Below are 72,089 nucleotides of genomic sequence, written 5' to 3' on the forward strand. Positions count from 1 at the left end.
ACGGATGTGTTCTGCTGTGTTAAACATGCTCACACCCAGATGAAACGCTATTAATCCTCATTCATCTGCTCCCTCAAGATGCTGCTGTGCTCCGTCAGGAGGGACTCGAAGAGGAGAACCAAGCCGAACAGTAAGCGACCCAGAGCCCTATCCAAACTGCACATGCCTAATACGCCTACTGCACTAATGGTGTGTCAGTCAGTCAGGTTCACAGTCCTAGGTTCTCAGTAAAAGTATATCACGTCTGTTTGCCCACTGGTTGTTAATGGCTGCTAAATGTCAGTAAAGTGTATCAAATACAATTTATTGTCCATTAGTTACAGCGAACAACAGAAATGTGTCTTCCGCTCTGTTCTCCCCCACCCCCAGACATCACGTATACAGGTGAGATGAGCACAGGGTCAAGCTGCAGTGCAGAGCATGTTGTGGGGTTAAGGGCCTTGCCCAAGGGATCAACGATAGGGGAATGTCTTGAGGATGTGAACCAGCAGCCCTTCAGTTGCCAGATCAATTCCGACCGTTTTTCCAGCGCCTGGCCTGGGATTCATACCTGCCACCTTTCGGCCACAGGTCCAACTCTGTAGCCGTTGGCTAACTACTGCCCCAAGTGTATGGCTACACACTCAGTCAGAGATGTGTTGTAATAACAGAACATTCAACAGTGCATTTCATACCCTTGTCATCCAAACTAGTCTTGTGAGACCATCCTTCCAAACCTCGTCTAGTTGAAGCCTGGGCTTCCGAGGCTAAATCCATACTTGCTGTCACCTTTATGCTTCCTGTAAGTGAAATACAAGACAAAACAATGATCTTTCAGTTATTACAATCACACAAGAAAATTACATTTACATGTCAATACTCACTTGTTCAGTTATTGGTAGGCTACAAGCTGAGTTTACAGTATGCTGAAACATTCCATAGACAATTACAGTAAGTTCCGTTGATTAACTCTCCCAGTAGTTGACCTTTATCTAACCTGCAGCCCTCCACTCCGAGCTGCCTGGTCTGACATGTCTGCCAATACAAAGCATTTGGAGTCKCCACAATGCCCCTGTCTGTGTGTTTGACATGCATCTCAACACGGCGCTCCAGTCACAGCAAGACATCATATCTTCCAGGAGAGTCTATTAGCCGTGCTTAATTAAACTAATGTAATTAGACAGATCCAAACTCACACGACTGAATCGTTGATAAGGAAGCGGCCATGAGAGGAGTAGTGTTGCCACATCCCCTGGCTAGGCATTATTAATGGTAGGCCTACCTATTCCACAGTAATACGCTCCTCACTGAACTTGAGAGCTTGTGTGTTGGTAATGTGTCTATTTGTGAATTAAATGCTTGGGACGTAGCCTACTGTATCTGAAGTTTTTCAGATTTTGTAAAACTAACGATGGATAAGGGTTGATAGCAATGCTCATATTGTAAACCAGAAAGCTTGCGACTGGCAAATTACATTCATTTTGTCAAACATATGTTGGGTGGGCCCAAAGGATGCTGACAATCAATGACTGATGAACACCAAAGGAGAATTTCTCTCTGTCATTATTTTGATTTGTTTGGAGTCATTGAGAATGAATGAGTCATTGAGTGTGAGTGAGTCATTGAGTGTGAATGAGTCATTGAGTGTGAGTGAGTCATTGAGTGTGAGTGAGTCATTGAGAGTGTGAGTGAGTCATTGAGAGTGTGTGAGTCATTGAGTGTGAGTGAGTCATTGAGAGTGTGTGAGTCATTGAATGTGAGTGAGTCATTGAGTGTGAGTGAAAAATTGAGTGTGAGTGAGTCATTGAGAGTGTGAGGGAGTCCTTGAGAGTGTGTGAGCCATTGAGTGTGAGTGATTCATTGAGTGTGTGTGAGTGAATCATATTGTGTGAGTGAGTTACTGAGAGTGTAAGTGAGTCATTGAGAGTGTGAGTGAGTCATTGATATTGTGAGTGAGTCATTGAGAGTGTGAGTGAGTCATTGAGAGTGTGAATGAGTCATTGAGTGTAGGGTACTTTAAGCCTACGGCCAGGAGTTTTGCTTGACCATGTGACCTAATTTCCCTTGCCCTTATAGCTATTGAGGGGAAATGAGTCATCACTCAATTCAACTGACTCCCAATTACCAACACATACTGGACTGTGTTACTTACTGTAAAAAATAAAGATTTACAGTACAGTAGTAGTAGCAGTACAGTAGCAGTACAGTACAGTGCATTAGCGGTACAGTAGCATACAGTGTATTGAAGATGCCAGAAGTATCTCTGCAAATTAACAGAGTTCCAAAAAGTAACAGGGGAGCACATTGAGTTACAATTTGAACTTTCTCTGCTCCTGCATCTCAGGATATGGTTGTTGAAGTTGTTTAACAATGAACTCATTACTAAAGGGCCAGCTAAACTCAAGATATCCAGGGCATTGGATTTTTTCTGAACAATAGTCTTCCTATCCTATCTCAGACCAAAATGAGGACCTTGACTTTTGACAGGGCATGAAGTAATATGCCCTCGTACTTTATTGGGTGACTTGCTATTCAAAGTAATGAGGTCGCCAATATGTCCTCCAATAGTTTACTCATGCAATTACCAAGAGTTACTTTCATACATGTCATTGTTTTTATTTTGTCAATATGTGAGACAGTAAGAGTGTCAATTAAGTGAAGTCACATATGACTAAATATAATGTAGCCTACACTCCAGATGACATGGATAGTATCACATCGCTCAAATTGTTTGAGAGAGAAGAGTAAGAAGTCTGTGTGGGTAGAGATGTGAGGAGAGTGGAACGTACTGAGAGATATATTTACACWATTTTGTTATGTTGAGGAGCCACGTCAAGTTATTCCACATAATTATATAGGAGTGGAATGCATGATGTAACCATGGCAACGTCTGTAAGCGTCAGGGCACACCTGAAGCCAATCAGGGGTGGGATGGTGTGATGGGGGGGGGGGTGAGTGAGTGAACGTGTCGCAAGTGTCAGCTTCATTAAAGTCGTCAAAACACTTCAGCCTAGCATTTAAGGCCTGATTCAATTAACATTTGTCCTAGAAGATAAATAATTGAGAGAAAAAAAGGTATCCGTGTTAAACAATTTAACAACTTTTTAGAGATAGACATACACTTGTTGACAAATAAGGAGAGATCACTGATTTTAATTAATTTCTTTGCATCCATACTTTCTTTGCTTTATCTTTGCTTCCATACTTTGCCCATTGCAATGATGCAACTGTCAGCAGTGTAAAACTCCTGTGTAAAACCTTTAAATGTCGCTGCATGTTGACGTAAGGCTTGTGCGATATAAATACTATGTGGCAGGTCATTTCTTCGCTTCCATACTTTGCCTTATTATACGTTATGCCAGACTGTTGTACTCTACAATCATACAGAACATGAAACATGAAATGCCAAAGTAGTATTAAATGATCCATAACATAGTATTTACAGAGCCTTCAGAAAGTATTTACACCCCTTGACTTTTTAACTCATTTTGTTGTGTTACAGCCTGAATTTAAAATGTATTCAATTTGCATTTTTGGGTCACTGGCCTACACACAATAAAAGCTGAAATGTCTAGAGTCAATGATTATTCAACCCCTTTGTTATGGCAAGCCTAAATAAGTTCAGGAGTAAAACATTGTTTTATAAGCCACATAATAAGTTGCATGGACTCACTTGTATGCAATAATAATGTTCACCATCATTTTTGAATGACTACCTCAAAAAAATACAAAAGGCAGACATTGAATATCCCTTTGAGCATGGTGAAGTAATTAATTACACTTTGGATGGTCTATCAATACACCCAGTCACTACAAAGATACAGGCGTCCTTCCTAACTCAGTTGCCGGAGAGGAAGGAAACCGCTTAGCGATTTCACCATGAGGCTAATGGTGATTTTAAAACAGTTACAGAGTTGAATAGCTGTGATAAGAGAAAACTGAGGATGGATCAACAATATTGTAGCTACTACACAATGCTAACATAATTGACAGAGCGAAAAGAAGGTAGCCTGTACAGAATACAAATATTCCAAAACATGCATCCTGTTTGCAACAAGGTACTAAAGTAATACTGCAAAAAATGTGGAGAAGCAGTATTACTTTTTGTCCCAAACACAAATCCAATACAACACATTACTGAATACCACTCTACATATTCCCAAGCATAGTGGTGGCTGCATCATGTTATGGATATGCTTGTAATCATTAAGGACTGTGGAGTTTTTCAGGATAAAGAAGAAATGGAATGGAGCTAAGCACAGGCAAAATCATCCACTGTTTCAGAAGAAAGGTCTTTGTTTCTGGACATTTTGAGCCTGTAATCGAACACACAAATGCTGATACTCCAGATACTCAASTAGTCTAAAGAAGGACAGTTTTGTTGCTTCTTTAATCAGGACAACAGTTTTCAACTGTGCTAACATAATTTCAAAAGGGTTTTCTAATGATCAATTAGCCTTTTAAAATGATAAACTTGGATTAGCTAACACAATGTGCCGTTGGAACACAGGAGTGATGGTTGCTGATAATGGGCCTCTGGACGCCTATGTAGATATTCCATAAAAAATCTGCCGTTTCCAGCTACAATAGTAATTTACAACATTAGCAATGTCTACACTGTATTTCTGATCAATTTGATATTATTTTAATGAATAACACATTTGCTTTTTTTTCAAAAACAAGGACATTTCTAAGTGACCCCAAACTTTTGAACGGTAGTGTCAAGAAGATATTTCTGTATTTCATCTTCAATACATTCACAAAAAGTTCTAAAAACATGTTTTCACTTCGTCATTGTGGGGTATTGTGTGTAAATGGGTCAGATTTCTTTTTTTTAATCCATTTTAAATGGAGTCTGTACCACAACAAAATGTGTAATAAGTCAAGGGGTACGAAAACTTTTTGAAAGCACTGTATATCACATACACGTAAAGTCAACATGCAAAGATGAAGGTATTTACACAGGAGTATCAAGCTGATCGTATTGCTACATCATTGCACTGGGTGGGCCCTGCTGAGTCCTTCAGTCCCTCCATCTCCACATTAACACTATCTTGTTCTAGTTTACCCATACAGTAACCCTTCATCCTTCTATGCTCCAAGTTGCTTCTGATAGCAGCTTAGCCTCCCTCCTCCCTCCTATTAAACATCAGCACGCCCCTCCCCTGCTCCTGGTTGCCCCCGGTGACGGCGACAGAAGCCTTTAATTGCCACCTCGTCAGACGACTTCATTAAGACCAGTATTGTCTGTGCAGCTGAACTGCAGAGGATGGAGGGAGACAGTGACAAGAGGAGAGAGCGAGAGGACCCACAATGCAATTACTGCAATGCTGTGACAGGTGGGGCCCACATCCACCATGCCTATTGGGCCATCGCGCATGCTGGGGAGTACCGGGGTAGACGCGTCATTTTTCACCCCCCTGTCATTAGCTGGTAATGATTGGATTATTTTGCAGATGAATCGCGGTATACGTCTTACTCACAAACACTTCCTAGAGATATTAATCAAAACCATCAATGCAAAGCAGTCGGAGAGAATTAAAAAAAKAACATGTCTTAATAAAAAATTACAGTAATCCCTCAATGTGTTTTTAACTCCTTGGATATATTCGCGTTGAAGTGGCGCAGTCTCGGTTGAATTATTTTGTTACTTGTGACAGTTCTTATGAAATGATATATGTCTCCAAGTAATTATCTATAAGAATATTAAGTCTCACAAAGGAGAAAGCCGTTGCTACTGCAATAGACAGACAATGAAGAAAACACAATGCTGATAACTACCTTTGATTCAGTGAGTGCATTTAGATTTAGAAATAACGGGTGCTTTCCATTGTACTTGGCAATGTGACTTTAACTGTCAACTAAGCCAGTTGCACAATAATCTAAACCAGGCCTCACTAATGACATGGGTACATTATACACTTCAATACCAAAATGGCAATTATTCTAGAGTTAAGCATGGGTCCATTTTAAGCCATCATTGACTGGAACCCTATGAGAGAGGGATGTGATGTGAAGGCAGGTGAACTCCCTCTCTCCAGCAGGCCAGCTCCAGTTAACACATTCCCTTCATCCTTTCAAATGACACGTGACTGACATGGCCCTCGGTGGAAGGATATTATAGTCATCCACTGCTCTGGGAAGGATTTGTGGGACGGTTCAGCCCATGCCAAGCGCTTGAGTTGGTCGAGAGCCCCAGGGAGGCCGGGGCTTAAGTCTCCATGGGCCAGTAAGCCCACAGGCCCCGTAGTCCAGGGAGACGTAGCAAATCACGAGAGCACCTTGGCAGTGGGGCCCCCCTAGCCTTAGGACTGCTGAAGCTAAAAGACGACTAATGGTGGCCAAATACAGAGCGAGTGAGACTGCGATATTGGGGAGCGTGTCTTTAGGTTCATCTGGATTGGCGTCGATAAGGAGCCTCGGTCGTCCTCCTCTGCCTATCACTACCCTGCACAAGGTGAGAGCCGAGTGTGACGGTCGAAGTTTCTGTGTGTGTGTGTGTGTGTGTGTGACGGTGGCATTTGATGGGGGACTGGCAGCCCATCTCCTAGATGCCAGCAGTGAGCTGATGCCACACCAAACACATTCCTTTCACAGAGAGCAGAGGCACGGTCAACACCATGCCAGCACTCAGGCACCGAAGTCATCTCCCCTTCTCCTCAACTAGAGACTGTCAGTGAAGGCATGACTGTCCTATGGAATATGTGGGATATGAGAAGATAACATGGTGAATTGAATCAATGGAATTATACAAGTGGCAGGTTGACAAAAAGAGAGGGGAGTAAAAAGGTTTGATAAATACATCAATGTGACTGCACTGACATTTTTCTGCCGAATGTTTCTGTGTCTGTTTTGCATAAATGCGTGCTATCAGTCCATAGAGAGGAGAATTCTGAGTATAGAAGTGGCCCTTAACATCCACAGACTCACAGAGAAAGCCATGAGCATCACATAGAACTTTTTTGGGGGGTGATTTTCTTTATGAGGGTATGTTGCTGGAGAAGGGACACTGAAAGGAAAAAGATAAGTCCATAAAAGCTATACAAACAAACTTTTCAACCAGTCACTCAAACTAAAGTATTCCATATTTCAGATCATTTCAGYGGTTGCAGGGTATTCAGCCCTCAGAGCCCCAATGCTCTACCAAGGCTTAAGTGATGACATGGAATGATTATGGCACAGTTAAATAGCGGTGTAATGAGCTAATTAGRCCTATTGACACCCATGGCTGTCTCAGTGGTAGATCAGGTATCCTTTACACACTCCTTAATCACAACAGATAATACTATTTAACCCTGAGATGCTAAAGCTGGGCAATGGAGACCCACAGTGATTTCTGTATTCAGATATTGTAATTTTAAACTCTGATGCATTTTAATAAAATGTGGTCTTCTTGTATCCTCCAAACATGTGTACATTCATTTTCAAATCAATACTTATTGTCGGGAGGAAAGATAGCACTGAAAACCTTTCACAAGCCCATGTTACTGTTGAGACCTCTATCTCATGTATTGCTAAAACAACTTCCTAAAGTACAAATCTCACTATCTCTTCTCATTTTATGTTGTTTGATGTGATTTCATGGAATAAACCCATGCTATCTTACACAGAATGGCATGTGAGGAATAAACAGAAACGTTTTGGGCTCTGTTTCTCTCAGTTCACTTGTCTTTGTACCTTGAATTCTTTGTTGTCTAGCAAAGTACTGGAAAAATTGTGTTGAGGTACTTCAGGTAAATTGAGGGCGTTCTGAAAAGAATTACTGCAACAACAAAGCATGGGAAAGTTGAAAGTATTTGTTCAATTCACATGTTGAGTCATACCATAGGTACTGTAAGTGGTGGTGTGTCATTTTCAGAGTTCATTTTGACATTTGGATATTATTAGTATAAATCTATTTACTGTAAAATMTGCCATACCAATGGGGTGGCAGGTAGCCTAGTMGTTAAAGCGTTGAACAGGTAACCGAAATGCTGCTAGATCGAATCCCTGAGCTGACAAGGTAAAAATCTGTCATTCTGCCCCTGAACAAGGCAGTTAGCCCACTGTTCCTAGGCCGTCATTGTAAATAAGAATTTGTTATTAACTGACTTAAAGGTTAAAATAAAGGTTAAAATCAATAAACTGTGATTGAGTTTTAGTCAGGTCTGTAAAAGTGGGGGTTCTAATCAAACTCCGCACAAACAGACATCAACGGAGCACACAGATGATCCTATTATCACATTCACATGATCTATTCGAATATTACTTATGATTCTGTATTAATATCAGTGATGTAGTGGTAAAAAAAAAAGTTGGTAATGGGTTAACTATAAACTCCAGTGGGCGATCGAGATAAGACGAACAACCACCAATTTAAATGAAATCGTATGACATTTTTTCGAACTGTATTGTTTGATTGCATTTCAAAGTAGGCCTACGGGGAAGATAGCATATTGAAACATATCTTCTTCATTTTTTGTTCCTGACTTGTTTGATAAGATTAGAACAGATTTTCTTAGGCGCTCCACATGGGGCCCCAAATGCATGTTTGGGAACCGCTGTACTAACCTCTATCTCTGCTTGCTTCTTCTCTCTCTGTCTCCTCTGCTTCCTCCTGCATGCATTGCAGCCAAGGAGCCAGGGTTTCCGGTCTAGAAGCACGGTTTCAATTGCTCCTATAGTTTTGCTTCAGTACTGCAGTTTAACTGARGCCCAGCCCAGAAAGACAATTTCCATAGACGGACACATAGAGAAGTCAGATTAGAAAATTCCTAATAAGACACTTTAGTCATCACCTCCATGCACAAAACATCAATTGAATTATTCAAATAATAGTTGCTGAGACCTATTTTTGTTCTTCATAACTCACAGTCGAAGATATTCACATTTTATATTCATCCAATGTGTGCCAGGTTTTTAGATGATGTGATGCTAGGGCTAATGTGATGTTGGTCAACCCAGATATACATGGTCCATGAATCGGCGTATGAGAACGTGAGTAGATTGCCTTGAAAACAACAATTGGACATCTTGGATGCAGTCTCTAGTTCTTATTATACCTCGGTGATTGCAGCCTGCCTCAGCCTCACCACTGAGCGCCACATCACTGTCTGTCTCAGTAGCCTACTCACTGTAAAGCAAAGTCATTATGAGAACTTAGTATCCTATTTTTTGCTCCAGCTGAGGAAGACCCCATTTAACGTTAACTTCTTACTTCATCCWTCCAGTTGGCTAAGTAATACGAGCCAACAGTGTGTTCAGAAAGTTTTCACACCCCTTTACTTTTTCCACATTTTGTTGTGTTACAGCCTGAATTTCAAACAGATTAAATTGAGATTTTGTGTCACTGATCTACAGACAATACGCAATAATGTCAAAGAGGATTTTGTTTGTAGAAAATGTTTATAATGATTTATAAATGTAAAGCTGAAATGTCTTGAGTCAATAAGTATTCAAACCCTTTGTTTTGGCAAGCCTAAATAAGTTCAGGAGTAAATATGTGCTTAACAAATCTCAAAGTAAGTTGCATGGACTCATTCCGTGTTCAATGATAGTGGTTAACATTATTTTATACCCCACACATACAATTATCTGTAAGGTTCCTCAGTTGAGTAGTGAAGACCAGGGAGGTTTTTCAATGCCTCGCAAAGAAGAGCACTTAATTGGTCAAATATCTGAATATCCCTTTGAGCATCGTGAAGTTATTAATTACACTTTGGATGGTGTATCAATACACCCAGTCACTACAAAGTAACAGGTGTCCTTCCTAACTCAGTTGCTGGAGAGGAAGGAAATCTGTCAGGGATTTCACCATGAGGCCAATGGAGATTTTAAAACAGTTACAGAGTTTAATGGTTGTTATATTAGAAAACATTTTGCAAGCTACTCTCTCTGACCTTCTGAAAATGTCACTGTGTTCTATAGGCCTACACATACAGTAGCAAATGATAAATGTACACATATCCTCATCACCCATCTACCTTATAAAGTAAGGCATGGTCGCAAGCATCAATCTGCTCAAATTGCACACTAGTGTAGTGTGTACATACAAACTAAGTTATTCAACAAAAAAAGATCCCCTTACGAAGAAATTGAACATGGTTGACACCAATGTTCCCTTTAAACTGGGACTGCCTTGTAGAAGAAAGCAGAAGAAATACAAGTCTTCTGAGAGAAGCACGAGATTGAACTTCACTGAACTTTCTAGAGTTTTCCCTGTTAGTTAAAACTATATCAACATTTCCCTTTACTGTGGCAATTGTGATCGAATCAACGCAATATTATCCACTTTAAATGCAACATACCGAAACAAAATGAACTATGCAAGACTCCAAATGCAAAACGATGTAATTTTGTTGTAGGCAGAACACATTGGAGTAGGATTCTATTGCACAACTCAGCCCGACTCAGCTCGCACGCTACACAGACCAATCAGAGCTGCAGTAGGCCTATATTATTTTGTTCATATCCTTTGCTAGTTAGTGAGTTATTATCCCACATATAGATAATTTGTAGTCAGCAATAGGGGAGTGATTGCTTCCTACAAGAGCACAAAACTTTGAAAAGTGAGTCAGGTAAAGAGATTTTACGTCATAATTTTGAAAAATGCTTGAATAAGCTAAGTAGCCAATAGGCAGAGGGAAGCTAACATAATTTGTCTGATTCTCTGTAATAACGGTATGGGAATAATAATGCATTTTGTTTTGTAAAGTGGTTTCTTGCATCAAACAACACAACAACATTTTCAGTCACCTCCTTGTCTGAAGGACAAGTGTATAAACATGTTAATGTCACGCCCTGCATGTTTTTTTCAAGTCTCATGGAATGTAGGGCTACTTTGAACACCACACATTGGGTGCTACTGTAGGCTGAATGATAGAACAGCTGTTTCCATGTTATTATGGGATGCATTTTCCCCATTGTTTTGATGTCAGGCCACTTTGATAGGCCTACGTTATGATCGAATAGCCACAGTAGCCTACTTGGTCACTGTTGAAACTGTAATTTAAAGCGGGTACAGCCTCGTGCACTGAAAGTTGCACAGAATAAATTTACTCAGTGCCGAAAAAATTTGAGGGAACATTGGTTGACAGGAATGCAGATCAAAACAAAAACACAACTCATTTGAGCGAGATACCTTAGTATGAGTGCAACACTGGCAGAATCCTATAGTTGCAAGATGAAGTACATTTTTTATCAGCTGCTGTCCCACTGGACACAGAGAGTGACTGCTAGACTGCCTCTGTCTGTTTCTCCAAGTGGCCACCTGGGAAGACCAATTAGGCCTTCCCATGGAGAGCGATGTGGCCCTAATAACAAATGGAATAAGAAGAAGCAGAATCAATTACACTGATGCTGACCCTCGGAAGGAATGTGACTACGAAAAGCAAGGTGGTACACAAAAACATTTGTCTCAAGACAACATTTGGGATGGAATATGCATATTTTCAATGCAAAGCCTTTCTAAAGTCATGATGTGAACCATAAGAACAGGAGGAAATAGTCCGTGAGTTTATATTGTACACAATGCACAATGCACTGTAATGAGATTTCAATAATGCAGTTTTGGGTCTAAACCACTCTCAAACTTTGGCAGAATGCATTTTGTTGTACCCTTGTAATCATGATGGCTTAARCCTTACTTACTTAAATGGATTGCAAACCTAAATCGTTTGGAATTTCAAATAGCCACTGATTTAAACACTTTAGTGACAGTTATCTTCTCTAGACTTAAACCTCCTTTGTAGTGATACAATGCAGGGCTACATTTTTGACAAGGAAATTAGATAAACAAGTTCTCACAACCCATTTCACTGCATGTTTTGGAAAAGGTATTGCAAAAAAACHAATTCATTGAAGAGATATGCAGTGCATTTTGGGTGATTTCCTCTCATTTATGTTTCGGGAGCCGTCAACAAGATGCAGAGAGGCGTCAGCGAAACAACAGATGCACCTCGAGAGATGGGAAGGATAATGAAAAGTTTGATTATCTAAGTTGCACACAGTTTTTTAGACAATCATTTATACAGAAAAGTAATTCTGCATACAGTTCTCTTAATTTGACTTTAATTAAACAATGCTCTATAAATGGTACTTTCAATGACCAAATGTTCCCACACAGCTAAATGGAAGGCCCCGAGCCATTAACAAGAAAATAAAGTTGGTCCCAGGAGGCTGTGCTAGAATCTGATCTGCCGAAATGACAGCTGATGGCTTAAAAAAGATAATTAACTTTTCAATTAGTGCTGCATCTGACATTGTCGTGGTGTCTAGTCAAGCAACTAGACTGCTGTTTAGGGAGACTTGGGTAATAGATTGACACACTTTGCACTATTTAGGCATTTGAAAGATGTTGTTTTTGTATTGTGAGCATTGTTGTGCTTTGAAACTTTGTCAGATATTGTAATTTTACAAAATATGTTTGCTATTAGCTCTCATAACGACATAGAGTCTGGAAAATGATAGTTATAAATCCAGTGAACACTAATAAAATCCTTAATCCAAGCACTGTTTTTTATTTAAAACACTACTTTTACACTGTTTATCAAGTGTTGGAAAAATTGGTCAATAATCAACTGACTGAATTTCTTGATGTCTATAGTATTCTCTCTGGTATGCAATATGGTTTCCACTCAGGTTATGGATGTGTCACTGCAACCTCCTCAATGATGTCACCATTGTCCTTGATTCTAAGCAATGTTGTGCTGCTATTTTTATTGGCTTGGCCAAAGCTTTTGATACGGAAGACCATTCCATTCTCGTGGGCTGGCTAAGGAGTATTGGTGTCTCTGAGGGGTCTTTGGCCTGCTTTGCTAATTACCTCTCTCAAAGAGTGCAGTGTATAAAGTCAGAAAATCTGCTGTCTCAGCCACTGCCTGTCACCAAGGGAGTACCCCAAGGCTCAATCCTAAGCACCACACTCTTCTCAATTTACATCAACAGCATAGCTCAGGCAGTAGGAAGCTCTCTCATCCATTTATATGCAGATGATACAGTCTTATACTCAGCTGGCCCCTCCCTGGATTTTGTGTTAAATGCTCTACAACAAAGCTTTATTAATGTCCGAAAAGCTTTCTCTACCCTTAACCTTGTTCTGCACACCTCCAAAACAAAGAGTGGTTTGGTAAGAAGAATGCCCCACCTCCCACAGGTGTTATTACTAACTCTGAGGGTTTAGAGCTTGAGGTAGTCACCTCATACAAGTACTTGGGAGTATGGCTAGATGGTACACTGTCCTTCTCTCAGCATATATCAAAGCTGCAGGCTAAAGTTAAATCTAGACTTGGTTTCCTCTATCGTAATCGCTCCTCTTTCACCCCAYCTGCCAAACTAACCCTGATTCAAATGACCATCCTACCCATGCTAGATTACGGAGTCATTTATAGATCGGCAGGTAAGGGTGCTCTCGTGCAGCAAGATGTTCTTTACCATTCAGCCATCAGATTTGCCAGCAATGCTCCTTATAGGACACATCACTGCACTCTCTACTCCTCTGTAAACTGGTCATCTCTGTATACCCGTCGCAAGACTCACTGGTTGATGCTTATTTATTAAACCCTCTTAGGTCTCACTCCCCCCTATCTGAGCTATCTACTGCAGCCCTCATCCTCCACATACAACACCCATTCTACCAGTCACATTCTGTTAAAGGTCCCCAAAGCACACACATCCTTGGGCCGCTCGTCTTTTCAGTTCGCTGCAGCTAGAGACTGGAACGAGCTGCAACAAACACTCAAAATAGACAGTTTTATCTCAATCTCTTCAATCAAAGACTCAATCATGGACACTTACTGACAGTTGTGGCTGCTTTGCGTGATGTATTGATGTCTCTACCTTCTTGCCCTTTGTGTTGTTGTCTGTGCCCAATAATGTTTGTACCATGTTTTGTGCTGCTACCATTGTTGGGATGCTACCATGTTGTTGTCATGTTGTGTTGCTACCATGCTGTGTTGTCATGTGTTGCTGCCTTGCTATGTTGTTGTCTTAGGTCTCACMTTATGTAGTGGTGTGTTGTCTCTCTTGTCGTGATGTGTGTTTTGTCTTATATTGATATAATATAGGACAAAACACAAAACACCAGTCTCAACATCAACAGTGAGAAGGCGACTCCGGGATGCTGGCCTTATAGGCAGAGATCCTCTGTCCAGTGTCTGTGTTCTTTTGCCCATCTTAATCTTTTCTTTTTATTGGCCAGTCTGAGATATGGCTATTTCTTTGCAACGTTGCCTAGAAAGCCAGCATCCTAGAGACACTTCTTCACTGTTGACGTTGAGACTGGTGTTTTGCGGTACTATTTGCGGGTACTACATGGAATAGCCTTCATTTCTCAGAACAAGAATAAACTGACGAGTTTCAGAAGAAAGTTCTTTGTTTCTAGCCATTTTGAGCCTGTAATTGAACCCACAAATGCTGATGCTCCAGATACTCAACTAGTCTACAGAAGGACAGTTTTATTGCTTCTTTAATCAGGACAACAGTTTTTAGCTGTGCTAACATAATTGCAAAAGGGTTTTCTAATGATCAATTAGCCTTAGCCTCTGTACGCCTATGTAGATATTCCATAAAAAAATCTGCCGTTTCCAGCTACAACAGTCATTTACAACATTAACAATGTCTACACTGTATTTCTGATCAATTTGATGTTATTTTAATGGACAAAAAATTTGCTTTTCTTTCAAAAACAAGGATATTTCTAAGTCACCCCAAACTCTTGAACGGTAGTGTATATATATATATTTTCTTTTCATCCCAGCCCATGTCCCCGCAGGAGGCCTTTTGCCTTTTGGTAGGCCGTCATTGTAAATAAGAATTTGTTCTTAACTGACTTGCCTAGTTAAATAAAGGTTAAATAAAATAAATCAAWAAAATAAATAATACTCATACATCCCCTTGTTTTAACAATCACATACAATACATACCATCCTTCCATGTGTTACTGATGAGCTATTTGAGCAATATTAGATTAAATATCCTGGTCTTTTGTTTCGAAGCTACAGTATCTCTTGAATGTGTTGTTTTCAATTAGCTCATGATTCCTCATTTCCTCTTAATATTAAGGCCCACACTGTGTTTTAATTGAAGTGGCTATGTGGCTGTGTGCAGTGACGTGGGGACAATGTGCTAGCGCCGCACTACTCATTAGCCTGACTGTGGCATACACCTGGGGTTCATCCAAACCAGGGGTCAGAGGGTAGGGGAATTTGTACGATAATTATTGACAAGCAGATGTTATAAAGTCATTTATGGTAATGCAATCATAATAAATGGCTTTTGTTGCTGGGTGGGGGGGGACTTGATGTGGGAAAGGGTGGGGAATGGGGAGGCAGTTTAAATTTTTTTAAACAAAGCTGTCCAAGTGACTACTGCATATAGGCGACAGTATGCGGTGAAAGATGTTACACACACACACACACACACACACACACACACACACACACACACACACACACACACACACACACACACACACACACAAAGGTATTTTGTTAATGCACCATACATGCTTAGGAGTACACATTTGTTTATATTCTGTTAAATCAGAGGATTTAAGGTAAACAGAACACGGCCTACATTCATTCTCCATAGAATCCTGGTGGGGTGTTACGCTGCAGGTAGCATTTCTCCTCGTGTGTGGAGACTAGAACGGCGTATTTATTCTAATTGACAAGAGCATCTATGGCAACACCGTCACTTGTGTACAAAAATAACCCRARGTGAGGTGATCTGCACAAATCAGATATAAGGACCTAGAAGGGAGAAAGCTCCATGTGTAGTTGCTTTTACATATTGTCAGTAGCCATAAGACAACCCTATCTGTCTCTCGAAATGTGTCAGGAATTACTACCATTTGAGCCTCCTATTCCAAAAACATGCATTAACCCCCTCCTTAGGTGCAATAGTTCTTTTTAGTGTGAGCAAATATCGCAGCGAAGCAGCAACCTGGCAGCTGGCTGAGTATTGCCCTGCACAGGAAGAAAGCATCCATGTTATCATACACACACATGTGGCCTGGGTAAAGATTAAGCCGTATTCATCCCTGGCTGCCTCCTTRTCCTGCCTCAGTCCATCACAGATATGGCACCGATTCAGCCAGAGAAGCAGGAGAGGTGCCACGGATTTCACGGCGTTCCCAAATCAGGCTGTCTGGAGACACYGAGTTGTGCGGCACTGCTCGCAACTCGCTTTGGTTTTCCCAGGATCAAAAGCCCCCCTATTCCGGAGTTTGGAATTTTTTAAGATGGAGGCTTCGACAGAGCTCCCCCTCCCCTACACAGTCCCCTGTTGTGTGCCTGGAATTGGAAATTGTCTGCTGATTCATGCTTTCTGTGMACTATTGTTTGGGAACATGTTAATATTTGCTGTGAGTTTTAGGAGAATGGATTTAGTTAAATGAAAGAAAGAGGGGAAGAAAGAGAGTGATCATTTAGCATGGAGAAGTGCGGGATCATTGCATGTCCCCACTGACATGTACATTATCACTGAATAGGACTGGGGATCAGAGTGTGCATGTTGGCCTTGACTTGGGGAAGAGGTTTACACCCCTCAAGCTACTTAGAGGCCCTGTCAATGCTAAGCCTCTAATAATTCCTGCAGTTCCTTTAAAAAAGTGATACACACAAAGGCGAGACAAAGTCATGAATGCTTGTATATGGTAATAGTAAGGCCATGCTGACAATGAACCCCAGGCCTTCACAAAGACCCCTCAGCTACTGGGAGTGGCTGCTAGGTCACATCAGTTCCCTCATAATAGCGAACCTGCACTAAGCACCCTCTAGTTTTTCCCTCAGAATCACTGGAAATTATTGGAACTAAATGTCACAACTGTAGTGACAAGGTACAGCTACAAGGTGAGGAGATAAGAGTTACTGGACCCTTCTGACGCTATCATATTTCYCTATCATTATCATCATGATGAATAGAAGAACAAACAGTTCAAGTGTGGGATACAAAGTTATACATGTCAGTTAACATTAGAAGAATACTGTTCATCTCCCTGAGTAGAGCAACAAATGTAGAACATTAGTGTCATTTWATCATACAATAGTAATAATTGAAAGTACATGGCGTTAGACTCGTTGAAACCTGATTTACCTGCTATTAAATGATAAAAAMACCTTTCTTCTCTGACATTTAAAACACATACTTACTTAGGGGATTTTTTATATAGAAGGATAATAATTAGATCAATCTTAACCACACGTACAAGACGGTGATAGTTAGCAMTCTTTACTTTCATCACAATATCATTGAGGGTAAAATATGATTTACTAGGAGCAACCCAAAACATAGAARTCATACATTCTATTTAATTATGTTTTCCTAGATATCTCAACAAATCAAAGTTACGCCAAACCAGGAGTCGCTAATCACACTGGTGTACCCAGGCATAAACGATGCAGTAACCCTTCTGAATGTTCAAGGTGACGCGGTGCCATGTTGTGTTGTGTTTTCTAGGCACTCGCTTCACCAGTCACGGATTAGAAGGGCAGTTTTGCTGCGACGGTGACTCCAAAGTGTTTTCCCTGTGTCAGTAACATTTAATTTTTTCTAAAAACCACTGGTGCAATATATTAGCCATAATTTATGTTTATCATCTCTTGTACCGTAGTTGACTTCAACAAACCGTTTAATACTTAAGCTGGTGCATATGGCTCCAGTAATATCTATTCTGCTTGGAGGAGCACTTTAAAGAGTTTAAATCATTTCTTTGGGCCAACACTAATGAATTATGTCACCATAACCGCGATCTAAAAGTGCTTGGGAACCAGTGGGGTAATTATCTAAAGACAGGAAAGGAGGCATTTGGGGGGCTAGGGAGAGGAGTGAGGACGCCTTTGAAGTGTACAGTTGAAGCCGGAAGTTTACATACACTTAGGTTGGAGTCATTAAAACTAGTTTTTCAACCACTCCACAAATTTATTTTTAACAAACTATAGTTTTGGCAAGTCGGTTAGGACATCTACTTTGTGCATGACACAAGTAATTTTCCCGACAATTGTTAACAGACAGATTATTTCACTTATAATTCACTGTATCACAATTCCAGTTGGTCAGAAGTTTACATACATTAAGTTGACTCTGCCTTTAAACAGCTTGGACAATTCCAGAAAATTATGTCATGGATTTAGAAGCTTCTGATAATCTAATTGACATAATTTGAGTCAATTGGAGGTGTACCTGTGGATGACCTACCTTCAAACTCAGTGCCTCTTTGCTTGACATCATGGGAAAATCAAAAGAAATCAGCAAAGACCTCAGAAAAAAAATTGTAGACCTCCACAAGTCTGGGTCATCCTTGTGAGCAATTTCCAAACACCTGAAGGTACCACGTTCATCTGTACAAACAATAGTACMCAAGTATAAACACCATGGGACCACGCAGACGTCATACCTGTCACGCCCTGACCATAGAGAGCCCTTGGTTCTCTATGGTGTAGTAGGTCAGGGGGTGACTAGGGGGTGATCTAGTATATCTATTTCTATGTTGGTGCTAATGTGGTTCCCAATTAGAGGCAGCTGTTTATCGTTGCCTCTGATTGGGGATCATATTTAGGTAGCTATTTCCCCACCTGTGTTTTGTGGGATATTGATTGTTTGTTAGTGTGTTTGGGCACTACGTCCTCACGGTCTTTGTAAGTTTTGTTATTTTGTTTTGTTAGTTTCACTTAAATAAATATGTGGAACTATACTCATGCTGCGCCTTGGTCCGCTCATTTCCAAGATCGTGACAATACTTCTCAGGAAGGAGACGCGTTCTGTTTCCTAGAGATGAACGTACTTTGGTGCGAAAAGCGCAAATCAATCCCAGAACAACAGCAAAGGACCTTGTGAAGATACTGGAGGAAACAGGTACCATATCTATATCCACAGTAAAARAAGTCCTATATCGACATAACCTGAAAGGCCGCTCAGCAAGGAAGAAGCCTCTGCTCCAAAARCGGCATAAAAAAGCCAGACTATGGTTTGCAACTGCACATGGGGACAAAGATTGTACTTTTTGGAGAAATGTCCTCTGGTCTGATGAAACAAAAATAGAACTGTTTGGCCATAATGACCATCGTTATGTTTGGAGGAAAAAGGGGGATGCTTGCAAGGCGAAAAACACCATCCCAACCGTGAAGCACGGGGGTGGCAGCATCATGGTGTGGGGGTGCTTTTCTGCAGGAGGGACTGGTTCACTTCACAAAATAGATGGCATCATGAGAGAGGAAAATTATGTGCATATATTGAAGCAACATCTCAAGACATCAGTCAGGAAGTTAAAGCTCGGTCGCAAATGGGTCTTCCAAATGAACAATGACCCCAAGCATACTTCCAAAGTTGTGGCAAAATGGCTTAAGGACAACAATGTCAAGGTATTGGAGTGGTCATCGCAAAGCCCTGATCTCAATCCTATAGAACATTTGTGGGGAGAACTGAAAAAGCGTGTGCAAGCAAGGAGGCCTACAAACCTGATTCAGTTACACCASCTCTGTCAGGAGGCATGGGCCAAAATTCACCCAACTTATTGTGGGAAGCTTGTGGAATGCTACCAAATACGAATTGAGTGTATGTAAACTTCTGACCCACTGGGAATGTGATGAAAGAAATAAAAGCTGAAATAAATCATCCCCTCTACTATTATTCTGACATTTCACATTCTTAAAAAAAAAGTGGTGATCCTAACTAACCAAAGACAGGGAATTTTTACTAGGATTAAATGTCAGGAATTGTAAATAAACGGAGTCTAAATGTATTTGGCTAAGGTGTATGTAAACTTCCGACTTCAACTGTACCTAACAAGATTCCTTGGGAAGATTATGGTGTGTAAGGTGTACTTATTGAATACTYTGGGTTGTTGAAGGGCGAGGAGCTAGGATTGTATGAGGTAATTCAAACAGTCAGACAAATGTTGTGTTCTGAAATCAAATATATATTTGATGTTTTCAGGGTCCTACCATTACCTCAATGCCCTCTTTCTCCATAAAGAAGTGTTTGTTTGTCAGAGTGTAACTCTTCTGTATGGTAGGTAGGCATGAATACTGTTATGGTAGGTAGGCATGAATAGTATTCACAGAACACTTCCTATTCATATCCCTCCACCCATCTATAACCTACATGTACACAGTCAATTACACATCTACTGTAAGCATGGTTAATTAGATTTTTAATTTGGCAAACACGATGACAGTTGGAATATAACCCCTTACCCCTGAACAATTCCAATATAATGGAAGTTACCATCTCTGTGGGTATATGAAAGGGAAATGCTCTATGTTGTTGAGTAAGTATTCAGAGTAAGATGTATTACTCTGTCCTGGTTAAAAGTATGCTAGCTCGTCCTCCCCTGGCTGGCTGGAAATAGTCCCTCGTCTGTCAGGAGAGTGGAGATTAGCACCAGAAAAACATCACAGCACAGTTCTACTGCGTCATTACTGTTTGTATTCATATGTATGATTCAATTATATTTCTGATTTGTTCTTTGTGATCTTCTTTCTGGTCATAATGACTGACTTTGTTTTATATGTTTTAGGACTAAAGCCATCTTTMAATGATCCTGTTACAGTAAAGCCTATATTCACAGCTTTATACATGTTCACAAATCAGTCAATTTAACCTAGCTGAAATATTCTCTGAAATGGCAACATGCTGTAAATTTTCACCCAAACCAGCAGGTACATTATAGACCCAATATGAGAAATGTGCAAGGTGGCCTTGGCCGTCTTACAGAAGGTGTAGAGGTGGAATGCATTTAATTAAAGCTTCAAATATTCATTTGGCAAATATATCAAGGTTCCAAACACAGGCCCAGAAATGGCAAGCAGGGCTGGCAGGCTCTCACAATGGAGGATGTCAAATGACAGTAATCCATGAAAAAGAGCACACATTTATAGAATGTATTTTGAACCCGCCATTCCACATCTCTGATGTCTTTTGGTTTTATTTTTGGTAAGAGGTTCAATAGCCTTGTACATCCTCAAAAAAATCATTAAAATGCCTTACTATGATTTTTAAACTTCACATTCATTTTGGGTTCATTGCGCTGCTTTTTGGATAAAAATGCAATGATGAACAAAAATATATATATATTTTTCTAATTTTGTGCAGTTATTATAATGTAATAAACATATTTGCACTTTAGAGTGTTATATTAATTTATGAAATATGTTTATTGTAATTAATATATATACTATTCTTGCATTATACAATATGTTACTTTTGGAATAGACATGTGCACAATACTTTACTTATATATAAGAAAAGTGATTAGATATTAAGTGGAAAATCATCTATACACAACTATATGTATTTTCCGTTAGATGTTGAGGCCTCATATGACCATTCAAAAGGCAAACATGCTAGGACCCTTTTATGAAAGCTACCACATCCTGCAGAGAGCATCACAGTGATGTGCGCCTGACTAGTACTGTAGCCTACATCACTGAGCTCACAGACAGAGACAGGTGAAGAAGGTGCACCGGTACACTTCCTGTGTGACAATGAGGTGCTAAGGTGGCCTACTTTCTCTCTGTGTCACGTCTGCCAGTGCACTGTTGATGTAATCAGCAGATGGGGGGCAGAGCGCTTGTCTTGTCCCGAAACCGGGGGGGTGTAGACGCTCTCAGAAGACCACACCACACAGTGAATGAGAGCCCTGCTCGTGCCAACGCCTCCGACATGAGATTACATCAGACCTCCGCCATTCTCTCACCCACCTCACCCACTCACTTGCCCAACCGCTACTGTGTAGCTACGCAGCCAGAGCTCAGAGCTGACAACACACACTAAACTGAGAGAAAATAGGCAGGTATCAGTGCATTGGAGAAGCATGGGTGGTAATATCAAATGCAAGTAAAAACTAGGCAGAAGCATACCACCACTATCCTACATTACATGCACAAAAGCCACAGACGTCATTCTTCTGATTTTTATATGTCCCCTTGAAGCCTTGTGCATTTATAACAAATGTTGACATTCTGACAGTCAAATAAGTTAATCACCCTGCATTTACGTTAAAAAAAGGCCACAAATCTCACTATCACACAGTGTGACTGACTTGAACCCGGGTCACCTGCATGACACAAGGCTGATGTAGCCCTCCGCGCTAAAGCCTAGACATTCACGTGGAGAGCCAACCTCAGGTAAGGTTATTCATCACATGAGGTGTTACCTCCGTTACACATGACAGCTGTGCTGTAGTTAAATAACCCTCACGGAGAAAAGAAAATGAGGGCTTGTGCAAGGTGGCACACATTATAAACACATGCAGATTCATTCGGCATTACATTTCTCTAATCTGGCTGTCCATCATCAGTATCACCCTGGCAACCTACAGTAAGTGATCCATTATCTGCATGACACATCAGTCTGTCTTTAGGTCACAGAGACCCTTGTTTYTGGAGCTGCAGCCTCCATTCTTCAGCTCTAATGATAGGGATGGGTCGTGTGTGTGGAGGTATGGGAYAGACTGGGGAAGGTAGGGGAGATTGCAGTGTGTGTCTCTGGGGGAGTGGGGGTTCTTATCATCCTGCTTGGGGAAAAGAGGGAGGGAGAGAAGGATGGAGATGGAGGAGGAGGGGAAATGGGAGTGAGTGGGGCTGATAATGCCTGATCTGTGCCACGGGCATTTATTGCTGGGAGAGAAGCCGGGATGGAGGGGGGGACTGGTGGGGGGGCATGTGCTGCTGTGTCCGTGTGTTATAGGATTGAGCTCAAGTTTCTTTTGTGTTGGCATTTTGTTGAGGGATTATGTTCTTTGAGAGAGTTGTGCAAGCAGGCAGGCACACAGCGTTGGAGGCGGAGAGAGCCGCTGGGAGAGGGGGAAGGACGTCTTGTTCAGTGCAATGATCATGAACAAGACAGATAGCAGTGTGTGTGTGTGTGTGTGTGTGTGTGTGTGGTTGTGTGTGTGTGTTGTGTGTGTGTGTGTGTGTTGTGTGTTGTGTGTGTGTGTGTGTGTTGTGTGTGTGTGTGGTGTGTGTGTGTGTGTGTGATATATAGAGAGAGAGAGTGTGTGTGGCGTGATAGAAAGAGAAAGAGAGAGAGAAGAGAGAGAGAGAGGGAAGGTGGGAGAGAGAGAGGAGAGGAGAAGAGAGAAGACGAGAGAGAGAGAGAGGAGAGAGAGAGAGAGAGAGAGAGAGAGAGAGAGAGAGAGAGAGAGAGAGAGAGAGAGAGAGGAGGAGAGAAGAGAGAGAGAGAAGAGAGAGAGAGAGAGAGAGAGCAGACGATCAGGACATGTAACCACCATGTAACAATTTTAAATCAATTTGGCTCCTGAGAGGGAGTTGCTCTCCGCAAAGGAATTTCCCAAGAAGCAGTAAAGACTTTATCTTATCTAAATAGATATCAAATACATAATCGCTTTTTCTCCCCTCAGTGCAGACTGCCACGGGAAAGTTAGTCACCCTGTGCAGAGTAATTGAGCTCATACATTATGTTGCAGGCCTACTATTGGTTGTGACTTTTCTTTCACATTGATCAAATATAGTATAATATTTCATGCCCCTTTATTTTCTCTAGCATGATCTACCCTGATTGGCAATCAAACAGTTTTAATGTTACTCAATGCCCAATTTAGCCCTCGAAAACAGAAAACTGTTTATATCCAACTGTTATGCTAGTTCGTCCATCTCTGAAAGTGATGTACCTTTCTCATTGATCAGTACAATATGATAGTGATGTGCACAGGTGATGTTTTAGAAGCTTCAATATAAGGGCCCATCTATCTCCTCAACATTCAGTTGACTGCTTTCTTGACAAGTATCTTTGGTAAATTCATCCTAAAACATACAGCACCTAGAATGTCCATTCATAATAAAGAAATGCACTTTGGTGGAGTTACCTTTTTTGTTAATCCCTCTTGGTTTCCCTTCATATTTCCCAACTTGTTAAAGCACCACATGGTACATTTGCATAGGATAACCAACATATAGCAAATCATTTGCATGCCTGAAAGTATACTTGAGTAACCGTAATTACACGTGACACCAATTACTCTGTTACTTTGTATTAAATTATAATGGAAAATTCCACTAGAGAATTGGAGCCTAATTGCATCTTAATTTACATAATTTTGCATATTAATCACATCTCAGATGAATAATAAATTTCAGCGGATTTTTAAATTTATGCATAGATACAAAAACGAGTTGAAAAAATAATTTGTGATGGAAAAAAATCAGGAACTATTACTTAGAGCATTTGCACTCATTTCTCTCATTAACCTGCACCAAAGTTAAGGAGGCATCTTTGCTCAGAATCTTGATCAACAAGCTCTATATTATTTTAAGATATATTTTGGGAAGGAAAAATAAAATAAATATATGATTTATTTTCCTGAATCGATTTGTGCTTTCACTTTGGGCTTGTTCCTGCGGTGACTGTCACTCCAATTTCAATTTTTAAATGTGGATTTTTCTTTTCTCCTTGATCAACACACCTTGGCCGAGGATTGTGCAAGTGGCCAGATAATACATGCCAAACCTGTAGTGCACATGGCATAAAAGTTATTGCAAGAAAGTTGTGTTAAATAGTAAAAGCAAGCTGTTCGGTTGTATAAGCGAAACCAGCGTCCGCGTGCTTCCTCCACTGTCCCTGTCCCATACCAGGCTCGAACTAGTGATCCTCTGCTCGCAAAAGCACATGAACACCCTCCTTGACAACGTACTAACAAAGGCCACAGGTCTTGAGGAGAGGACGCACATTTAAGGGGAGAGGACGCACATTGAACACGCACTCAGAAGCCCTCATGCTTCGTTCAATCATCACAGTTAAGTCTAGGCCAGGGGTTTTCAAACCTCTCCTCGGGGACCTCAGCCATTCAATGTATTTGAACTATTCCACAGCTACAGTAGCACACCTGATTCCACTCTAATCATTAAGCCCTTGAATAGGTGAATTCAGTGAGCTAGTTCAGGGCCACAACAAAAATGTGAAACGTCTGCAGGTCCAAGTATGCTAGGACAATTTGTAGAAGAAGTACGTTTTTCAATTGTTTATCCAAATCTTTAATAAAGACAGATAGCAGTTATGCYTTTCAACAAAAGTGATTTGTAATTCACTATCAACCTATGGCATTCATGGGTTCATTTGTGGACAACAGTGCCTTTCAGTGGCATGACATGGGAAAGACTTGACTAACAAACAGAGTGCTGATGAGGCAGATAAGGCCTCAGATTCTTATAACCATAATAGGATGATAATGACTGTCTTAAAAAGCAATTCTACCACTTGTCAACCTCGTTTTCATTATCTCCAGCACAATATTAGTGTCTATGAAAATAGCGCATTTCATTGTTTCAGGAGAAAAATGATAAAGTAAAAAAGTTCTACCCAATGACATCATCAAAAGTCAAAACATTTTAAAAACAGTGATTTCCAAACACTATGAGATTCACGGTGATGTGGGGWGCAAGAAAAGACAACACCTCGTTGCAGGTTTTGAAAATCACAGTTTTTCTGACTTTGAATCCTACCCTGTGATGTCACAGATTTTTTGTGGGGTGGGATCTTTCTTCTTATCTTTTTAACTACAGATCATAGAAACACGCTGTTTTCAAATATGTAGACTGGTATGGCGCTCGAGATAATGAATATGTGGTTGAAAAGTGGCGGAATTGCCCTTTAAATTTGATCCATGGATTTGCATCTAAAATGTGGATATTGCATTGATCTTTCTTTATCTCTTTCTTTATTTAATCCCCATACGAAAAAAACACATGAATTTTACATGAGCATATGAAGTGTTTCAAAAACATGTTTTCATGCAATCACATGTGATTTTATGTGAAGTTAATGATAACACGTGACAACATGTAAAGCAACATGTGATAACATGACACTGCACACTTACTAAAAAAAAGGTGCTATCTAGAACCTAAAAGGGTTCTTCCGCTGTCCCCAACGGAGAATACTTTGCAGAAATCTTTTGGTTCCAAGTAGAAATGTGTTGGGTTCCTTGTAGACCAAAAAGTACCTGGAACCAAAAATGGTTCTCCTATGGGGACAGTTGAAGAACACTTTTGGAACCCTTTTTTCTAAGAGTGCACATGAAAAGTGTTCAAAAAACACTTTTTCACATGTGAAATGTGAATGTGAATGTGAAATAATGTGATTTTCCACATGTGAAATCATGTGGTTTTTCTGTAAGGGTTTATTCGAACTACCCATCTAGGCCTACAGGGAGTTCACCCGACCTCAATCACCCGACCTCAACCCAATTGAGATGGTTAAGTATGAGTTGGACTGCAGAGTGAAGGACAAGCAGCCAACAAGTGCTCAGCATATGTGGGAACTCTTTCAAGACTGTTGGAAAAGCATTCCTCATTAAGCTTGTTGAAAGAATGCCAAGAGTGTGCAATGCCGTCATCATGGCAAAGGGTGGCTACTTTGCAGAATCTCAAATATAAAATATATTTTGATTTGTTTAACACTTTTTTCTTACTACATGATTCCATATGTGTTATTTCATAGTTTTGATGTCTTCAATATTATTCTACAATGTAGAAAATAGTAAAAATAAAGAAAAATCTTTGAATTAGTAGTTTTTAATGGTACTGTATATGTGTATGTACATTTTTATATAAAAAACAAGCATAACTTCTCAGAAAACTCTTGACCAAAACCCAAATACTTCTTTAAAAAAGCATGGTCAGAAAATGGTTGCTCTCACACAAATACACTGTAGACTAGTAGGGCCAACAGCAAGGACGCAGTAGCCTAATGACTCCACACAGTACCTTCTGCACAAAAGCTCTCATCTGGACACTAAGAGACTAAGAGAGATTAAGACTAACTGGGCCTGATGGGACAGCTCAGAGTTTCTGCTCTTTTCTGTCCATATAGTTCTCTTGGATGGGAGGAAGACGCGAGGCAGGCAAGGATCAAGGAGGGAGGGCGTGGTTAGATCAAGGAATTTCTCTGCTTTAAATTGGATTTTAATTGTGATTCTAAAGGTGCTCTTGGGTCAGGTAGTTTCCCTGTAAGCATTCAACAAATGTGATTTCCCAACATGATTTTATTTAAAATAAACTTTATTAGATTAAAAGATAAAATAGCTAACTAAGAAATTAGATGATAAATTATATTAAAGTCAATAATATTAGATTAATGGGGAGGAGTGGGGGGGGGACAGGTATACACGGAGGGTTTTTATACCAGTTTACATGTTCACCACTCATTATAGTCCCAGGGGAAACACTGACCAAAACTATAGTTCCTACCTTGTCACATTTCTTTCTTTTAAATGTTTTAAATGTATTGTATTTGCTGGCCTGTTAATGGGGATGTTTTATTGACAAAGTTGCGGACAAAAGTGGCAAAAGAGATTATGGCTTTACCAACTACAATTAAATTCCAAACTGTTCCCTGCACATGAAGATGGCATCATTCTCATATAGAAATAGTTTYGCAATTGTGTGGAATCAGAGCAGCAATAGATTTTATTATTTTGCTCCATTCAACCGACAGATGTAAAAGTATTTTAAACTGACATGGATGATTACTATAATACTCTCAGAAAGGTTTCCATATCTGAATGCAATTTCAATAATCAAGTGCTGCGCTAGCAATTATTTATCAATAAAATGACTTGCAGAACTTAAAGGGGTGTGGACACATGCAGGCGTCTCTCCGCTTGTTTTCATGCGTGGGAATATTATCTCAAACTAGAATATATTATCCGATTAATTCGCCTGAATACTAAAAGGAAATTGAAATATCAAGCAAACACAAATGTTCGTGACCTGTAATCACCAAGAACAGCGGGAATTTAATTATGTTTTGGTCTACTGATCAAATTTCAGCTTTTGAGACAATGATTTTGTGCACCTGTGCACAAACATCCGACTGAAAACAAAGCTATTTGAACACAGTTGTATGTTTACTCAACCATTGCTGTGTTTTTTTCTCTCTTTCTCTCGCTCTCTCTAARACACACAATGTAGGCCTAAGCATTTGTGGGCCCCACAATTGTGCGTGCTCAGCCCCCTCCTGTACTCCCTGTTACCCATGACTGCATGGCCACGCACGCCTCCAACTCAATCATCAAGTTTGCAGACGACACAACAATGGTAGGCCAGATTACCAACAAAGACGAGACAGCCTACAGGGAAGAGGTGAGAGCCCGGCGGAGTTGTGCCAAGAAAATAACCTCTCCCTCAACATCAACAAAACGAAGGAGCTGATTGTGGACTTCAGGAGACAGTAGAGGGAGCACACCTCCATCCACACCGATGGGGCCACAGTGGAGAAGGTGAAAAGATTCAAGTTCCTCGGCGTACATAGCAGTGGGGGTTTAAAATGGTCCACCCACACAGACAGTGTGGTGAAGAAGACGCAACAGCGTCTTCAGGAGGCTGAAGAAATGTGGCTTGGCCCCTAAGACCCTCACAAACTTTTACAGATGCACCATTGAGAGCATCCTGTCAGGCTATGTCACAGCCTGGCATGGCAACCGCACCGGTCAGCCTAACGCATCACCGGGAGCACACTGCCTGCCCTTCAGGACATCTACAGCACCTGGTGTCAAAGGAAGGTCAAGAAYATCAACACGGACTTCAGCCACCTGAGCCACGGCTTGTTCACCCCGCTACCATCCAGAAGGCAAGGTCAGTACAGGTGAATCAAAGCTGGGACTGAGACACTGAAAAACAGCTTCTATCTCAAGGCCATCAGACTGTTAAATAGCCATCACTAGCCATCCTCCACCCAGTACCCTGTCGAACTTACTCACTGTCACTAGCCGGCTACCACCCAGTTACTCATCCCTGAACCTTAGAGGCTGCTGCTCTATGTACATAGACATGGAACACTGGTCACTAATAACGTTTACATACTGATTTACCCATTTCATATGTTTATACTGTATTCTAGTCAAGTCCAACCTATTCAACTATTGCTGTATATACACTATTCTATCCACATTTCCTGAATGCTCAAATTCTAATAGTTCACCTAATTTCAGTTTATGTAACAAAACAAGCAAGTATAATGTAGAGAATCATTGTACCATCTAAACCACTATGAAATATATTTTCCATAACCAAAAATACTGTATTTTAAGCTGTTTGAAGCTGGTTTACAAAATTGAAAGTAAAAGATGCAAAAACGAAACTTAACAATGGAAAGAATAGAAATAGCACATAGAACAGATCTACTGCTTCTTAGACATGCTTTCAATGAGGATGACAGATCTATAACTCACATTTCTATGTGCATTTGGTCGTCACCCAAAAAGTTACAAATCGCAGCTTTAAAGGCATGGTTCTGGAATGCAACGTTTTAGAAATAAGACCTTACAGAACTTCTGCAATTCAAGGTTCCATGGGGAATATTTTACGCTCAGAAACTTGCATATTTTCCCCCGACAATTTTAGTTGTGAAACTATCCATGTACAATACTGAATTGTAGACATTTAGTTCCCTCTACTGGATATTGTAGGTACAGTAAATGTTGTGTATTTTCCATAAGGATTATGGGTACAGCATCGGACAGTTACATAAGGTTGCCGGAAGAACCACACAGGAGAATGCACATTGCTTTCTATCAAAATCCAGAATGAAAATTATACTATATCGTTTTGCTTTCGCAAGTGCGTTGGCATGATGCAGCGGTTTACATGTATCGCCACGTGCCGTGAGCTCCGCGGGTTGGTAAAGCGCTCCTACGTGTCATCGCTGGCCTCCCCCTTGAATAGGACCTATTCCACAATGGCAAAACAGCCCCTATGCCGTTCATTGACGTCTATCTATACGTGCACCGCGGGTCCGCTTGGAGAACCGACCGCACAATGTAGCTTGCATAACTTGTGGCGACAAAGTGTTTTTTCCCCCCATGAGAAATACAGACACTACTGCACAGAGCGCGAGAATGAACGGAAGCGCACTGGCGGCCATGGTCATCATGGCATCACAGTTGTCGGCATCCCTGATCCACTCACGTGGATTCGGAATAAAGTCCACATCTACCTGATAGAACTCTATTTTCAATTGGGCATTAATAGTGTGGAATTTGACAATGGAGTCAAGCAGGTATGGTTTCTCAGGTGTTATATATAGGCTGCTCTTTGGTATATCATTATATCCCTTGTTTGATAAGGGTTATGTCAGCTTTATGATAGGGTCATAACTCACTGTATTCATCATATATGTTTGGGATACTAGAAACTACACATTGGCAAATGTGAACTAGACACTTGACTGACCTGGTCTTTGAAATAGGCACTGGTCCATGTCTCCACCATGATGTCCAATGGCAACTTTGAGGAGCTGAGAGGGTTGGTATCAACTGAGGTAGCCTACTCTTACCATCTCCAAAGTCGTATTTTATATTCATCTACATTATAGTCTATTGTAAAGACAAAGTGTTGTGTCCTGTTTTAGATTCCTTTATCAGTTTTCTGACGAATCAATGGCCCCTGTTATAGCCATGTCCCATAAGCTGTGTCTTATCTGGTTTTATTTCAGATGGTGGTCTATGCGCAACAGAGATGTAGGGCTCTCTCAGAAACCCAAAGAAGACATCTAGCTATCTCATTGGACGATATTATATTTATTCTGCCAGAGGACGTTTCCATAGTTTTTGATTCAAATGGTATTGCTGTGTGTGTGTGCGTGCGTGCGAGTGTGATGCATAACTTTGTCCTACTTCATTGTTTCTGTATATTTGTCTTTTGTTAACACTCTGTTTTCCTGCTTCCTCTGTTATTCTCAGGTAGGAAGTTTTGCTTCATTGTGATTAGGTTCTGGCATATGTCCACTGCTGATGTTCCTGAGGACCCGGAGAGTACCAAGATATTCAAAATGGCCGCCACTGAAGAAGACGGCCCACAGAAGAAGATAGTGACAGCTGTCTATGAGTAAGCATGGCATCCGACTAATCAATATTCATTTCACGCATCCAAATGTTTGGATTATTATTATTAAGTCTCCCTAAATTTTACTTAAATATGTTTAAATATGAATTAAATACTTTTTAGTGCTGTGTCTCCACCAATTCTTAATCTCTTAAATCTTGATGGATAAACCAAGAGATTTGATATGCGAGAGTTTGTCAATATTTTCTTTACTTTCTCCATGTATGTGAACCCACAATTAAGTAATGGAAACATTTAACCAGAGACTTAATTTTCTGCATCTCATAGAGAAAGGTTGGGGGAAGTATGGAAGCATACAAACCTCTACGTGAGGTAGTTAGTTATATTGTGTATAAAGAAAGCACATTGTAGTTGCTCTTGATTCTTTTATATTTTCTGTATTACGTCTCATAGTATTGTAGTGTGTCATGACAGCCATGTTGACAGTGTAATTAATGTGTTATAACACTTCCTAAGTGCTATAAAAGTACACCTATGGATAACCAATTGAAGAGAAAGCTTCAGTGCTGTAACTTCTGATTTGGTCTGAATCACTTACGCGATTTGCTCCAAGCACAATGACAGGAATTAAATCCACTTCCGATCCACGGAGCAGGATCAAGCTTCTTCTCCCATTCCTGATCAGAAATCCCGTTAGGAATTGGACCACACGGTTTGGTTGTCATACCTAATACCCACCTATCTAGTTGGCCAGAATCTCACTCTCATTGTTTCAGGTCTTAAACTCTTTTCTAAAAGCCTGTCATACTTCATATTTTTTCCCTTTCATTGCTGAGATACAGTTTGGCAGGATAAGAGAGCTCTGTTAAGATGCTTCACCTTATTTTCAAGGTGATGGTGGGAAGATTAGTTTGGTTGTTTGTCAGCATTGGTTTKAATGGTCTTCCCTCAGCTGTTTGGAAACATCTTCAAAAGTATACACTATAAAATATATTTGTCGTCACACTCTCTTTCTGTCTCTCTTGCTCTCTCTACTCTCTCTGTGTCTCATTCACTCTACTTCTCTTGTCGCTTTGCAGAGGTGCTAAAACACCATCGAAAAATCTAAAGAAATTCCTATTAGATCTAATTTTAATGTGTTTCTCTCCCTCTCCCCCCTTTCTCTCTCTCCCTCCCTCCATCTCTCCTCTCAGATTCCACCGGGAGCTGACCAGGGGAGCTGAACCTGATTGGACAGTCACTAACATCTGGCACTGGCACTGGAAACAGATTGGGTGATTGGAAAAGACCCATGAACACCTCTGTCACCAGGATACAGCATCAGACCAAGCATACACAGCACAGTTTACCTAATTCAGTTCCGACAACATTCAACTCAACAAAACGTTATTAACCAACAGAACTTCAATCAGCAGGACCATTGTACTCAGCCAAGCGCACCCAAACTCAACTGAACCATTACAAGCCAACAGAAGAGTCACCTTGAGTTCTAGCTGCTTTGTAGGGTGGACTGGATGGAACCAGAGCCCTACACACTGAAATACAGACGTATTATTTCTCCCTAAGTTCTCCAATCTGAGGTTTGTTGGGAACAATAGACTTTATCTGAATCTCCTCAGCATGAACAATTAGTGCCTACAATATCCCTGCTGTTACAGTTTGTCCCAGAACAAAATAAACTGCTTCATGGTGATGCTGTGTGAGCTTTTGTCTCTTTGAAACAGTATCACAGGTTAAACTGTTGTTCTGTATTGTTCAGAAACAACTTAGTTGTCTGATTATTCAGAAGTAAAATTGATGCCGCATAGCATCTATAAACACAACAATCGTTATGTTATTGTGTTATTGTGTTACACAAATCACAATATGAATGAGTGTTTATTGAAAGCTGTTGGATAATAACTGGCAAGTCTCTTTATCCTTGTATAGGTGTTTATATGATACACATTTTACATGAGTGACCTCGGTTTAGTTTGGGYAAAAACAAGGATAGGATAGTATACACATACCGGTCCCACTTTAAAGGAAGTACAACTTGTAAAGGCTTTATATAGCATAAATGCTTCACAAATAATCTATAAGCACATGACATACTCTATAAATGTTGTAAAAACATACAAGGTGTGTTATGTCACATTTGGCAATTCACCCTACAGTGGTAATGGTTATGTCACCCTTTCTGCATCAGTTATAGAGTATGACAGATGATTTGTGAAGCATTTATGTAGTGCTTATGAAGCCTTTATGTATGGTATTTAAAGCCTTTTTAAGTTGTACTTTGTTTCAAGTGGGACCCAAATATCTTACATTATGATTAAATGTCTCAAAGGAATCACAGATGTTGGTGTACTGTAATGTATTATGCCATTGCCAAAATCAAGCATCCTCTATTAGGCCGTCATTGTATATAATCATTTGTTCTTAATTGACTTGCCTAGTTAAATAAATGTTTAATAAAATACAATGTAAAACAATTACACTGACAGGCTATTGAACGCTGTGTCATCCAATTCTGTCAACTCTTAAATCACACTATTAATGATGCATCAAATAGAGACAATTCCTTCATTAGTAAGCATTCCTTCATGCATAATGAAATATGGGTGTGGATTATTATCATTTCCAGGCGTGGTAATATGGGCAGGTGCGTAGGGGGTTCTGGTTAGAGACGCTTCCTGGTTATTCCTAATGTGATTATGAGTGTGGATAGCTTTACTTATGTTAAAATGCTAGTGAATATGTTTATAGCATATTAGCCAATTCACCACGCCAGGGTGTCAGATTGTTAAATGGTAATTTACAGTAGTGGAATAATTCAAGTGATAAAACACTGACAAAAGCTAATGTGTTGTGTTTATTAACACATTATATTTCTGTGTTGTTTGGTTTTGACATGGATTAGTGTATGCACACTGTACCTTTTATTCATCTGGTTATTCAAGTTGATATTGTTATCCAAACAATTACTTCAATATGCCGTCAGTACAGTAGGTGGGTGTTTCAGCACGCCTGTGTGTATGTGCGCACGCCTGTGTGTTTGTGTGTCTAAGGCTATGGCCACATATTTAATTAGGATTGACAGATTGACATTATAACACTGACTAATGAAACCATAGAGTAAATATGTGTGTAAATCTAATCAAAGAGTGTGACAGAATAAATAGGACTTCAAATGATAAGACTCCGATGGCATGATGGTACTCATAATTCTCAATATTTACTTCGGTTTCAGGAGTAGATACTGTATATTATCACATGCAGGAAGACTAAGCATTCAGTTAGAAGCAGAAAAAAGGTATTACTTATTCTAGCAACAGCTTATTGCTCTCAACATTAGAAAATACATTATAGTCCACAATCAAAAATAATTTTAATGACAGTTAATATGACAATTAATAGTTAGTGTCACAGAAAAAAAAGAAGTATAACACTTATGTAGTATATGTAATACTTGAAGTACATTATTTCACGGAATAGATACTGAGGTGGTAAAAGATACTATTCAGATTTAATTAGCTTGAATTTCCTTTAGAACGTCCCGGAAAATCTCCACACACACGTCCCCAGTGGGGTGTCTCATGGATGCCAGCTTCCACGCCTCCTCAAATGTCTCCGCGGCAATACTCGTGCCCACATTTCGGAATATGTCAGAAATCTGAAAAGGAAATGGAGGTGGAAATAAGAATCAGAAGATGTCTTTCACAAATGATTTGCTTATGCTCCGTCCTATTTCAATAACATTTTGTGTCAATCACTTCTCCAATGGCAGAATTATTCATACCAATTATAATTTTTTGAAACAACGTTTTTTCCTACATTTTGAATGCTGTAACAAAATGCCACAAAACCTCCACATGGTACGGTGGGTCCCAGTGCTATTCTATAAAATCTACTAGACCATATCTTTCTTTCTCTCCCTTGATTCTTCAGTGGGTTCATTGGTATTCTGTACCTCCTCTTTGGTGCGGGGGCAGAAGAAGTGCTCCTTGTGGACTCCCCTTAGGGAGTGCAGCGTAGGATACAGGAGGTCAAAGGCCGTGGTCTGGTCACCGTAGTTAGTGCTGTCGCTGACGCGCTTGATCCGCGGGGCCGCCAGGTCGGTGCGCACTGTGGGAGTCCCATACATACGATAGTCTATGTGGAAAGATGTCATAATTATACAGTGAGAATGTGATTCACACAATGTAGAGAAGCAGGGGGGAAAGGACTACCAGTCCATTGTAATGCAAAGATACAAATGTCAGAAATCGTGTGCTGAATCACGGAGAAATGTCCCTCCCTGAATTTTTGGGGGAGAAGTATGGGAATTACACTACCATTCAAACGTTTGGGGTCACTTAGAAATGTCCTTGTTTTTGAAAGAAAAGCTGATTTTTTGTTCATTAAAATAACATCAAATTGATCAGAAATACAGTGTAGACATTGTTAATGTTGTAAATGACTATTGTAGTTGGTTGATAATGGGCCTCTGTACGCCTATGTAGATATTCCATTAAAAATCAGCTGTTTCCAGCTACACAAGTCATTTACAACATTAACAATGTCTACACTGTATTTTTGATCAATTTGATGTTATTTTAACGGACAATTCAAAAACAAAGAAATATCTTAGTGACCCCAAACATTTGAACGGTAGTGTATATACAAATTCTTCATGCATCTTTCACCTAAATATCTATTTACTGTAGTCTGAGGTAAACCTGGACAGTGAAGTGTTACAAGTAAACACAATCAGAACTGACCAGTTGTAGGGAGACCACCCACGACAGCCCGGATGAGAGAGGAGGAGGTGATGAAGCGGTCCTGGATGGTCCTGGGTCTGTTGAGGGTCTTGGGGGTCTTCAGCATGCTGCCCACCTCTACAGGCTCCAGGTCCTCCGGTCTGGCCAAAGCCTCTGAGGCTGCAGGTCTCACAGGGAGAGCCTCTCTCTGCATGTTATCTGGGGCTGTGCTGGTCTTACACTCTGAGGTAGAGTTGTCAGTCAAAAGGGAATAGAATTACCACCAGTCCACCAATCACAGAACGTTGACTTGAATGGGAATGAGCCTTCTAGTAAATATATTTCTATGCTTAGACACTGTAACTAACCACTGGTCAGAATGCGCTGCTCCACTTTACTGATGGGCATTTTGTCCTTCCAGTTGAGGAAGTTGGCGAACTCCAGAAAGTTGAGGAGTCCGTCTTTGTCCACGTCACAGTACTCCATCAAGTCATRCAGCATCGGCCCACTCAGGTCCAGGTTAAACTGACGACACACATCCTGCAGGTCCTCCTTGTCGATCACACCCTGACCCTTCTGTGGAGTCGCAGACACACACAAACGCATGCACGTAGTACGCACACAGACAGACTGAACAGAGGTTGTGTCTATCTCAAACTAACATAATATTATCAAAGACAGTACAGTATGAAGATATCTAGAAACTGCTTCTCCAATAGAAATCCCAGATCATGCTTGTAGGCGATGTCATGGCGACGTTGGTTAGCTAAGCTCATGRGCAMAAACATCTCATCAGGTCTAATGGTAGTCTCACGCCAAACTGCGCATGTGCAGGCAATCAAATCAAAGGCACTCCTTCGATATTAAGTAGTTGTTTATGAAAATGTGTCAGACACTTTCACAAAGTTGGAGTAATAACATGGTCAGCTACTTTCAACATTGGCTTGAATCTAGGTTGTTCCTTTAGATTCCAGGAAACTCAACAACTAAGGAATCATTTTTCACTTCTCCCATTGACTTGCAGACCCCAAACCCATGTCTGGTCGGTCAAGTCTGCTTCGCAAAGCTTTCCCAGAAGTATTGCGATGTTGTTCCTGGGGTTTAGAAATTCTGTGATATTATCAAGTTAATACAGTACATACAGTGCATTCAGACARCTTTACTTTCCCCACATTGTTACGTTACAGCCTTATTCTAAAATGTATTAAATKGTTTTTTCCCCCTCATCAATCTACACACAAAACCCCATAATGACAAAGCAAAAACAGGTTTTTAGACATTTTTGCAAATGTATTATTACATTTTTTTTAATCTACATTTACATAAGTATTCAGGCCCTTTACTCAGTCCTTTGTTGAAGCACCTTTGGCAGGGATAACAGCCTCAAGTCTTCTTGGGTATGATGCTACAAGCTTGGCACACCTGTATTTGGGGAGTTTCTGCCATTCTTCTCTGCAGATCCTCTCAAGCTCTGTCAGGTTGGGTGTGGAGCGTCTCAGCACAGCTATTTTCAGGTCTTTCCATAGATGTTTGATCGGGTTCAAGTCCGGGCTCTGGCTGAGCCACTCAAGGACATTCAGAGACTTATCTGTGTTGTCTTGGCTGTGTGCTTAGGGTTGTTGTCCTGTTGAAAGGCGAACATTCGCCCCAGTCTGAGGTTCTCAGCGCTCTGGACCAGGTTTTCATCAAGGATTGCTCTGTACTTTGCTCCATTCATCTTTCCCTCTATCCTGAATAGTCCCCCAGTCCCTGCTGCTGAAAAACATCCCCACAGCATGATGCTGCCACCACCATGCTTCACCGTAGGGATGATGCCAGGTTTCCTCCAAACGTGACACTTGGCATTCAGGTCAAAGAGTTCAATCTTGGTTTCATCYGACCAAAGAATCTTGTTTTTCATGGTCTGAGAGTCCTTTAGGTGCCTTTTGGKAAACTCCAAGCTGGCTGTCATGTGCCTTTTACTGAGAAGTGGCTTCCGTCTGGTTAKTACCATAAAGGCTTGATTGGTGGAGTGCTGCAGAGATCGTTGTAATTCTGGAAYGTTCTCCCATCTCCACATAGGAATTCTGGAACTCTGTCAGAGTGACAATCATGTTCTTGGRCACCTCCCTGGCCTAGACCCTTCTCCCCCGATTCCTCAGTTTGGCTGGGCGGCCAGCTCTAGGAAGAGTCTGGGTGGTTCCAAACTTCTTCCATTTAAGAATGATGAGGCCACTGTGTTCATGGGGATCTCTAATGCTGCAGACATTTTTTGGTACCCTTCCCCAGATCTGTGCCCCGACACAATCCTGTCTTGGATCTCTGTGGAAAATTCCTTCGACCTCATGGCTTGGATTTTTCTCTGACATGCACTGTCAACTGTGGGACCTTATATAGACAGGTGTGTGCCTTTACAAATCATGTCCAATTAATTGAATTTACCATAGGTGGACTCCAATCAAGTTGTAGACACATCTCAAGGATGTGGTCCCGTGTGGCTCAGTTGGTAGAGCATGGCGCTTGCAACGCCAGGGTTGTGGGTTCATTCCCCACGGGGGGACCAGGATGATTATATGTATGAACTTTCCAATTTGTAAGTCGCTCTGGATAAGAGCGTCTGCTAAATGACTTAAATGTAATGTAAATGTAAGGATGATCAATGGAAACAGCATGCACCTTAGCTCAATTTCGAGTCTCATAGCAAAGGGTCTGGATACTTATGTAAATAAGGTATGATATCTGTTTTTTATTTGTAATAAATTTGCAAAGATTTCTAAAAACATGTTTTTGCTTTGTCATTATGGGGTATTGTGTGTAGATTGATGAGGATTTTTTAATTTATTTAATCCATTTTAGAATAAGGCTGTAACGTAACAAAATGTGGAAAAAGTCAAGGGGTCTTAATACCTTCCGAATGCACTGTATGTTACCTTGTCGTAGTGCCTGAAGGCCTGCAGCAGGGAGTTAAAGTGGTGGAAGTTGACCTTCTTGAGGTGCTGGCGTACAGCACTGACCAGGGTGCGCTGTCTGTCTGTGCCTTTCTGGTACTCTGCTGGAGGGGTAGAGTGGAGAAGGTCACCCGCACCTGTGGAGAAAGTTAAACCAAATTCTTCATCTTCAAACAATAACAAAAGGCTTACATTTTGGTCACCCCTCTAGACTACATTATAGCTTGACCCATTTTTTACCAATTTCATACTTGCATTGGAATAGAAAACTCAATATCTGTCCTTTTATGAATATGTGTACTTTTATTAATTCAAATTTGACTCACCAAAGTCATCTGGCCGCATCAAGATTCCAAATGTATGACCTGCTGGCACTTTCAATGTGTCTGCTATGCTGTAAAAGGCCGGGAACAGAGGAATTAAAGCTACTGTAGTAGCTGGGCATGAGTTGTGCAATTAACAGGTCTGGAATGTATACTGAACAGGCATTTAACTAGATCTGCATTAAAGAGCTAATGTGATAGACTTACGGGTCATGCACTTTGCCAATCTGTGGCTGTGTCCTTTCCCTGAAGTCATCACATCTCTGAGAAACAAACTTTGCACTGTTATGCCTATTGGAAAAATAGCAGTACACAAATCAACATTTGATGTCATGACTATTGGCAATGCATTGTGTGACACTGAATGGTGATGAGCGATAAGAAGTCAAGTGTTTTGAATAAACATAAGGTAGGATAAGTGCTTACTTCTGAGTATCACACAACCAGTGGAGAGATTTGGAGACACTGCGTCCATCGTTGTGGTGGGGAGTAGGCACTCCGAACCTGCCGTCCTTTTCATAACGGCTCCACTTGTATTTCCTATCAACCTGTTCACCTGGGACACAACACAGTTATGATGGATTTACCCAGGCTGAAATCAAACAGAGAAATATCGACTTGTGTGATTAACCACTGGCTATGGTGTTTCTTCAGAAATGTGTCTGAAAATGATGGGTGTTAAATCAATGTGTAAAACAACATATTGAATAGCATATAAATAACTTTCAAGCCGAAATGAAGTCCCCATTTGAACACTGTCAGAACTAAAGAGAGACAAATGTCCACAATACTCACCGACAAAGTAGGCATTGTGGGAGCGGATATAAGACTGGTGTCCCTCCTGAGCCTCTGTCGCCACCTGCTCCGCACTTTTAGGTGGGTTGATAATCGCACCTGCAGCTGCAGCTGGATCAGAAGGAACACACTTGTACATGAAGGCTTGTGGATATGTCTTTCAGTCATAATATGAATGTTCATGGTGACACATTGTAGCTTCTACGGTCTTTCTTTATTGTCTGACTCACTTTTGGGGGATTTCACACCAAARGTGGCTTTGCCAGTGTCGAGACAATTTGGAAGCCCAGGGCTCTGATCATGTGACCTGCCCAGGGGGGCTTTTTGATTGGTGGAATACCCAGCTTCACTGAGCTGATGTAACCTCTGTTGATAGATGGTTTTAGGTGGTGGGTTGATCACTAATCCACCCTGTAGGAAATACAGAAACAAATGCGACCATACCAATTCCATTAATTCATGTGTGCATGATCTCTACCATGTTAAATGCATCTACAGATGTAGGATCTTAATTTTAGCCAGTTTGCTACAGCAGGAAAACAATCCTGCAACAACAGGAAATTTGAATTATTATGTGGATTATAATTAATGGACATTTTCTGTAGAGTTTGATACATTTTTTGTTAGGGCAAATCAAGTCTGATTCAGAAGCCTTTTTAAACCATGAAAACACTACAAGTTTGCATTTCCTGTCATGCAGTAAAAATTCTCAGCAACAAAATAGTGATCAAATTAAAATCCTACATCTGTAACATGAAAACCTGAGGCTAGTTAGCTTAAAACTCACTATACATGTTAATTTAGGCCTCTACTTACAGAAATAGAAGCTTGGCTGCTCACTCCATGAACTAGAGTACTGGCAATATCAGGGTCGTTGGCTTTCCCATGGAACACTCGGATAGCTCCTGCACCTGGGCGTGTTGTGTTGAGAAACTTCCTCACTACTGGTGGGGTTTGGGGCTTTAAAAGGAAGGTGTGAGACAGTGAATATACACCCACACAAACAGACACATGCACTTGTGCACAATCCCCCCTACACATGCTGCTGAGGCAAAAAGGAGAATGACAAAGGACTGCACTGTATATCCCAGGCACATCAGATCTTATTGTATATTGCCATTCAGGACAGTTTGGTAGTGATGTTAATTCAGTTAGTGTGTTGATCTAGCTATATCATATTGATGTTTATTATTTTTTATTATTATTATCAACTTACCTTGGGTGATATTTCTTGTAAGCAAGTCTTAGCTCTGTCACCTACAGGAATACGTTTCCCAGCCTAGGTGACATGGGGATATCATAGACATACAGTATGGTAACATGCATTTACAGTAGACCACATCATATACGCACATCTTGCAAGATAAAATAGTTACCAGATGAATCAGTCAAACGCAAAGAAATAACTAGGCTACCAAGCCTATTTGCTTGTTACCCTTCGAATATCCGGGAAACTTTCGGTGTATTTCCAGGTGTTGGTTGCATTCCTTTCTATCAAATTCATATCGTTAGCGTATCAACAAGTTGCTATAAAAATATGTAGCCTACTCAACACGGGTTTACATGTCTAGTTGCTAGTTACAATGTTTCACTCTGAAGAGAGAAGCTTAAGATGGCTACTTTGTATCAAATTCCAGGATATTCTGAGGATATTCTGATAGAATGTTTATCTCGAGTCACATGGCAACCGCCACTAGGAAACCGAGACTATAATGGCGCTATAATTATAGGCTTACTGTGCAAGTGTTCTAGAATAAAGACACAAAAAGTATACCTTGTTATAATTACTATGGCAATAAAAAAAAACGTTTTTTTTTTTTTATTAAAAAAATAATATATATATTACTATGGCGGGAAAAAAATACTCCACCGCAAAGAGGTCAATCGAACTCGATCAAAACAATGGAATTTACATGGAAACGCGTGGGGGAAAGGGCGGTGAGGGAAATATCCCGAATCTTCTCATTGCCTCCCAGCAAAATGTGCCTACATTTCGGCTATTGTTTGTGTATTTCACACTATGTTGAGGTAAAATTTTGAGTATAATGCTTGTATAGATGTCAACCCCAACACATGTTCATGTCATTGTCACCAATCAACTGCATTACAGTTAAAAACGACAGACTACCACTACTGATTTCTGCATGCTAGCTATGCTAACCAGTTTATCTGAAAGGGCGTTAGCATTTAGCAGACACTTATTCTAAACCTGAAAAGGGACAACTTCTAAAGCAAAAACAGCTAAATATATCCAAATCGGATTCAAGTAACCACATTGTGGGCCTTCTACAATACATACATCATGACGGATTTGTTGGATGTGCGCCGATCTGGGCAATGGAAACTGTCTGCGTTCCATTTACCGCATCTATGCTGATTTATGTTATAGTGATTTAGAATGTATTGAATAATTACAGTTTTTGTAAAAAAATATATATATATTGTAACGACCCTGGGTTTATAAGCGCGGAAATCGGCTATGCCGCACGATGATGCTTTTGCGGCACAGTCGATAGCGCGCCGGACCTCGGGCTAGAAGGTCGAGGGTTCGAGACCTGCTCCCTGCCTGCTTCATTACAATATCATGTAATGACTTGTCTTTGAAACTGATAAATGGATACAATTGTTTCAGACCCAAACTAAGAAATGTTAAAGAAACAATGGTTAAATCCCAACCAACCCCAATTAAGAACCTGTATGATTATGAACATTGCAAATGCATGCCCATGTTTGCTTTTAGCCTACACTTTGGCAGTATGGCATGTTATGACATAAAGTTGCATACGTCATGTCATATGTTACAAATGTTTTTTTGTGAATTAGTTAGCACACTTGTGTAACATTTCCTCTTTGCCTTATAAAACGATTAGTTTCCCTGATCCTTTCATTAAAGAGCCAATCTGCAGTTGCTACATCGATTTTTGGACATGTAAATMTATTATATGTACCAATTACTTCTTTAAGAATATAACTTATAAATGCCTATTGAACTTAGTTCAACTGTCGGACCCCATCAGAACCCTAATATACGTTTGTTTTACTCCAACAAAGTAAATGTAAACAAACGTTGTATAACCTCAAAACATAGGTCAAACTACACTGCTAAAAAAAATAAAGGGAACACTTAAACAACACAATGGAACTCCAAGTCAATCACACTTCTGTGAAATCAAACTGTCCACCTAGGAAGCAACACTGATTGACAATAAATTTCACATGCTGTTGTGCAAATGGAATAGACAAAAGGTGGAAATTATAGGCAATTAGCAAGACACGCCCAAWAAAGGAGTGYTTCTGCAGGTGGTGACCACAGACCACTTCTCAGTTCCTATGCTTCCTGGCTGATGTTTTGGTCACTTTTGAATGCTGGCGGTGCTRTCACTCTAGTGGTAGCATGAGACGGAGTCTACAACCCACACAAGTGGCTCAGGTAGTGCAGCTCATCCAGGATGGCACATCAATGCGAGCTGTGGCAAGAAGGTTTGCTGTGTCTGTCAGCGTAGTGTCCAYAGCATGGAGGCGCTACCAGGAGACAGGCCAGTACATCAGGAGACGTGGAGGAGGCCGTAGGAGGGCAACAACCCAGCAGCAGGACCGCTACCTCCGCCTTTGTGCAAGGAGGAGCACTGCCAGAGCCCTGCAAAATGACCTCCAGCAGGCCACAATTGTGCATGTGTCAGCATATGGTCTCACAAGGGCTCTGAGGATCTCATCTCGGTACCTAATGGCAGTCAGGCTACCTCTGGCGAGCACATGGAGGGCTGTGCGGCCCCACAAAGAAAGGAATGCTGCCCTCCTACGGCCTCCTCCACGTCTCCTGATGTACTGGCCTGTCTCCTGGTAGCGCCTCCATGCTTTGGACACTACGCTGACAGACACAGCAAACCTTCTTGCCACAGCTCGCATTGATGTGCCATCCTGGATGAGCTGCACTACCTGAGCCACTTGTGTGGGTTGTAGACTCCGTCTCATGCTACCACTAGAGTGAYAGCACCGCCAGCATTCAAAAGTGACCAAAACATCAGCCAGGAAGCATAGGAACTGAGAAGTGGTCTGTGGTCACCACCTGCAGAARCACTCCTTTATTGGGGGTGTCTTGCTAATTGCCTATAATTTCCACCTTTTGTRTATTCCATTTGCACAACAGCATGTGAAATTTATTGTCAATCAGTGTTGCTTCCTAAGTGGACAGTTTGATTTCACAGAAGTGTGATTGACTTGGAGTTCCATTGTGTTGTTTAAGTGTTCCCTTTATTTTTTGGAGCAGTGTATAATGTTGATACCATGGATGGCCAGTCCTTGTATCCATAGCTCTGTCTATTAATTTGAGAGCGGTTACATTTCTCCAGTCCCATTCCTCAGCTTTTTACCGAAACAGTGGCGGGGTAGACGCGTTGTTGTTTCAAGTGCAAATTGCCCTTTTAACACGTTCACAAATTGGAACACGAGCGTGTGATTGGTTTATTCTCAGTGCTACGTAGGCATTCGATCTATCATCATACACTGTGCCATGCAAAACACACAGGAAGTTGGAAGAAGTGAGAAAGGGACAAGCTTTATGAAATTTCTCGCCCTGTGAATATATTTGATTGCCGAAAATATAATTTTTTGGAAATCCATTCAGCTACCTAGCTAGTTAGTTATCGCGATTAGGGTAAGTAGATATCATTATCGCTAGCTGATTTACCGGCAGAACTAGCTTGCTAGGCCGAAAGCTATGTTTTGTTAGCTAGCTCACATCAAATAATAAGCCAGCAGTTGACCCGTTCTTAATTAATATACAGCTGTGTGTTGATCATTGAAATGTATGTATATATACATATATATGTGTGTGGTGGGGGGCTAGCTAGCTTCCTAGTTACTACGTATTTGCGTGTGTGAAGCAGGYTGAGGTGTGGTTCAACGTTATGTAGCTTTCTAACAGTAAGACCGATAGCTTTCGTGTACGACCTAGCTTAGCGAACTAGCTAATTATTCAATATACWGTGTGTAGTTAGCTAGCTATAGTAAACTAGCTAGCAGATAACAGTAGCCACCTAATCTGAATAATTAAAGCTAGTTGTAACGGGCTGGCTAGCTAGCGTGAACTAGCTAGTTAACCAATTTGTCTAAAACAAGATTGGACCAATGGGTGGGACTGAGAAAGCTAATCATTATTTTTTGACGGACACAGTGCTTGATGATAGCAAGTTTGAGCCGCCATCCAAACTGACTAGCTAGCTAGTCAACACAGTGGTTATTAGTGGGCAGACTGACGTAACACGAGTTCGACCCACATGTCTTCACTGCAATTATTTTTGGCTAGACATGGGCTTGTTGTGTTTACTTGTTGGGTCAGTTAAGAAATAAGTGTAATATAGTCTTTGTAAACAAGTCTAACGTTACTAGCTAATAGCCAAGTGAAAGTCGTCACATTTCCAAAGATTGTCTAGTTTTAAGTAACTACATCCTGTGATTCAATGATATTACAATGATGATCAGAGACAAAGCTAATTGAACAATTTCTAACCAATTCAACGTCAAAGTTGATAATTATGTATTATTTTGTTGTATTTGTTTTCCCCACACTACTTTATTCACTGTTGATCTGTTCACAATTTATGTAATGTGACATCTCATTTTTGGCAGTTCTAGGAGTGAACATTCAAGCGGTACTTCTGCATCCAGAGCAAGAMACTGGGGTGTAGGACATGGCAAGTAGGGGTGGTGCAACACGACCCAATGGGCCAAACACAGGCAACAAGATCTCCCAGTTCAAATTAGTACTCTTAGGGGAGTCCGCTGTGGGAAAGTCCAGTCTGGTACTTCGCTTTGTCAAGGGCCAGTTTCAGGAATTCCAAGAGAGCACAATTGGAGGTAGGCTGATCTGACATCTTCTATTCATGTGTTAGTGGAATGGACATAACCCAACACCACTATATTTTTGTCCTGTAGTGATTCTGACTACATTCTGTAGGTTATGCAATCTCCCATGATATATATTAGTCCATTGTTGGAAACTGGACAGCCAGCTGTTTTTCTTTTATAGCCTACTGCAAACAAAATTCTAAATGCTGCAATGACTGTTTGTCCCCTCTCAGCTGCCTTCCTGACTCAGACAGTATGTTTGGATGACACGACAGTCAAGTTTGAGATCTGGGACACAGCTGGTCAGGAGCGCTACCACAGCTTAGCACCCATGTACTACAGAGGTGCCCAGGCCGCCATCGTGGTCTACGACATAACTAACAAAGTGAGTCAGCAGCCGGGTTTATGTACTCTGTCACACATTATAAGAGACTCTTATATTAGGTACAGTGCATTTGGAAAGTATTCAGACCCTTTCCCTTTTTCCACAGTTTGTTACGTTACAGCCTTATTCTAAAATGTATTAAATCTTCTTCTTTTTTTTTCAATCTACACACAATGTCCCATAATGACAAAGCGAAAACAGGGTTTTAGACATTAACATGTATTAAAAATAAAAAACAGATACCATAATGACAAAGTGATTAAAAACAGAAATACCATATTTACATACATTTGAAGTCGGAAGTTTACATACACCTTAGCCAAATACATTTAAACTCAGTTTTTCACAATTCCTGACATTTAATCCTAGTAACAATTCCCTGTCTTAGTTCAGTTAGGATCACCACTTTATTTTAAGAATGTGAAATGTCAAAATAATAGTAGAGAATGATTTATTTCACCTTTTATTTCTTTCATCACATTCCCAGTGGGTCAGAAGTTTACATACACTCAATTAGTATTTGGTAGCATTGCTTTTAAATTGTTTAACTTGGGTCAAATGTTTTGGGTAGCCTTCCACAAGCTTCCCACAATAAGTTGGGGGAATTTTGGCCCATTCCTCCTGACAGAGCTGGTGTAACTGAGTCAGGTTTGTAGGCCCACTTGCTCGCACACGCTTTTTCAGTTCTGCCCACATTTTCTATAGGATTGAGGTCAGGGCTTTGTGATGGCCACTCCAATACCWTGACTTTGTTGTCCTTAAGCCATTTTGCCACAACTTTGGAAGTATGCTTGGGGTCATTGTCCATTTGGAAGACCTATTTGCGAACAAGCTTTAACTTCCTGACTGATGTCTTGAGACGTTGCTTCAACATATCCCCATAATTTTCTKTCCTCATGATGCCATCTATTTTGTGAAGTGCACCAGTCCCTCCTGCAGCAAAGCACCCCCACAACATGATGCTGCCACCCCCGTGCTTCACGGTTGGGATGGTGTTCATCGGCTTGCAAGCCTCCCTCTTTTTCCTCCAAACATAACGATGGTCATTATGGCCAAACAGTTCTATTTTTATTTCATCAGATGAGATGAAATTTCTCCAAAAAGTACAATCTTTGTCCCCATGTACACTTGCAAATCGTAGTCTTGCTTTTTTATGGCTGTTTTGGAGCAGTGGCTTCTTCCTTGCTGATCGGCCTTTCAGGTTACGTCGATATATGACTCGTTTTACTGTGGATATATATACTTTTGTACCTGTTTCCTCRAGCATCTTCACAAAGTCCTTTGCTGCTGTTCTGGGATTGATTTGCACTTTTCGCACCAAAGTGCTGTGGGGATGTTTTTCAGCTGCAGGGACTGGGAGACTAGTCAGGATCAAGGGAAATATGAACAGAGAAAAGTACAGTGAGATCATTGCTGAAAACCTGCTCCAGGGGGCTCAGGACCTCAGACTGGGGTGAAGGTTCACCTTCCAACAGGACAACGATCCTAAGCACACATCCAAGACAACACAGGAGTGGCTTTGGGACAAGTCTCTGGATGTCCTTGAGTGGCCCATTCAGAGCCCGGACTTGAACTCGATTGAACTTCTCTGGAGAGACCTGAAAATAGCTCCCCATCAAACCTGACAGAGCTTGACAGGGTTCAAGTCAAGTGTGCCAAGCTTGTAGTGTCATACCCAAGAAGACTCMAGGCTGTAATCTTTGCCAATGGTGCTTCAACAAAGTACTGAGTAAAGGATCTGAATACTTATGTAAATGTGATATTTTTTGTTCATTAATACATTTGCAAAAATTTCTATGACTGTTTTTSCTTTGTCATTATGGGGTATTGTGTGTCGATTTTACGAGGGGGAACAAACAATTGAATCCATTTTAGTATAAGGCTGTAACGTGACAATATGTGGAAAAAGTCAAGGTCTGAATACTTTCCGAATGAACTGTATAGCATTAGGTACAGCTGAAGACATTTTGTGAAAATTTAGCAGGTGTTTGAAGATTATGCCCTATATAATAGGCCTAGTTGAGAATCTGAAGAAAAGATTGAGAAAAAGGCTAGCCTTGTTTTGCTGACATGTTTTCAAGCACTTMTCTGTAGTTGTAGTTTCTCTTAGATTTGACAAGTCTAAAATATCCCTATTCATTTAATTTGGTCCTAACAAACCTGTCACATCTAGGGCACWRTTGTTTTAACAAATTAATTGAGGAGCTGTCAATGTTTTGACCCCTAGTTGCACCACACMTTCCCAAACCTTCTTTCTGTTCAATGTGTAAATTGATATTTTATGTTGTAAATGTTTCTGATACCAACTGCTATTTTGGCCAGGTCTCTCTTGTAAAAGAGATTAACAAACCTGGTTTAAAAAAAAAAAAAGAGCAACTCCAATGAGAAATTCTATTTTGATCCCCATGTCTGCTTTTGCTCTATTTGCTGAGACGTTTGATGGGAAGTTGTTAGAACATTGTATTTCATGGAAATAAGCTGTCAAAAGAGCTTGGTTTTCTAACTCGAAGTTTTGTACACAAATCTTAAGCCAATGTTTGGAGCAGAGAATATCTTCAACTCAGCAATATGATACATCTTGTTGACGAACTCCCKATACATGTAAGCTGGGGAACATTATATCTAATTGTCATATTTTATAGAAGTTCTCCTTTTTAACGAGACCACGTCTTGGATATCCTGCAAAGTCAATCTCATAACCAGGGAATGAAGGGAGTGGTTGTGTTGTCATTCTTCCTCAAGGACCTTGTTATTTTCTGACTTCATTTCTCATCCTCTGCTGTTTGCCAGGACTCCTTTGCACGAGCAAAGAACTGGGTTAAGGAGCTTCAGAGACAAGCCAGTCCAAATATTGTAATAGCGTTGGCTGGGAACAAAGCTGACCTTGCAAACAAACGAGCATTGGATTTTCAGGTTTGTGCCAGTGAATTTGCTATTGAACATTACACTGTGCTAGTTTTATTCTCATTGGATTCATCATACAATTTGACCTATAAGGCAGTTAAACACCTTTGTGACGTGATACATCTATATTGACTGATTTTGGTGGTTTTCTTCCAGGATGCCCAGTCATACGCAGATGATAACAGTTTACTGTTCATGGAAACATCAGCAAAGACCTCTATGAACGTTAATGAGATATTCATGGCTATTGGTAAGTGTTTTATGTTCCATGTTCATTACACTTTGATAGAATCTTTAACATTTTCAAACTATCTGATAATAGAAACACAGGTCAAACATTTTCCCTATTGCTTCACAGCAAAGAAATTACCCAAGAACGAGCCTCAAGCTGCCGGAGCGAACAGTGGGCGGAACCGGGGAGTGGATCTTACGGAGACAGCTCAGCCAGCCAGCCGCTCCTGCTGCAGTACCTAAACCTGGCCCACTCGTCCCWCATGCACCTTCCCCCTCTCTTCCTAACTCTGAATAACATCTGGACATGGTGTTCCCCTTCCTGACATCAGACCTTCCACCTCTCGTCCTTTCTCCTTGGAATAGCTGAAGACTCTGTATAGCTGCATTTCTAATACCTTGTTTGGTTTTACTTTCATTTTAAAGTGTATATCAGTATAATGTATGCATGTATCACTACAAGGCCTAAAACATTTTTTTTTTTTTACTTCAGTTGGAAGACTAGCCCCTACGAGAGAAAGTAAGCTGTGTGTGTGTGTGTGTGTGTGTGTGTGTGTGACTGATTCCCTGAAGAGAAAGTGTAACCTAGGTCATAGGGTTATTCGACTGGGGGTAAAAGGGAGTTGAGTGTCCTTCCAAACAAAACAAACCAAATTCACCCATTGTGAAATGCCTGGAGGCTATGACAGTTTGTACTGAGTATAATAACATCATTGAAGCAGTGTCAGGTAAGGACTATCAAACCAAGCATTCCTCCTTGCACCTGCTGCCGAGACGACGACATATCCGTCTGCAGAGAAGTTTGGCAAGAACTTCCAACGCTATTACACCACTGGCCCACTGCAACCGGTTGAACAGGATTTAAGGGGGGTTTTGTGATTGGATGMCTGATGACTCTGCAAGTTTGTCACATCTATGATGACAGCCTTGTGCATCATGGGAAGTCCCTCTTCAAACCACAATATTCTCTGGTTGATACATTGATTTAAGGAGAACATTGAGACAGTTGGACATGCTCAGACAAGTTTAGTAAAATGTAAAATGTCTTGCTAAGACCTAACACATGACTAGTCCGTTGTTTCCCCAAACTGTTATTGTTCAGTTATCAACTTGTCAGAATTAGTGGTGTTAAAAAGTAGGCCTCAAACCATGCACCAACATAAGTCTTGACTATTACCTATCATCAGTCTGTGGAATATTACTCTGTTATATAGGGTGTTGCAATGTATCTTCTACCAATACAGCTTGGAGGGCATAAGCTTGTCAGGAAAGTATCTAGAGATTCTGAACAATTGTACAGTACACCAATGTAGGTCTAGGTCTGCTATGGGTTTGTGACCTTGTCACAAACAAACTGGTCAAATGCTAATCAATGGTGGTCTTTTTAACTATGTAGTGTTATTAACAATTCAATTGTATCTCCTGTGTCTTGTTACTTTTCTCAATGGTCTGTTCATATTTGAGAGGACTATTGCATTGCACAATTGTTGGTTATATTTTAATTGATGACTGGCCATTACAATTTATAAAACTGATGCACTGTGTCGGACTTGCTAACCTATTGCAAACAACCGGTAGTGGCTTACTGACTGGTAGTCTTTCTGAAGCCAGGTGGATTTAACAATGTCAAACATGACTAGTGAAGAAGGACTGATCAGTTTGAGTGTCAGGGTACAAGTCAATAAATTCAATAAATTAGGTATATTGCTATTGTATGCCTTTTATGTTTTTGATACCACAAGAAATGCAAGAGCTATTCATTCTCTGCAAAACTTGAAAAATTGMCCTGAAGTTATAATTACGTGGTATTTGTTTGGTTTGTCAACTCTCCTTTGAGAGTGTTTTCTCTGAGCACATCCAACCCCTGAAGTAGTATGACCATGACTGAAATGTTTTCCTTTGAACCTGAGACCAATGCTGTGTCCACTAGCTCTCTACAATTGTCGGCTGCAAGGCACTCGTAGTCCAAGGTGAGATTCTTCAGACTGTCAGCCATAGTTTCCTTCACATTGACCTCACTCCTGCTGCAGGACTGAGATCTCTGCCACCTGTCTCTTATACACATCTAGATGTGTATAAGAGACAGCACCCCTCCTAGGGACGGCATGGAAGAGCACCAGTAAGCTAGTGACTCAGCCCGTGTAATAGGGTTAGAGGCAGAGAATCCCAGTGGAGAGAGGGGAACCGGACAGGCAGAGACAGCAAGGGCGGTTTGTTGCTCCAGTGCCTTTCCGTTCACCTTCACACTCCTGGGCCAGCCCTGTCTCTTATACACATCTAGATGTGTATAAGAGACAGGTGTGATAGCAGTAAAACCTTGAAATCAGCCCTTGCCTTAACAGGAAGCCAGTGTAGAGAGGCTAGCACGAGTAATTTGATCACATTTTTTGGTTCTGGTCAAGATGTGTTTAGCACTAACTGAAGTTTATTTAGTGCCTTATCCGGGTAGCTGGAAAGTAGAGCATTGCAGTAGTCTAACCTAGAAGTGACAAAAGCAATTTTTCTGCATCATATTTGGACAGAAAGTTTCTGATTTTTGCAATGTTACGTAGATGAAAAAAAAGCTGTCCTTGAAACAGTCTTGATATGTTCGTCAAAAGAGATCAGGGTCCAGAGTAACGCCGTGGTCCTTCACAGTTTTATTTGAGACGATTAATCAAGATTAATTGTCAGATTCAACAGAAGATCGCTTTGTTTCTTGGGACCTAGAACAAGCACCTCTGTTTTGTCCGAGTTGCAGCCATCCACTTCCTTATGTCTGAAACACAGGCTTCCAGCGAAGGCAATTTTGGGGCTTCACCATGTTTCATTGAAATGTACAGCTGTGTGTCATCCGCATAGCAGTGAAAGTTAACATTATGTTTCCGGATGACATCACCAAGAGGTAAAATATATAGTGAAAACAATAGTGGTCCTAAAACGGAACCTTGAGGAACACCAAAATTTACAGTTGATTTGTCAGAGGACAAACCAACCACAGAGACAAACGGATATCTTTCCGACAGATAAGATCTAAACCAGGCCAGAACTTGTCCGTGTAAACCATTTGGGTTTCCAATCTCTCCAAAAGAATTTGGTGATCGATGGTATCAAAAGCAGCACTAAGGTCTAGGAGCACGAGGACAGATACAGAGCCTCGGTCTGACGCCATTAAAAGGTAATTTACCACCTTCACAAGTGCAGTCTCAGTGCTATGATGGGGTCTAAAACCAGACTGAAGCATTTCGTATACATTGTTTGTCTTCAGGAAGGCAGTGAGTTGCTGCGCAACAGCTTTTCCAAAATTGTTTGAGAGGAATGGGAGATTCGATATAGCCCGATAGTTTTTTTATATRTTCTGGGTCAAGGTTTGGCTTTTTCAAGAGAGAGTTTATTACTGCCACTTTTAGTGAGTTTGGTACACATCCGGTGYATAGAGAACCTTTTATTATGTTCAACATAGGAGGGCCAAGCACAGGAAGCAGCTCTTTCAGTAGTTTAGTTGGAATAGGGTCCAGTATGCAACTTGAAGGTTTAGAGGCCATGATTATTTTCATCATTGTGTCAAGAGATATAGTACTAAAACACTTGAGTGTCTCCCTTGATCCTAGGTTCTGGCAGAGTTGTGCAGACTCAGGACAGCTGAGCTTTGGAGGAATACGCAAATTTAAAGAGGAGTCCGTAATTTGCTTTCTGATGATCATGATCTTTTCCTCAAAGCAGTTCATGAATTTATCACTGGGTTGGACGTGCTTTGGTCAGACGGAAGCCACCGCCTTGGACGTTACCCATGAAATGGGAATCAACAAGAGACGTTAATTGGAAATGTATAGTATTCAATGAATAAGACCTGTTCTGTATCATATTTGCAGTGTATTATCAGTATMCTAGTAAAATACTGACCACAGTCAGCAATGAGAATTCTTCCACCCTGTAACTCCTGTGAGGGGGTTGGTATATTACTCTCCTGTCCTGTTCCCTGCTCCTTCCCGTCTGAGGAGGGCAGCCCACTGTCGATAAGGCAGAGTAGCACTGTGCAGCCACTCCAGCGGATCTTGGAGGTCTCGTCCTTGCCAAGCCCCAGGACCCGGTCCATCTTCCAGAAGGCTGTGGGGAAGGCTAGGTTCACCTGTTCCACGTTGGTCAGATTCTCTAGCTGCTTAGGGCCTAGTCCTAGTGCAATGTTCTGGGCTTGGCCTGGGTAAGGTCTGTTGTAGTCTTCCTGGAACAGGGCCTCAAAGCGTGACATTAGCTTCACCTGGTCCTTCTCCAAGGAGAGCAAGGGGTCCTGTTTGGAGAGTTGCTTCAGGACTAAAACAAGCATCTCCCTGGCTGCCGTAACTGCAGAAATTTGTCCGTGGAACCCGTCAAAGACCCCGAAAAAGCTGTTCCCCTCTTTGCCTCCATACKCCTCATGYAAAARGGTCACATCCTCCATGTTCTTTTTCCATGTGGAGTTTTTCTCCTCACACGCTACCACAGCACGGATGAACGGGTTGCTCCCTTTGTGCTTGGTGACGCTGTATTCTGCCATGCGCTGAAGTTGGACAAAGTCCACACACTGGACCCTGACGCTGAAGTGGCTCTTACCCTTCTCCAGATTGGAAGATGGGATGCCATGGATGTTGCTCCCACTGTGGTGGAGGGCATGGTGTTGGGAAGGGTAAGGGCCTCCTGTGTCAGGACTGGAGTCAAAGGATTCCCCAGGGAGCTCTATGGGAATACTGGAGTGAGAATTATTCAAAGAATGGGAATACAAACACAAACAAATCAGGACTGAAACGTGTCGCCCTTTCATTTTCCATTTCACAAGTTCCATTGTATTAGTAACAAAGAATGACTTATTTATCAAACTAGCCTAGTGAATATTTCCAGATGTAATGTGAAGAGGTGTACTCGCCTCAAGTAATGACAGTACTTTAGATTGGGTTCAGCTGTTTACTGGCCTTTCCACGGAAACAGTTTCCTTGGCAACTAAAGGCACTATGACAAAATTGTGCAGCTTGTGCAAGAGCCTTCCAAATAAGTGTGTTTTTCCGGGGAATAAAATGAAGAAAGATGTTTGGTAGGCTTTTGGTCATTACGGACATTAAGAGTAAAGTAGTAGTCTGATTAATAGTGTTGAGGGGAAGGGGACAACAACAAAATAACAAAAATAGTATAGGCTTGTCAATTTACTTAAAGTACTTAATTAAAGAGCTGGCTTTGTGCACCTGTATGCCRCTGTTTTATCCAACAGATGGCAGCAGTAGTACACTATCTCAAAGGGGACCATAAAACAATAAGAGTCAGTGTGAGCCAGCCTACCTTATAGGATACTCTTGAAATGTTGACCAAATCTATAATTTCATACTTGGAGTTTAATGAACAATTAGAATGAGAATTTCACATCCATACCATCGCTAAAGGCACCTCAAACACACTACATGACCAAAAGTATGTGGACACCTGCTCGTCYAACATCTCATTCCAAAATCATGGGCGTTAATATAGATTTGGTCCCCCCTTTGGTGCTATCTTCCACTCTTCTGGGAAGGATTTCCACTAGATTGTYGAACATTGCGGTGGGGACTTGCTTCCATTCAGCCACAAGCGCATTAGTGAGGTCGGGCACTGATGTTGGGCGATTAGGCCTGGTTCACATTCGGCGTTCCAATTCATCCCAAAGGTGTTAGATGGGGTTGAGGTCAGGGCTCTGTGCAGGCCAGTCAAGTTCTTCCACACTGATCTCGACAAACCATTTCTGTTCGGACCTCGCTTTGTGCACGGGGGTCAATGTCATGCTGAAACATGAAAGGGCCTTCCCCAAACTGTTGCCACAAAGTTGGAAGCACATAATCATCTAGAATGTCATTGTATGCTGTAATGTTAAGATTTTCCTTCACCCTAGCCCGAACCATGAAAAACAGTCCCAGACCATTATTCCTCCTCCACCAAACTTGACAGTTGACACTATGCATTGGGGCAGGTAGCGTTCTCCTGGGATCCACCAAACCCAGATTTGTCTGTCGGACTGCCAGATTGTGAAGCGTGATTCATCACTCCAGAGAATACGTTTCRACTGCTCCAGAGTCCAATGGCGGTGAGCGTTACACCACTCCAGCCGACGCTTGGCATTGCGCATGGGGATCTTAGGTTTTTGTAGGCCTGCTCGGCCATAGAAAGCCATTTCATGAAGCTCCGCTGACGTTGCTTCCAGAGGCAGTTTGGAACTCGGTTATTAACTCGGTGATTTTTACACGCTACACGCTTCAGCACTTGGCAATCCCGTTCTGTGAGCTTGTGTGGCCAACCACTTTACGGCTGAGTCGTTGTTGCTCCTAGACGTTTCCACTTCACAATAACAGCACTTACAATTGACCGGGGCAACTCTAGCAGGGCAGACATTTTACGAACTGACTTGTTGGAAAGGTGGCATCCTATGACAGTGCCATGTTGAAAGTCAATTCAGGAAGGCCATTCTACTAACAATTTGCATAGACAAACGATTGCATGGCTGTGTGCTTGATTTTAAACACCTGTCAGCAACGGGTGTGGCTGAAATAGCKGAATCCACTAATTTGAAGTGGTGTCCACATACTTTTGTATTTATAGTGTACCTTACAGAACATTTGTGAAAATGTTGCTATAACACACTGCTGCAATGTACAGACATTACTGCATGAAACACACTCGATAGATCATTAGGGAAGCAGTGGGATGCAAGAATGTGTTCACTTCCTTCTTACCTTTAGGGGCTCCCGAGTGGCGCAGCGGTCTAAGGCACTGCATCTCAGTGCTAAAGGTGTCACTARAGACCCTGGTTTGATTCCAGGCTGTATCACAACCGGCTGTGATTGGGAGTCCCATAGGGCAGTGCACAGTTGGCCGGGGTAGTCCATCATTGTAAATAACAATTTGTTCTTAACTGACTTGCCTAGTTAAATACAATTTTAAAAAACTGCAGTTGACARGAAACACAAGGTGACACTTCCTGAAAGTCACAGCTGTTACCTGGCGTGATCTCCTTAGCTGGCAGCGTGCAGCACCTGTCCTAGATGTCATCACCGTAACCCTGAGATGTCACCTCCCTGACAGTTCTATTACCATGATAACTCTCCTGGCCCTGCCTACATTACTGCTACATTTCTATGTCAGCGTTCAGCTGATGCGGAGACAGCAACACTGGAACTAACACAAATTCCCAACGATCAGAATCAGGCAGTTACCTGCAGAGATATGTCATCTATAGTAAGTTGTTTAAAAAAATGACTAAGCAAAATGTGTCATTGGTAAACAGTTCACATTATCTCCATCTCCACTTTTAATAATAGCTTGAATATTTCCTGTCAGCTAAATCTTGATAGGCACTTGACATTGATAGAGAACACTGAACACACACACGCACGCACAATTATACAACCTTTCCGCAGACCTTACACAACCTTACACTCAGCCCAGGGGCACTTTCATTTTCTTAAGCACTCTATAAAGTGTATAACCTTGCCTTCTAGATCATACCCAGCATGGTTATTTTGACATTTGGTTCTTTGGAGATCCTTTGGAAGCTGTGGGAATGTACATTTTTGGTTTCCCATTGGTTCTGGGAATTAAGCTGTAAGTTTCCTGGCCGGTAAAACTGAACGTTTTTTAAACATTCTGAGAACAGAAGTGGGCAGCATACCACCCTGCATCCCACTGCTGGCTTGCCTCTGAAACTAAGCAGGGTTGATCATGGTCGGTCCCTAGACTGGAGACCAGATGCTGCTGGAAGTGGTGTTGGAGGGCCAGTAGGAGGCACTCTTTCCTCTGGTCTGAAACAAAGCTAATATCCCAGGGCAGTGATTGAGGATCGCCCTGTATAGGGTGCTGTCTTTCGGATGGGACGTTGTGGTCACTAAAGCTCCCATTGCACTTATCATAAGAGTAGGGGTGTTAATCCCAGTGTCCTGGCTAAATTCCAAATCATAGACATGTAATTATCCCCAGCTTCCAATTGGCTCATTCATCCTCTCCTCTGTAACTATTCCCCAGGTCATTGCTCTACATGAGAATGTGTTCTCAGTCAACGTAATGGTTAAAATAAAAATGTTCCTGTTTACTCATAAAAAGTTTTACATTTTTGTCTATTCAAAAATACCTAATTTCAAAGGAAACACACACTCATTAAGATCAGGTGTGGCCAATTAGTGGGCACATCTGAACACGCCTAACAAGACAGAGGATAGAGAGAGTTTTGTTGAACCGGAGAACGGAATGTATATTCTTAATACATTCTTTGAACGTTACTTGTGTTTTTTATGGAAAGTTTTCTTAATGTTCTGAGAACATGACTTCAAATAGAACCACGAGGAAACCTGCAGAAAACGTTATGCTGAAGTACTGAAATTCCCACAGAAGAACGTTGTTTCTTAACGATCTCGGAACAATTTGAGTACATTATTTTAAATAGAACCATGAGGAAACCTTTAAGAAATGTTATGCTGAAGTACTGAAATTCCCTTCTAAGAAGCATATGGTTCTCAGAATGTTTCGCTCTAGCTGGGTATCCTGCACCTTTCCTAGAATGTTGTATGCAAAATAATCATAAGACAACCACGCTCTCACCAAGCTCAAAGAAACATATGGTTCTCAGAACGTTATGTGCTAGCTGGGTAGTTACTGCACACCCAGTGTCCTTTTATAGGTAGGCTACTCCTCCCATATTGCCTCAGCTGTATTAATATGTTCTATTGGAACGCTTATTTGGTTCCTAGAAGAGACATGGAGCAGTATAAGCATTTATAACATCATACTGGCTGATATATCGGCCAGTCACTGACATGGAACCCTTTTACTAGTTCTCTGTCCTTGTAATTTATAGCACCTCTCAGATCCGTTCAGTCCGGTCCAACACGCTCTCTGTGTGTTTATGGCAGCAGGTTATTCATTAAGGTCACAGTCTCCGTCTCACTTGAGTGACATCTGTTTGAGCCAATAATGAATGGCTCAATAATTGATGTGGCCAAGGAGAGCAAGGCAAAGGGCGGGTCGTATAACCYAAAATACTAATTTAGTATGAGGGGTCAGCCAGTAGTAATCTGAGCTAACAGAGTAAGGGTTTCTGTATGCATGGAATGAATCCATGACAACATTAGTAATCATGTAGACTAGTATTATTTATTTATTTGTATACTAATTGAGCCAATTTCTTCTCCCTCTGACTCAGTGATTCCCCATATTGATATTGGACACGACAAAGCCTCGGAATGAAGGTGGATTTGGCGCCAATGGGAGATGTCAACAATAGCTATACTGTACAATGTGGAGAGCAGAGAACTTAGGTGGACTATTCGTTTGCCTCGGTGTTGCTTGTAAATGCTTTCCGTAAGTTATGTTTGGATCTCAGTTCCATTCAAACAAACTAATTCCAACACATTTGGGGAAACATGTTTGTAATGTTGTTGTGTCTTGGTCAATCTGAACTGCATGMTAACCATAGATTCCTAAACAAGCCGAAGCTTGTTGGCTTTGTTCTCATTTTGAAGACTACCYTTATTGTCAAGGTCAAAGGTACTGTATAGCTCTTTAAGACTGAGGAAAACAAAAGGTTTACTGTACATTTTAGACACAGTACTCTGTGSCATTTCGAAACCAAACCTCAAAACCTCTATCAGTATTCTGACCTATGTTTGACATTAGGGTCGGCAGGTATGCATTTTAATGGATTGCAATTGTTGTTTTGAGCACTCCAATATTTCTACCTTCTCACAAAAGTATTCGACTGGGACTTCTAATCAAATCCCTATCCTAACTTGAAAGGCATGAAAGCAGTCTGCTGAAACATGAAGAGACTGTAAAAACCAACTGGCATGTGATGCAGGTGTTCAGTCTAAGATAACATCACCAGGTTTCAAAACTGTATAAAACCTGATGGAAGAAATATATCAAAGTTCTCATGGACATGGAATGTTAATTGAGGCKTTTATCATAATGTGGAATCCGAGGTGAACACGGACAGACACGCTGTCTGAATCTGCCCTTGTGTCCCAAGGGTATCCGACTTCAGATCCTGTTCCTACTCTGTTACTACACATCTCCCTGCCTGTACATTAGTCCTCCAGCACGGCATCGCTTTCTACAGCCTACAGGATAGAAAGGGAAAACAACTCAATAGAAGCGATAGTGCAATGAACTTGTGTCTTTTTTAAGATGACAGAAAACMACCAGCTATTAGTTCAGCAGTGTGTGCTACTGCATATAAACACTCCTACTGTTACCCATCCACAGCCCACCAGATAAATTCTTCATAATCCCCTCTTTCAATCATAAAATGAATGTTTTCTGTTGTCAGAGAAAAAGACAGGTTAACACCCCTCTAAATGAAGGGCAAAAGATATCTAAAGTTTGGTTGGCATCAAGTATGAAGCAATTCATCAATCCAATCTGTGGTTTTCTCAMGAGTTCRAGTAAACAGGTGATAAATGTAAGGTGATKATATTTTGGAAATAAGTCCCTCTGTATTGTACTGTGTGGTACCAAGGAACCTCAATACCCATTTGTCACACACTCCATGGGCTCAGGCACATCAACTCACCTGTACCCCCGCACACTGACTCGGTACCGGTGCCCCCTGTATATAGCCTCCTTATTGTTATTCTTATTGTGTTACTTTTTTATTTTAGTCTACTTGGTAAATATTTTCTTAACTCTTCTTGAACTGCACTGTTGGTTAAGGGCTTGTAAAGTAAGCATTTCATGGTAAAGTTTATAGTTGTTGTATTCAGAGCATTTGACAAATGAAGTTTGATTTGATTTGAGTGGCGCAGGGTTCTAAGGCACTGCATCTCAGTTTAAGAGGCGACCCTACAGTCTCTGGTACGAATCCAGGCTGAATCACATCCGGCCGTAATTGGGAGTCCCATAGGGCGGGGCACAATTGACCCAGCGTAGTCCGGGTTTGACCAGGGTAGGCCGTCATTGTAAATAAGAATTTGTTCTTAACTGACTTGCCTATTTAAATACATTTTAAAAAATGACTTGCTCTCTGGTCATCAGGCAGCCTGCTGTATTTTTTTGGGAGTCGGATTAGGGTTGGAAGTAAGCTCTCTCTGGCTGGAGAGGGGAGTTGTGTGTGTCAGGAATGTTGTCAGGAGTCTTTTGGGCAGATATACTACAGACTGGGGATTGACACACAGCCTTATGGGTTCATGGAAAGGACCACAGACAGACTGAACAACTGGCTACAATATTGACCTGGTGACTTATAGTGTTTTGGTGAGCTCAAATTGCTAGCGCCGAAACCTGTTTGTCAATGATTTTACTTCGTAAGGGGAAGCAAGCTGCAGGTTGACGTTTATTGTCATGAGTCTTGTCCTGGAGGCAGAACTGGATGATTTCCCCTTAAATAGTCCAGCTGCAATGTCCAAATTTGATATATTGTAAAAAATAAATAAAAAAAAAGCATGTTTATTTATTTATTTTATTATTATTTTTTGTTGCTTTTAGGTCTTAATTTAACGTTAGGGTTAGGTAAAAAATCTGATTGTATTACTTTGTGGCTGTGCCAGCTAGTGATCACTCCGCAGAGCTGCCTCCAGAACAAGATTCATGACAAAACACTTGTGGTGTATGTCTATATGACACTATGTCATGTAGGAGTGTGTGCATTTTACATTTGAGTCATTTAGCAGACGCTCTTATCCAGAGGGACTTACGGTAGTGCATACATGTTTCTACATGCATGTGCAACTGTACAGTCCCATTGGTGAATTGTAGCATCAACAAAGTTAACAAAGTAAGACTCTTTTATTTGAAATTGTTCATCTTTTACACATTAACAGATATTATACACAAGCCTTAGTGGTCCCTTGAGCCCATGACGTGGTCATTCAGAATGGTTATTGGGTGTCAGCTGGGATGGCTTTAAGGTGGAGGGCAAGGTCACACACAAACGCCCATATACACCCACACACATACGCACACACACAAAGAAACAAACACGTACACACTAACAGACACAGACACGTAATGCAAGAGAAACTACAACACATACTCTAGCCATCTAATGCACTGCAGACGTCAACAGAGAGGGGACTTAAAGTGCAAACAGCAAAAGAGGAGATCCTTACCAGTCTTTTTTACAAACATGAGTGATAGCTACCTCCACTGAAGCAATGATCTTAGTACGACACTATCTTTACAAACATGATATCCCTATAGCACATTTATAGCTCAAACTGTGCCTTGCATTAGACAGAAATGACACTGCATAGTTCACTGGTTTGTCTTATACATTATTGCAGTACAATATAACTCCAAGTCCTGTCCTTGGGTATGACTCATGGGTAAGAGAATGGCACAGGAACGTGGGTGGCTGTGTGGGTACTACTAAGTACTAGCTACTATAGGAGGGAATTGTGATGAGTCAATGACTCAGTAATGATGAGACTGGCCTGTAGTCCAGTGGAACAGGAGATGCAAGGTTAATACTGTAGAGCAGTAGTAATCCAAATGGAATAGAGTGGGCAGTAGTCCAGATGTAATGCTTCAGGTTGTCTGTAGTCCACATGTTTTGGTGAAGATGGTAGTCTTCAGAGAATACACACCAGGACAACGAACGGTTAAAAGCCTTGGGTGGCCGTCCTATCGCCTCTGACCAGAATATCGGCTATTATTTCCCCATGATTCTACATGTTGGATCGTTCACACCCAGCAGGTGATCGCTAACACACCGCGGCCATCTGTTTATTTGAGCCGTTATTCGTTCCGGTGTGGTTCTTCTCTGAATGTAGGGGGAACAGCAGAGGGAAGGGGACGCTGATCAATTCTGGGTCATTGATGGGTTCCTTGGGAAATCCATAACGSGAGYTCTGGCCAGCRCAGTAGGGTTTATCTGMCAGTATGGGTTAAACAATWCCTSTGTGCCTATTATCCCCATATTCTGGTGAAGGTGGCCTGTGGTTCAAATGTATAGAGGGATAAGCAGAGGGAAGGGGACTCTGGTTCATAACAACCTCCGTGGCACGMCCGTCATGGGYAGTCCATYGAGTCTKTAGGGTGGGGTTGTGAGTCAGTAGGGGGCAAACAGTAACTGTGTATGGGAGGTCCTGACAGGCCCGGGGGCGGGGCGGAGCAGGGCAGCAGGGAGGGTCTGTGTCTGAAAAAGGGTGGGGCCATGGGAGGGAGCGTGGGTGGAGCGGAGGCCAGGGAAGGCCGAGCCCATGGCTGCTGCTGCCAATGCTGCCAGGTGAGCGGGCATTATCTGGGTTATCTGAGGTTGGCACAATTCCTTCCCCACTGTCAGCTTCACCTGGAGAGTGAGAGCGAGAGAGAGAGAGCGAGAGAGAGAGAGAGAGAGAGACAGAGAGAGACAGAGAGAGAGAGAGAGAGACAGAGAGGGAGACAGAGAGGGAGAGCGAGAGGGAAAGCGAGAGGGAGAGCGAGAGAGAGAGACAGAGAACAAAAACTAAATCATTGTCTGAGTGTATGGGTTTGAAGGTCAATGGAGCCCTTTGAAATCGTCTTCTGTATTAGTGATAGGGAAATGGAGCTTCCTCTGAACACCAAGATGGAAATTGTTATGTGCTGTCAATCAACTGACTCATGTATTCTAACCTACTGGGAGGAATCTTGGCTCTTTCCATATAAAAGTGTCTCCTCTGGGTTAATACAGTTGATGATGGGATTTAGAGGAGTCATTTCCCACAGATTGTCAACCCCTGGGCCTGGTCGCAAGTTATCTCTGTCTGCCACTTTATGAGACCCATGATGGAAACTTGACTTTTCCCTCATTTTTTTCTGCCATTTGGCCCCAGATGAATCCCCAATACATTCCACCTTTAGCATGCTGGTCTCAGACCTTCATTTTTACTAGGCCTGTAAAGTCACAAACCGTATCAACTTCATATCCAGGGGTTATTGAATAAACAAATAATGAAGAACACTGTTTTAGATGACAAAACAAGAGAAAGAGATACCCTCAATCGTGTCTCTCACATCTTGGTGACATAGATTTGTGGAGTCGAGACTTTCTGATTGTTTAGGTGATTCCTATGATTCTGTATTTTGTCAGTATTGAGACAAGGAGGGACTTACTGGTTGTGTGGCCTGGCTTTTCGGGGGTTTACTGTAGGGACTGTATTTGGGTTTGGCCGGTTTGCCTGCCGCTCGGTCTTTGTGACGTCTGCTGCTGATGTGCTGGAGGAGAGATGGAGAGGACAGTAAGGTTATATAGTAAGAAAGAGAGTGACTACAAGTGATTGGTCCTAGATCTACAGGATCGTGGGACGGTTGAGCTAACGTAGGCTAATGTGATTAGCATGAGGTTGTAAGTAAAAAGAACATTTCCCAGGACATAGACATATCTGATATTGGCAGAAAGCTTTAATTTGTGTTCATCTAACTGCACTGTCCAATTTACAGTAGCTATTACAATGAAAGAATACCATGCTGTTGTTTGAGGAGAGTGCACAGTTATGAACTTGACAATGTATTAATAAACCAATTAGGCACATTTGGGCAGTCCTGATACAACATTTTGAACAGAAATGCAATGGTTCATTGGATCAGTCTAAAACTTTACACATGCACTGCTGCCATCTAGTGGCCAAAATATACATTACGCCTGGGCTGAAATAATACATTATGGCCTTTCTCTTGTATTTCAAAGATGACGGTACATTTGTTTTTTAAATACTATGTTTTTTTTCTTTTTCTTATCTATTACCAGATCTAATGTGTTATATTCTCCTACATTAATTTAACATTTTAACAAACTTCAAAGTGTTTCCTTTCAAATAGTAGCAAGAATATGCATATCCTTGCTTCAGGTCCTGAGCTACAGGCAGTTAGATTTGGGTATGTAATTTTAGGCGAAAATTGTAAAAAAGGTCCGGATCCTTAAGAGTTAAGGGGGCTCTATACGACCAAGGAGGACAGAACACCACTAATTGATTTGGAAGGGTTGTCAGCCGTAGAGGTACACGAAAATTGCCAGTAAATGCAATATGTCAAAATTGCATGATCAATGCGGCACTCTAAAAGTCCAAATATATATATAAAAAAACTTTAAGACATGTTCCATTCATCCAGTTTTGAAAGCCTACCTACTAATTTGTTTCTATTCATTTAGTGTAATCAATGCTTGAAAACTGTTTTCTGTCATTTCAAGGTTATATTACGTAGGCTTTGTAATCATCTCCAATTAGACACTACTTCAACGAACCCAAGAGAGACAGATACAGTTATACCACTGATAAGAACATGACATTTAAATATAGTGAATTCAAACAATTTCCAAATTCACAATGTTCACTCATAGAACTGTGATAATATACAATGGCTAATGTTCATATAACACCCTGGTGTAGCTCACCTGTTTTAGCTGTGTCTCAGAGTTGACGTGTACATCGCAGATCTCACAGTGAAATGTTTTGTTCTGCAGGCCCGTGACTGCCTTGGTGGGCGGAGCTAGGTTACTCTTGACCCCTGGCCGGGGGAAGGACTTGATGGAGCCCACACCACTCCTGGCCTCTAGCATGGTCTTGTGCTTCGTACCTGGACGATAAAATAGGAAAATGTGAGTCACAATAAGGTCTTTCAAGCATTTGCATCCACAGTCCTTTGCCACTATTATGAAACAGCATTGAGAGGCACTGACATTATTTGCTAATGAATAGACCCTACCAATCAATTGATGGACATGATTGGCTGTGTTCTTCTCATTGACAGAAGAGATGAACTCTATTTAAGAGCTGCTATGCAGGGTTAGCGATTGAGCCCCTCAGGGACAGGACACCCTGCGAGGAGGGCAGGTCTCTCACCGCTGTTATGAGCCTCCAGTTGGGATGCCGAGTTGACGGCCATCTTGCAGAGCGAGCAGTAGAGCAGACGCCTGGCTTTCTCTTCCTCTGTCTCCGCGTCCGTCTCAGCCTCTTGCTTCACCTCCATGTCTGGTTCTAAAGGTGAGCTGGGTTTGGGCGAGGCCCGGTCGTCCCATCCTGTAGCTGAGGTAGTCTCTGTCCCTGTGGATGAGTTGGGACTCGATGCCAGCGTAGGTGCCACGGGTGGTAACATTGATGTCATGGGTGCCAGGGTTGATGCCAGGGATCTCAGGGTTGGAGCCAGTGTGAGCACAGGAGATAGTGGTAGTGGCGAGGCACCTGGAAAGCCATCTGCAGAGGGCGATAGATATGCTATTTCAGCAGGGAAGGTCAATTAACATGTTACAAGACGACTACTGCACCAAAAATAATTGTCTGATGTCGAGAGATCAAAGTCATCTATGGATCAATAAGATCTGATGAGAGAAACAACACAAGTCGTTATAAAAAATACAGTGAACTGGCTCCTCATTTACCAAAATGACATTTTAGTCTCGGCAGCATCCCCTGATCGATGGCAATTCCTCTCAGTTCTCTCTACTGCAATGACACAGAGTGAAGATCGCCAGCCAAGGGAGTAAATCAATAGTGAATTATTTCGTGCTATTTTAGTGAACCACTATGTATGGCTCTTATTTATCCCAGTAGACGTGTCAGAGAAGCACAATACTGATGGGAGTTACAACATCATTAGACACACATTTATCACAGTCCAAGAACAAGCAATTCATCCACTTTCTGCTATTAAGGTGATTTTGAGAGCAGCCGTTAGTTTTGGTATGTAATTACAAACACAAAAATGCGTTCATTTATTAGTGTTGATGAACGTAAAAGAATGAATGTGATTTGTGACAATTAAATTGTCACGCCCTGACCGTAGAGAGCTTTTTATGTCTCTATTTTGGTTTGGTCAGGGTGTGATTTGGGTGGGCATTCTATGTTCTTTTTTCTATGTTTTGTATTTCTTTGTGTTTGGCCGGGTGTGGTTCTCAATCAGAGGCAGCTGTCTATCGTTGTCTCTGATTGAGAACCATACTTAGGTAGCTTTTACCCACATGGTTTTTGTGGGTAGTTGTTTTCTGTTTTGTGTTTCTGCACCTGACAGAACTGTTCATTGTCGTTTTGCTTTTTGTTATTTTGTTCAAGTGTTAAAAATAAAAAAAATCATGAACACTTACCACGCTGCGCTTTGGTCCACTCCCTCTTCTTCAGACGACCGTGACAGAACTACCCCCCACAAACGGACCAAGCAACGTGGTATGGAGGAGCAGAGGGTTCAGGAGTCCTGGACTTGGGAGGAGATATTGGACAGTAAGGGACCCTGGAGACAGGCTGGGGAATATCGCCGCCCGAAAGAAGAACTGGAGGCAGCGAAAGCTGAGAGGCGGCGATATGAGGCAAGGCAGCGCAGCAGGCACGAGAGGCAGCCCCAAAATATGTTGGGGGGGGGCACACGGGGAGATTGGCGGAGTCAGGCGATAGACCTGAGCCAACTCCCCGTGCTTACCGGAAGCAGCGTACTGCTTGGTACTGCCTGGTCAGGCGCTTGGCACTGCCTGTACAGCGTACTGCCTGGTCAGGCACCGTGTTATGCGGTAAAGCGCACGGTGTCTCCAGTGCGCACTCATAGCCCAGAGCGCTATATGCCAGCCCCCCGCAACTGCCATGCGAGAGTGGGCATCCAGCCATGGCAGATTGTGCCAGCTCAGTGCGTTTGGTCTCCGGTGCGCCATTTCGGCCCAGGGTATCCTGCTCCGCCCGTGCCGGGCTAAAGTGGGCATTGAGCCAAATGGAGAGGTGCGAGTGTTAAGCACCAGATCTCCAGTGCTCCCCCACAGCCCGGTTCGACCTGTGCCTGCACTCTGGAGGGGCCGGGCTAAAGTGGGCATTCAGCCTGGAGGAGTGGTGCCAAGGCTGCGCACCAGGACTCCAGTGCTCCCCCACAGCCCTGTTCATCCGGTGCCTCCTATACGCACCAGGCCTCCTGTAGGTCTCCCCAGCCTGGTGGGCCCTGTGGCAGCCCCACACACCAGGCTGTATCTGTGTCTCCTCCCTCCAGAGTCGCCCTCCAGTCTGAACCCTCCAGCGACGCCCTCCAGTCAGGAGCCTCTAGTGTCGCCCTCCAGTCCGGAGCCTCCAGAGGCGCCCTTCAGTCCGGAGCCTCCAGTGTCGCCCTTCAGTCCGGAGCTTCCAGTGTCGCCCTCCAGTCCGGAGCCTCCAGTGTCGCCCTTCAGTCCGGAGGCTTCAGCTACGCTCTCCAGTCCGGAGCTTCCAGTGTCGCCCTCCAGTCTGGAGCCTCCAGTGTCGCCCTCCAGTCCGGACCCTCCAGTGTCGCCTTCAGTCCGGAGCTTCCAGCTACGCTCTCCAGTCCGGAGCTTCCAGTGTCGCCCTCCAGTCCGGAGCCTCCAGTGTCGCCCTCCAGTCCGGACCCTGCAGCGACGCCTTCCAGTCCGGAGCCTCCAGTGTCGCCCTCCAGTCCGGAGCCTCCAGTGGCGCCCTTCAGTCCGGAGCTTCAGCTACGCTCTCCAGTCCGGAGCCTCCAGTGTCGTCCTCAGTCCGGAGCCTCCAGAGGCGCCCTCCGTCCGGAGCCTCCAGCGACGCCCTCCAGTCCGGAGCTCCCACAAGGGTCCACAGTCCGGGGTTGGCGGCGAGGGTCCCCGCTCTAGAGGCGCCACCTAAGCGGGCCAAGCCAGAGGTGGAGCGGGGTCTACGTCCCGCACCAGAACCGCCACCGCAGTGAAATGCCCACCAGACCCTCCCCTATAGGTTCAGGTTTTGCGCTTTTTATGTCTCTATTTTGGTTTGGTTAGGCGTGATTTGGGTGAGCATTCTATGTTCTTTTTTCTATGTTTTGTATTTCTTTGTGTTTGGCCGGGTGTGGTTCTCAATCAGAGGCAGCTGTCTATCGTTGTCTCTGATTGAGAACCATACTTAGGTAGCTTTTACCCACATGGTTTTTGTGGGTAGTTGTTTCTGTTTTGTGTTTCTGCACCTGACAGAACTGTTCGTTGTCGTTTTGCTCTTTGTTATTTTGTTGTTTAAAAAAATAAATCATGAACACTTACCACGCTGCGCTTTGGTCCACTCCCTCTTCTTCAGACGACCGTGACAATGTCATTGAGTATTGATCAATCTTCCAGTGCATGAATTGTAGTTGCTTATTCCATAAGATCTCAATTAAATTATTTGAAAACTTTACATGAAGTTCCACATGACCCCAAACCATTTAATTCATAATACTCTACAATATCCACATTACAATATACACCATTAACTCTAGTTGATACTTGATATTTCTGTTATATCACATGACGCCACCATAATTAGCATTTGAGTGAATCTTTAATTGGATGGTAATTGATGGTGGGCCTCACCTTGTCACTGATGAATACTGTTTATGCTAAGAGGAAAACAATAACAGTGCCCCCTCACCCCCCTGCAATTATCATCCAGCTACTCCCAGCCTTCTCTTAAGTGCTAGGTATCAAAACACCCCGCACTCACACTAAGCCAATCACTCAATCAAAGCCAACTCACTAGAGACCAAGAGCTGTCAACCTACCTCCTTCTGTGGGCAGGTTTTCAGCACAAGATAATGATTTGATTTGTCCTTGAAAAGCAGGGTTAAATGCGTTTTTGTAGTTTGTCTGTCAACATACATGTATTGTGCTTGCATGCGCACATGCGTGTCTCTATACATGTGCTTTTGAGTATGTACTCTCTCTATGTACAATGTGTTTTTGTGGTAGGTATATACAGTATGTTATATTTACAGTATGTGTGTGGTTGTGTACTGTTCACACACAAGCACGGATGTGACTCTTCGTTGCTTCATCTTTTAAACAGGAAATCCCATTTCAGTGACACACCTCCATTTCAATCAAGGGCGGCCTGTTCAAAAAGCAATGTAGGCACATGCATGTGTTTGTTCTTGCATTGCAGTGCACTCATCTTCCATAACGCCATTAAAAGAGCCATTTGCCTTTCGCGAGCAGGTGATTATAGTGTACTTGGCTGGCCTAAAATGCCCTCTACTCTGGGAAGGCTCCAGTAATCCATATCCCCACTCGCTGTGACCTAACTGGCTCTGTTAAGAACTCAATCACCTCTCATTAATGAAGGTAATGACTGTGATCAATCTAGAGAGGCAGCGGGTGGGGACTGACAGCTATGGGCTCAGAGAGGGGGGTGGGTAGAGAGGGAGAGAGAGAGAGAGAAAAGGGAAGATAAGAGTAAATAAGAGTAATAGAGTAAATAAGGAAAGGAGTAAGGAGACGGAACGAGAGCGTGAAGAGGGAAAGAGAGCGTGGAGAGGGAAAGAGAGATTGGAGAGGAAGCATCAGTGAGAGAGGAGGGAATGAAAAATACAGTATGTGAAAGAAAGAAAGAGGAGGGAGTGCAAGGGCCCCAGAAGGAAAGGGGAAGAGAGGAGATCTAATCAAAAGAGGGACACAATTAAAGAGAGAGGGAAAGAGAGTGGATGCCACAAAGAAAAAGGGAATTTGATTGGGGAAAAGAGACAGCTATCATGACCCTCTTGGAGAGCTCCCCATATTTTTCGTCGTATGTTTCTGTTTTTACCCCCCAATTTTGATCTTGTCTCATCGCTGCAACTCCCCAATGGGCTCAGGAGAGGCGAAGGTGGAGTCATGCGTCCTCCAAACATGACCCGCCTAACCGCGCTCCTTAACACCCGCCAGCTTAACCCGGCACCAATGTGTGAGAGGTAACACCGTTCAACTGGCGACCGGGGTCAGCCTGCAGGTACTCGGCCCACCACAAGGAATAGCTAGGGAGCGATGAGCCAAGTAAGCCCCCTTGGCCAAACCCTCCCCTAACCTGGATGACGCTGTGCACCGTCCTATGTGACTCCCGGCCACGGCCGGTTGTGGAACAGCCCGGGAATGAACCAGAGTCTGTAGTAACACCTCTATCACTGCGATGTAGTGCCTTAGACCAATGCGCCACTCGGCAGGCCCATGTCACCTGTTTCTATACCTCTATAGCTCTCAGTTTGCCCAGGAGATTTCCTTTGGCGATAGAGCAGAAATGCTCTTCTCAAATCCTTACACTCTCGTTAGGCTTCCAGGCAATCACAGAGCGCCCCATGATATCTGATTACCTTTCTCAATGATGCTGGATTAAGCGCTTTAATTAAAATGATTGAGCCCCATTATATGCCACCATGACTTAAAGGACAGAAACCCCTCAAGGCCCTGCAGTTGTGAGGCATTCTTTCCTTTCTTCATTTTGATTTTCAGGCCAACTACAGAGGCAGTTTTGAATCTACTGTGATTAGGATCTTGATAAAGTAGCTTTGATACAGAAGTGTATTTGTAATGGTAGTGATTATCATTTGGATAACAGAGCAAAATGATCTTTGAGATATTTCACAGCAAGGGTCATAGATCTTACGTTGACTCATTCAGCCCCTCCTTCCTCATTGGAATTCATTCTCCAGACTAAATCCTTTTGAAAAGTTTCTACAGCTTTAAACCTCCTCAGAACTTCTCACAAAAGAGGGTATTTACAGTAAATCATAGTTCCACGCAAGTGAAAAGCAGGTTTCATGCACAGAGTCATCAGCTTTGCCACTTTGTGTTGCATGTCTGTGTGTAAGGGCTTTTTCCAACCCAGTGCGTACAGATTTGGATCTTTGAATTCCTTGTTGGTTAGGAGACGTGCATGGGGAGCTTTAGTGGTTAACTGACGGCTGAACAAGCCTAAGCTAGCCCCCATGCCCCATGCCTGTTCTATTGTGCAGCTGCTGCCAGTGCAGGCATGGCTCCCCTGACAATCTGCTCTTTAATAGCTAATATCAGGGTACATTTCCTCAGGCACTGGACTGGAACAGAGAGATGGCGACTGCGCTATGGGCGACTCTTCTCTTTCTTAGCCACGTGCATGCGCACACACGCACACATACACAGACAGACACCCACACACACAGCTTGACAAGCAGTGGCTAAGTCATTGGCTAATCTATACAATCTCACTGTGGCCAGCTGTCCATTCGAAGCCACACACAAGTTCACAAGTTTAAAACACACACACACACACACGCACATCCTCAAAATGCATACAGAAAATACATGAACTCACATGTACACAAAATGTGTGTTATAATGGCTCTTTGGCAGAAGTTTTGCATCAACACTGAGAGCCCACTATCAAGAGAGACTGCAGTTCCTCTCCCCGTTCCTCATATCTGCTCTCCGTAGCCATTTCTCTTCCCTGACCTCTGCTTTTCATTAGAGGAGCTCACGGGCACTGATATACCGCTAAATACTTCAGCCCTAAAGATAATGTGGCGTTTACCCGCCTCGCCAATTAATTTCCCTGACATCTGAGCACATTAATATTCATTACCCAACGCCACTTTTGACAAACGGATGCTCCCACGCTTTGTGGACACGATAGTGAGGTGGAGGAGAAACCTGCTTGTTTTGTTTTGGGAGGTCAGTGATGAAAATGATTTATGGCTATTTGTCCCTTTCCCGATACAGTGTTTAATGGTCTGTCTTTGAGGCCTTTCAGGGTCTTATTTTTAAACATTATTTTGTGAACAATATTTTCCACATAGTGAGATGTGGGCTTGCTCTTGAAACACACCTATGAGTGAGCTCTGGACTGCATTTCTATAACAAATGCATAAATATTAAAAGATATACTGGCTGAATAAACTAAAGCTTGTTTTGAAATTCATTAGGTTTGTACCAGACTGAAGAGTGATATCAGATCTCACTAAAGGGGGTTTCAATGAAGAAAACATGAGGAGGACCAACACATACATTGACGAAATCCCCCATTGTGTAGCAAACGTTATATTAAAAAGTTACCTGGTATACTCTACCTTCACAACTCCAATCAAACTTTATTTGTCACATGCGCCGAATACAACAGGTGCAGACCTTACCGTGAAATGCTTACTTACAAGCCCTTAACCAACAATGCAGCTCAAGAAAGAGTTAAGAAAGTATTTACCAAATAAAGTAAAAATAAAGCCAGCTAAAGTAAAAAATTATAAAAAGTAAGACAATAAAATAACGAGGCTATATACAGGGTTTACCGGTACCGAGTCAATGTGCGGGGGTCCAGGTTAGTCGAGGTAATTCGTACATGTAGGTAGCGGTAAAGTAACTACAATGTGGGGACAAAACATTGTCCTATTGGAATAAATATCTTATGACTTTTGAAATATGTTGATACACTCTCCGTAAATTGTGAATTATCCTATTCTGCAGGTGTGAGCATGTGGGACCAGAGTGTTCACAATGCAGTGCCTTACAGAATGTGAAGAGGAATCGCAAAACCTGAGCTCAATTATGGGGCGGCAGGTAGCCTAGTGGTTAGAGCGTTGGACTAGTAACCGAAAGATCG

The 72,089-nt window shown here is 41.9% G+C and overlaps 4 protein-coding genes across 5 annotated transcripts in view; 2 read left to right on the forward strand and 2 right to left on the reverse strand.

Moving 5' to 3' along the window:
• Positions 1-29,422: 29,422 nt before the first annotated feature.
• On the forward strand, positions 29,423-32,448 carry si:dkey-82o10.4 (m-AAA protease-interacting protein 1, mitochondrial). Its single transcript, XM_023980143.1, has 5 exons — positions 29,423-29,970; positions 30,160-30,231; positions 30,406-30,532; positions 30,653-30,797; positions 31,949-32,448. The coding sequence occupies exons 1-5, from the start codon at positions 29,542-29,544 to the stop codon at positions 32,031-32,033; spliced, it is 858 nt and encodes a 285-aa protein (XP_023835911.1). The 5' UTR covers positions 29,423-29,541; the 3' UTR covers positions 32,034-32,448.
• A 1,502-nt stretch (positions 32,449-33,950) lies between these two features.
• efhb (EF-hand domain family, member B) lies at positions 33,951-41,216 on the reverse strand. 2 transcript variants are annotated; one of them, XM_023980130.2, is made up of 13 exons: positions 40,957-41,216; positions 40,738-40,800; positions 40,338-40,481; positions 39,752-39,932; positions 39,522-39,632; positions 39,153-39,282; positions 38,934-39,017; positions 38,730-38,797; positions 38,440-38,540; positions 35,845-36,052; positions 35,498-35,719; positions 34,708-34,889; positions 33,951-34,410 (listed from the first exon to the last, which is right to left on the reverse strand). In XM_023980130.2, the coding sequence occupies exons 1-13, from the start codon at positions 41,023-41,025 to the stop codon at positions 34,264-34,266; spliced, it is 1,710 nt and encodes a 569-aa protein (XP_023835898.1). In that variant the 5' UTR covers positions 41,026-41,216; the 3' UTR covers positions 33,951-34,263. The 2 variants fall into 2 exon arrangements, with proteins under 2 accessions (XP_023835898.1, XP_023835897.1); XM_023980129.2 differs by having other exon boundaries at positions 38,386-38,540.
• A 2,825-nt stretch (positions 41,217-44,041) lies between these two features.
• rab5ab (RAB5A, member RAS oncogene family, b) lies at positions 44,042-49,568 on the forward strand. Its single transcript, XM_023980144.2, has 6 exons — positions 44,042-44,175; positions 45,150-45,377; positions 45,602-45,753; positions 48,544-48,666; positions 48,814-48,907; positions 49,016-49,568. The coding sequence occupies exons 2-6, from the start codon at positions 45,212-45,214 to the stop codon at positions 49,129-49,131; spliced, it is 651 nt and encodes a 216-aa protein (XP_023835912.1). The 5' UTR covers positions 44,042-44,175; positions 45,150-45,211; the 3' UTR covers positions 49,132-49,568.
• An 11,046-nt stretch (positions 49,569-60,614) lies between these two features.
• znf385d (zinc finger protein 385D) overlaps positions 60,615-72,089 on the reverse strand; it is a 44,174-nt gene continuing 32,699 nt past the window's right edge. Inside the window, exons 5-8 of the mRNA XM_023980138.2 lie at positions 64,650-65,000; positions 64,202-64,383; positions 62,923-63,024; positions 60,615-62,137 (exon numbers count right to left, since the gene is read on the reverse strand). Of these exons, the coding sequence (XP_023835906.1) occupies positions 61,898-62,137; positions 62,923-63,024; positions 64,202-64,383; positions 64,650-65,000 (875 nt within the window). The 3' untranslated portion in view covers positions 60,615-61,897. The remainder of the gene's footprint in view (positions 62,138-62,922; positions 63,025-64,201; positions 64,384-64,649; positions 65,001-72,089) is intronic.

The sequence above is a fragment of the Salvelinus sp. IW2-2015 genome, linkage group LG35 (genome assembly GCF_002910315.2).
Source record: "Salvelinus sp. IW2-2015 linkage group LG35, ASM291031v2, whole genome shotgun sequence".
NCBI classification, from domain to species: domain Eukaryota; kingdom Metazoa; phylum Chordata; class Actinopteri; order Salmoniformes; family Salmonidae; genus Salvelinus; species Salvelinus sp. IW2-2015.

Coding starts and splice junctions, on each gene's coding strand:
- si:dkey-82o10.4 (XM_023980143.1), top strand. CDS start 29,542: ATGATGCAGCGGTTTACATGTATCGCCACGTGCCGTGAGCTCCGCGGG. Junction 29,971..30,159: donor TTGACAATGGAGTCAAGCAG/GTATGGTTTCTC, acceptor TCTTTGAAATAG/GCACTGGTCCATGTCTCCAC. Junction 30,232..30,405: donor GAGGGTTGGTATCAACTGAG/GTAGCCTACTCT, acceptor GTTTTATTTCAG/ATGGTGGTCTATGCGCAACA.
- rab5ab (XM_023980144.2), top strand. CDS start 45,212: ATGGCAAGTAGGGGTGGTGCAACACGACCCAATGGGCCAAACACAGGC. Junction 45,754..48,543: donor TCTACGACATAACTAACAAA/GTGAGTCAGCAG, acceptor GCTGTTTGCCAG/GACTCCTTTGCACGAGCAAA. Junction 48,667..48,813: donor AACGAGCATTGGATTTTCAG/GTTTGTGCCAGT, acceptor GTTTTCTTCCAG/GATGCCCAGTCATACGCAGA.